Source organism: Alexandromys fortis, unplaced genomic scaffold (genome assembly GCF_014885135.2).
Source record: "Alexandromys fortis isolate MF-2015 unplaced genomic scaffold, M_Fortis_MF-2015_v1.1 scaffold_26, whole genome shotgun sequence".
Lineage (NCBI taxonomy): Eukaryota > Metazoa > Chordata > Mammalia > Rodentia > Cricetidae > Alexandromys > Alexandromys fortis.
In genome coordinates this window covers 3177940-3241202 of record NW_026067894.1, presented here as the reverse complement: position 1 = coordinate 3241202, position 63263 = coordinate 3177940, and the positions used below count along the sequence as shown (strand labels likewise).

At 49.3% G+C, this 63263-nt stretch overlaps 3 protein-coding genes and 1 non-coding gene across 4 annotated transcripts; 3 read left to right on the top strand and 1 right to left on the bottom strand.

The window, feature by feature from the left end:
- Positions 1-3272: 3272 nt before the first annotated feature.
- Positions 3273-7493, top strand: Pla2g2c (phospholipase A2 group IIC). The gene is given in 4 exon segments (XM_050152487.1): positions 3273-3330; positions 5811-5955; positions 7383-7423; positions 7426-7493. Coding segments are annotated over 4 exon segments (294 nt in total). The 5' UTR covers positions 3273-3290.
- Positions 7494-16725: 9232 nt separating this feature from the next.
- On the bottom strand, positions 16726-21833 carry Pla2g2f (phospholipase A2 group IIF). The gene is made up of 5 exons (XM_050150526.1): positions 21718-21833; positions 21046-21098; positions 19047-19191; positions 18147-18256; positions 16726-16937 (listed from the first exon to the last, which is right to left on the bottom strand). Exons 1-5 carry the CDS (start codon positions 21831-21833, stop codon positions 16726-16728), a joined length of 636 nt encoding a protein of 211 aa, XP_050006483.1.
- Positions 21834-32816: 10983 nt separating this feature from the next.
- On the top strand, positions 32817-32888 carry Trnaa-agc (transfer RNA alanine (anticodon AGC)). Its single transcript has one exon. It is a non-coding gene; the product is annotated as a tRNA-Ala (tRNA).
- Positions 32889-44173: 11285 nt separating this feature from the next.
- On the top strand, positions 44174-50763 carry Pla2g2d (phospholipase A2 group IID). The gene is made up of 4 exons (XM_050153437.1): positions 44174-44287; positions 48011-48155; positions 48928-49034; positions 49900-50763. Exons 1-4 carry the CDS (start codon positions 44248-44250, stop codon positions 50028-50030), a joined length of 423 nt encoding a protein of 140 aa, XP_050009394.1. The 5' UTR covers positions 44174-44247; the 3' UTR covers positions 50031-50763.
- The last annotated feature ends 12500 nt before the right edge of the window (positions 50764-63263 follow it).

Below are 63263 nucleotides of genomic sequence, written 5' to 3'. Positions count from 1 at the left end.
CCCCCCCCCCCCACTCCACAAGGTGAATCCAGACTGCTTGATCCTTCAAGGCCCTTCTTAAGTCATCTGTTCTATGAAGGCCCTTCATGACCATGCCCCCCATCCTCCAGTGCAGTATTCTAGTTCCTTCTGGGCTGTGATAACATGCCCAAGATGGTGCCCTGCACCGTTCCCCAGCCAGCTCCTTGGATGCCCGTGAATCTCCTCCATGCAGGCATTATCCGTGGGGTTTTTTTTTTTTTGCCTTTAAAGCACGATTGAGTTCAGGGCTTTCTGCTGATGAATAGTAGATCAGTTTGGGAGCTTACAACCAGCTGCCCCAATGCCCACTGTGTACCCCACCTACCACCCCACTCCTAGACTCCCAGGCGCTTCGTCTGGACCTGCCTGCTCCACTGGCCATAGGACTCGTAGGCTGTGGAGCCCAAGCATCAGTTCCAATCCTGGCTTCACCACTTTGCCGTGAGACACCCTGGGTGTGTATTTTAGTTTGTACGTCTATGGAACGGACACTTTAAGACTCTGATTGCAATGAGAGCGAATTAGATAATCCACTGAAGGTCTTGGCATTGGTGCCTGGCACATACAAGTATTTTATTTTCACCTCCCCCAGACACTCCTTCGGTGGGTGATAAGTTGCCCAGGGGCAGGAACTTGTTTGTCCCTCCATCTCACACTCAGCCCACGCAATGCCTGCTGGGCGTGGGTGCCGGCAAATGAGAAATGGATGATGACAATGGTGACACTATTCTACATCAGGTTCTTCTAATTGAAAGGCTCACAAGCTACCAGTTGACACCCTAAGGCTAGCTTTGGATGTAAATGGCCTCCCTTGGAGCTGGCTGAAGGTGGGCGGTCTATTTTCTTTTTTTCAGTTTGTTCCCAGAGAGTCTGTAGGCCCGTTTTGAGCTAGTGACTTCTAGATTTCAGAATCTTTCAGTGCTTTTCTCTGTTGACTTTCACCCTGTTAGACCTCTAGAGCACAAGTAACTTTTGAGAAGAAAGTATCTAATCTGGTAACAAGGCCAACAACAGGCTGCATTGCTCTGCATACATAGCTCCTTAGAAATTCGCTTCCTGGGAGACCTTCCACAGAGAAGTTTCTGGATAATAAAACGGAGTCACCGAAGTACTGCAGGGTTTCATTGCTTCCTGCACCTCGTTGGAACTTAGCCAAGCGTGTAGTGACATTTCCTGTCTTGTTAAGCCGAATATATCGAACTGTCACTCACCTTGGCCCCATGTTGACCAAGTGCTTTCGTACCAGGAGCGTCTAGAACCTTGCTGGCGCCACAGAAGACACAAGTCATTGACCCCACTTCACAGACAGGAAGCTCGGGGTCCTGGAGCCCAGATCCACTGACAGGAAATACTGGGACAGCTCCAGCTCTCTCTGGCACAGACTCGGAGTTCATTGCCCTCCTCTGTTGCTGCCTCTTGTGCAATGCCACAGCTAGCAGCTGTGCTTGGGTGCAATGCCGCTGATGGAAGTCAAGGCTCCTATGGGGCTCTTGCCCTATGCCTGGTCTCTGTTTGCCTGTAGTCAGCTGGGCAGCCTCCCTTAGACCTTCCTTGGGTCTTCTCATTAGCTAAGCACACACAGTTGGTACTTCAGTTGGATTTCATTACCAGGCACGCATCCCAGGCCCAACTTTGTATCTGAAGTCTCGTCACCTACTGCTTCAAAAGATGTGAGTCCTTTGCAGCTCCGGCCTGGGCATGGTTTGGTCAGATTTCCATGGAGACAGACCCTCATTAGAAAGACTTGTACAGCTGTTGAAATGATGATTGGCCAGGACCAGCCTGGTCAGGGCCCAGCTTCTCGGCATCCATGAGTCATACCAAAGAAGGCCAAGCAGCTAGGCCACCAGGTGGGCTCTCGCAGGGCTCTTGTGGTAGGACTGACATTTTGAAGTCTTCCTGGGAAAGTTCACCACTGAGTGAAAACCTGTCTGGGCTTTTTGGACCTATCAAGTTCTCAAAGCTCAGCCGAGCTATTGTTCCCTCTCCAAGAGCCTTCATCACAGTCAGATGGAGCCTGGTGTCTCCTGGGGCTTGGAGAGAGCATTTGGACCAAAAGAAAGCTGTGTGCTGGTCATGGTACCACTCCATGGAGGGACATGCACCCACATTCTCCTCCACTGCCCTGTGGAAGTGTCTCTTATAGGCTTTCCTTCTCATTACATACATCTCTGAGTGATTTTGGTTTTAGTTCTAAATATCTTTGTCATTTTCCTCATTCCAGCTGCTCCTCACCACAAGTCCATGCTAGCTGACATCTGTGGGACTGTAAGGAATTGGTTCATTCTCTCTGTGCTTCTGTTACCATCTGTCTAGCCAGCCAGCGAGCCAGCTATCCTTTGTTTGTTTTTGAAATGGGATTTCTCTGTGTAGCTTTGGTGCCTGTCCTGGAACTAGCTATTGTAGACCAGGCTGGCCTTGAACTCACAGAGATCCATCTGCGTCCCAAATGCTGGGATTAAAGGTGTGAGCCACCATTGCCCAGCTCACCTTTTTTTTTTTTTCTTGAGGCAGGATCACATGAATCCCAGGCTGACTTCAAACTTTCCATGTAGCCAGGGATGACCTTAAACTTCTGATCCTCCTGTCTCTACCTCCTGAGTGCTGGGATTATGGGCATAGGCTACCATGACTGGATCGAACCCAGGACTTTGTGGTGCTAGGCAAGCACGCTGACATCTGAGCTGCATCCCCGGTCCAGCCCATCTCTTAAGTAGAGATAGAAACTCTGAAGCTGACGTGAGGGTCATGTGACATAATACCTGTGTCACTGTCAAGGTTTGACTTTATTCACAGAGCTTTGGTTCTCATGTGCCAGCCGTAGAAACCAAGCTTTAGAAGGGGCGAGTTTGCAACTCTGGTACCAGGGGTCAAAGCAGAAATACTGCAGATGGCAGGGGAGGCTGATAAATTCGGCTTTCTGAACTACTCCATGATGGGTACCATATATGCCATTTAAACCTGGGAAAACTGGATGCTGACTTCTCCAAAGAGTGAAAGTATTGCCAGAGAGAGAAAGACACCATTAGTGTTCACCCCTTTCAAACGATTGAGCCATTCTTACGTGTTACATCTGGGTCAAAGTGCCAGGACGGATGTCCTATTCAAACATGATTGGTTCTGCCCTGTGCTAAAGGCATCCAAAGGCCTGGGCTATATCGGTGGTTTGTACCTAAATGGTCTCTTTCTTTACTTCCTCCCACAAAAGGAGCTGAACTGGCAGATGAAGGTGGAACCCCGGTACCCTAGACCTCCTGGTCTCTTCGGAAATGAAGGTCATTGCTATATTCCTTGTCTTCATCTTCTGCTGTAAGTAGAAGCCCTCTGAGCGAGTGCCGGGAGTCCATCCTTCTGACGATGTCATGGGGGTAGCATTGAGTGAAGGAAGGGTACAAGGTACTAAGGAGAGAACCAGCCTCCCCCCAAAGTTCTCCCACCTCTGGTTCTGCTGTCTGGTGGGCCTGGTCACAGTGTTGGGTCCTCACAGGACATCTCAGAATCCAGGGACATTGACCTCAGAGTGGAAAAACGATGTTTGGCTGTGGTGTGAGCACTCCCGGTCTTGGGAGGTTTTCTTCCTTCCCAGTCTGGTTGCCTTTAGTTGAAGCTATGTGTAGTGTTGTACAAAACGGTAGGCGTGATCCCAGCCAGCTGGAGTAATTCTTCCGGGGAAGGCATCCTGATGATGGCTAGTGGAATACTTGGTCAAACCAAGTCACTGCTGCCAAGCTTTAGATTGCATACCTCTCTCAAGGACTTCCTGGGAACCATCTGAGGTCTGTTAAAATAAAACAAAAAGTTAGCTGTTTGTCCCAAACCAGCTTCCTGCTGTTTCTAGCCCTGTCACAGTAACTCTGGGGTTCGGTGAGTCAGACATATCAAAGTTAGGTCTCTCCCTCTTTCCCCAAGTTGCTAGTGAGCTTTGCAGTTTTCAAAATCACACCAATGTGTAATCTCGGCACTTGGGAAGTGGAGGCAGGAGGATTGAGAAATCAGGTCAAGATGTCCAGCTCAGCACTGAGGCGGGAGGGAGCTGAGAAACATCCCCCATCCCCCGCGCTGTTTTCCTTCTTTGAGTTCATGCGTTTGCTGTATTTTTATCACAAACCAAATATATGTTTATAATTTTAAAAAATCAAATGCTGGGCTGGGGACATAGCTCAGCGGGAAGAGTACTTGCTTACCATATACAAAAACCTGGATTCAATCCCCAACACTGAATAAGGCCAGGAGGGACGGCCCAAGCCTATAATCAGCTGTGGAGGTGGGAGAGTTGGAAGTTTGAGGTCATCCTTGACTACACGTGAGTTTGAGGCCAGCTTGGGCCAGAGAAGATTATGTTTAGCCACAAAGCAAAGCCATAAAATACAGAGTAGCCAAGGTACAGCCTTCTCGGGGGCCAGCACTTTCCTACACCTAGATACAACTGCTCTGGAATCTGTGGAGGACAAGCCTACATACACACACACACACACACACACACACACAGAGAGAGAGAGAGAGAGAGAGAGAGAGAGAGAGAGAGAGAGAGAGAGAGAGAGAGAGAGAATGAATCTAGGAACAAAATACTACAGGTTTCTTCACCGTTCTGTGGCTGTAAAGAGACACCATAACTATGGCAGCTCTTATAAAGGGAAGCATTCAATCGGGGGCTGGTTTACAGTTTCAGAGGCTTAGTCCATTCTCATCAGGGCAGGGAGCATGGCAGCAGGCAGGCAAGTGTGGTGCTGGGGAAGCAGTCGAGAGCTACAGCCTGATCTGTAGGCAGAGAGTGACTAGGCCTGGCTTGGGCTTTTGAAACCTCAAAGTTCACCCCCAGTGGCACACTCCCTCCAACAAGGCCACACCTCCTAATCCTTCCCTAAGAGTTCTACTCCCCGGTGACCAAACCTTCAAATATGTGAGCCTTGGGGCTGTCCTTATTCAAGCCACCACTACCATGTGCTTATTAAAAAGGCACATGGAAGTATTCCAAATGAATATGGCCTCGTTCTTACCTGTCTGCCTCAGTCTCACTGCCTGGAGTTCACCTATTAAAAGTGATACATTGCTAAGACGAGTACTTTGATGACCATCCTCCTAGGGGTGGACATGTGGTACTTTGATGGCATCCTCCTGGGGGTGGACGTGTGGTACTTTCCAGTACTCTGATGTTACAGACCACACTGCCAGCAAGCATCCTTGTATAAGCATCTCTCTGTGTGTCTGTAAGCACTTTGTAGAAGTACAAAGCCTATTGATGCATGCCTGTGATTCCAGCACATTGAAGACAGGGAAAGATCTCTCTAGGTTCAAGGCCAGCCTTATCTCTTTAGGACCTTCCAGTCCAGCCAGGGTTATGTAGTAAGAGAAGACCCTGTCTATTAAAAATAATAAAAATTGATGAGTCTGTGTGTGTGTGCGCGCCATTTAACAGACTGGATGAAGGGTGTTTTTCTGATTTCTTACCCCTGAATGTTGCTTCTCCTGAGAGACTATTAATGCCTATTGCTTCCTAGAGGAGGGACTGCCTGGAACCTTGGCTTTGAGCTTTCCCAGTTAGTGCTGATCAGACCTGGATGATGGTAGAGGGACGGCTGGGGAACCTGGCCTCATCCAGGTTAGCAAGAAACTTGCTGGGTGATGGAGTAACACTGATCCTGTTTTCTTTCCTGTGAAGGAGGCTGGCACCTTGTATGAGGGCCCTGGACTGCCCACCTCACTGCAGGCACTCCAGCAAGGCCTGTGGGCCCTCCAGCAAGGCCTGTGGGCCCTCAGGCTCCTCTCCTTTCTTGTTTTCTCCTTGGCAGGGACGACCTCCACCCTCAGCAGCTTCTGGCAGTTCCAGAGGATGGTCAGACACATCACAGGGCGCAGTGCCTTCTTCTCCTATTATGGATATGGCTGCTACTGTGGGCTAGGGGGCAGAGGGATCCCCGTGAATGCTACAGACAGGTGATGCACAAGCCCTTGACGAGTCCCATACTGCATTTGTGCTGACGTCTAGGCTTACAGTGAGGAGAGAGGGCTTAGAAATCCTGACAAAACAATTCCAAAGCAGCGTGAGATTGAAAGGGGCTTGTAGGGTGAATCTTGGAGAAGCCGGAACTGAGCCGCCTTTCCCTGGTTTGCCTGTGAAGCTGCCAAGGGCCCTGTATGCCTAAGGTCCTGGATATGGCTTATGTGCTGAGCATCTTGAGACAGGGGCTTAGCTCCTAACTCGTGTTGCATCTAACTTACTACATAGAACAGGTTGAGCTTGAACTCTGGATCCTCCTGCCTCAGCCTCCCAAGTGTTCCGATTCTAGTGATGTACCACCATGTGCAGATCAAACCCAGAACCCTATCCCTGCGGGACAGTCATACCACCGAGACACTCCAGGCCCATCCTGGTGTTCTCAATCAAAGGCCCTAACGTTACACCCTCGGTCCAGCCCTAGATCTGGAAGCCCTTTCCCATTAGCCTGGCAAAGGTGTTCTCCATTCGCATGCTCCCGTTTCTTAGGATTATGGGCCCAGCAAGACTGCCCTGCCAGCTTCCAGACCTAATTCCATATTTTAGGAGAGAAGCCAAGTGGCCCAGTTCAGGAAAGTTATCCATCTGGAGGCAGTCACACGGTACCAAGTTGGTTTCCAGGACTGTTCGAAGGATTTGAGGGTGGGTGGTGTTAGCTTCTTTAAAATAAATGGATATTACTGTAATCTGGAGAGGGTACAGTGGGGAGACTAGATAGTTGTGTCTTTTCCCATTTGAAGAAATAATAAAGGAAATGTCCCTGGGCATGTCCTTAGAGCAGGGCCTAATATACGGGACTTGAGCCCCAGGCTTGGCTGTGGAGACATGGAAGGCCACTGACACTTGTGAGATCCACCGTCTGTGCCCAATACTGAACAGGTGGTCTACACGTTTGGGCCTCAGCCCTCAGCCCTCACCCCTTACCATGAATACAGGAGGCAGCATCCCCGCTGTAACCCACCTGACTGCTGAGGACAGAGAGAATCCCAGACTAAGAGTTTCTCAGCCGCCACCCGCAGGCGAAGCAGCAGAGCCTGGCCTGGAACACAGATCACCCATTTCTAAATCCACCCCCTGTCATTGTCCACCTGTACCTTGCCTCCTGGAGTCCAAAGTAGATTCAAAGCTGCACATCATGAGCCGAGGGCCACAAAGGGCCAAGAGCCCAGGTACACATGAGAACGTCCGGAAAAGGACAGGTGTATCAGTAACACCACCCGCCCCCCCAGCTCCCGAGTCTGCAGGTCCAGGGAAGGCGAGGGAAACTGGAGGTCTCTTTCAGCTCTCGCCCAGTGTTCTCCTGCTGACTCCTCAGGGACACCCCCACACCGACACAGTCCCCCACCTTCTTCTCCCCACCCACCAGGTGCTGCTGGGCTCACGACTGCTGCTACCACAAGCTGAAGGAGCTGGCTGCCAGCCCATCTTGAATGGCTACCAGTCCAGCATTGTCAATGGGACTGTGGCTTGTGAGTAGCCTTCTCTGGAGGGAGGCGATGGGACCTGAGCTGGTCCTTAGCAGCCACCTCCTCCTTAGCCCACTGCTCGTTTTAGGGGATGAGACATTCCCAAGCGCTTTGAGACCAAGAAACGGGGCCGAGTCCGAGAGTCAGAGCTTCTTGGAGAGAGTCCTTGCTTGGTTTTGCCTGGTCTCTTCTGCCTGCCCCTAAATCGCAGCTCCCCTAGGAACCTAGGGCCCATCCTACTCTGTGGACCACTAAAGAGCTGTTGGCTGTGGAGCCCATTGACTTTGCATTTTCCCGAGGTAGCTCTGGCTGTTGAGAGCGTTCCTTTATTCTTTTTTTCTTTTCCGTTTTTCAGGCGTGTGTGGTTTGTGTGTGTGTTATGTTTTTGTACAGAGATAGGTACACTTGTAGGTGGGCACACACGGGCGGAGGCTTGAAGTTGATGTTAGGGATTGTCCTCTGTCACTGTCTTGTCACTGAGGCAGTGTGTCTCATTCAAACCCGCAGCTGGCTGATGTAGCAAGCGTACTGTGGGGATCCCGTCTCTGCCTCCAAGGCCTAGGATCTTAGGCAGGTCACCAGACCACCCAGCAATTGGTTTCTGGGTATCTGAACTCTGGCCTCCCAAGTGCTTTACCTACTGAATTATCACTCCAGTCCCGACAGCCTCTAGTTCTTTTTTTCTCATGTTAGCAAGGTGTTTGGCTGTCTGTCCGCTGAGCAAATATTCACCAAGGTCAACTATCTGTTGTGCGCTATGACCAATGTGGATGGGGCAGAGAAGTAACCAGGGATGGGACACTGCACGGGCAGGGCCTGAGTGGGGAAGCACACAGAATGGTCTCTCGAAAGGAGTATGTCCTGGAGCTAAGGGTGTGGGCATGTGTAGGGCAAGTCCCCCCTGAAGACTTGAAGGTGGTGGGCACGAGCCTTTGTCCAGCCTTGTAATTCCAGCCCAGTAGGTGGTTTCTTGCTCCTCACATGCCATAGCTCAACTCCTGCCAGGCCCTAGGGCATAGCAAGCCACTTCCTCCGGGGTATATGCACAGCTATGTTTCTCGGCATCCTTCTGCCTCCCCCAAGGTCAGGGAACTGCCAGCTGTCCCAGACTCATCTCCCGGGACAGAGGACTTAGGACTCCACACTGGGAATCCTGGTACCCAGCACCCCACCCAGGACTGGAGGCTAGCATTCAGAAAGCCCCTGGGTCAGCATTGTTTTCTCCCTGCCCCCCACTGTGAGTCTGGAAGTGTGGTGGGCTGGGGGCTCAGACCCCCACAATAGAAGATTGCTTTCAGTTCAGTCTGCTGTGGGAAGGTCTAATTGAGGTGGAGTCAGTTCTGTGTGGCCAGCCTGACATAGTGGATCTCAGGCACAGCTATGACCACGCTTGTCTCCCTGTTTGGTGGCACTTGTCTTTCGTGCCCTAGCATTCAGCACATCTGTCAAGGGCAAAGTGTCCTTTCTGGCCCCTGGATCTGGGACCCTGCTTGGTCCTATAACCAAAGCGGAGGTCTTAAGTGCAGGCTTCGTCCTCTGAGGTCCAGAGCAGGTCTACTGTGAAGACTCCTGCATCTGCCTGGAGGAAGCCTGGGCTCGACCTCCTGGGTGACAAGAGCTTGCTGGGTCAGCATCAGCAACAGCAGATCTGGGCTCAGCAGAGACTTTGCAAGCACTGGGGATCCCAGCCATGTCCAGGCTGGTCTGTAGCACCTGGAACCATGAGCCTTGTACAGGAAGCTGTGTCATCATGGTACGTCGGCTGTCATGGTGCTTCGATGTGGCTGGTTACATAGCTCTGCCTAGCCGATGGTGCTGGTCTTTATTCACCAGTACTCCAGGTTCTCAGCACTTGGTGGTCGCTTGTCCTCATCCCCTCCCCAATGAGTGCGAGGGGAGATGACAGGGTTTGTGTACTGATAGAGAGCACACAGGTGAAGAGAAGAGAGTGCACAGACACTTGGCTTAGTAGGTCACCCAGCATTTGTGTGTTGAGCCCATACTGTGTTGTCACCACAGGCAGTGATGAGCAGCAGGGATTTAAAGAAACACACAGAGACTCAAATCTAAGCATTTTGAATTCCAGGGTTAGAGCGGGGTGTAGCCGCTTCTACCAATGCCAGAGGCTAAAACCTGGATTGAGAAAGCAGAGCACATGAAAACAGATGGGTCAGTAGAGGGCCAGGGCCCCTGAGGTCTTCCTGGTTCAACCCGCATAGTCGTCTTTCTTCCCCCAACCTGCCCAGGTACAGAAAGTAGACATCTGGGGAGGGGGGCAGGGAGCGGGAACCTTTGGCCTAGGAACATCAGAGATGGGCTCGGGCATGGGACTGGTGTGGCTAGGCTAAGCCAATGGCACGTCGCCTTCTGGAAGGTCCTGTCCTATCAGAGACTGGTTCTAACCTGGGATAATGTACAGGTGATGTGTGAGTCCCAGGCAGTGTTGTGCCCAGAATCAAAGCGGGGGCTGCAAAAGGATATCACTGGTGCTTGCAGGAAACATCGCTCTCTTGGGAGGGCAGCCATTCGTTTGCATTGGGGACTGTCTTTATGCCAGGCCTGTGATGAGGGTGGAGGAGTAGGAATTCTACTCCAAGGACGTGTCAGACTGGGGAGGGAGGGCACAAGGACCCAATGGCCTGGGAGGTGCTGAGATGGGTGTGTGCTTGGGGAGCAGTGGCCACTGTCTGGGAAGAAGGCTCCTTCGAGGAACTCAGGGGCAGGTGTGTGTGTGGGGGGGGTGACATCTTATCCGAGACCCTAAAGAAGAGAAAGAGCCGAGAGGACCAAGTGTGGTGTGTGTGGGGGGAGCAGGGGATCCACCCCTTTCCCCAAGGTAGACAGATTGAAGATAATGTTGGCATCAGATTCTTCTCAAATCCCACATCCAACCGTCAAGCTGCTGGCATGGCCCCTTCAGCCCACCTCCATCCTGTATCTATAAAATACTTCGATACAATACAAGAGGAAGAATCTAGACTCAGCCTCCTGCTTTGTGGGGTCATGTTTGCAACTTCTCACACAGCAATTTGTCACCAGGATGCCCAGGCCACCCCTCCCTCATCCTTCCTGCGGTTCCTCTTCAGTCCATGTCAGGAACACACCACCTATCCACACTGCTTGCCCTCCTCCCCTCCAGTGCCTTTTCCCTCGCCCAGTGCACCATGTTGACCCTTGTTTATAGTCTTTTCCCCCTCTCTGTTTGAGAGCAATGATCTTGCTCTCACTGATGTGCTGAGGGAAGAGGGCAGGCAGAGAGATGGCGTGGCAGGTACGAGCACCTGTGGCATGTTTTTTTATGAACTGTCTTACTGATCATGGGAGAGAGCCTGGGAATCAGTTATTCACCCCACGACTCTGGTAAAAATGAAGGTCTGTGTCTGCGCAGCACTGGAAGGTAAACCTCGTCTTCTGATTTGAAGTCTACACATTCTACAGTTGGGAAGCGGGAGTCTCCACTGAGAAACTGCCTCCCGTGGTGCTTACTTCTTTATCAACTGTACGGATTTGGAACTACCTAGGAGACACAGCTCTGAGAGCTCCTCTAAGGTTGTTTCTGGTGGTAGTTTAACTGAGGAGGCAAGACCAACCCCAAATATGGGAGTCACCATTCCACAGCTAGATACCCAGATTGAATTAAAAAAAAAAAAAACAGTTGGACACTGGCTTTCCTCCCTCTCCCACCTCCATCCTCCATCCTCCCTGACTGTAGACACAGTGTAACCAGCTGTCAGGGCCACACGGGGTCATGCAAAGATGGGGACAGACCACTGAAGTCTAATAAACCAGAGCAAACTTTATTCCAGGAAAAAAGTGAAAAATTAAAAAAAAATCACCATGGGGCACAAAAAGCTTATCAGCTAGCTGAGACCACAGCCAGAGATGTATTTGTAAGGCTGTGGCAAAGGCCAGTTTTTGAACTCCTTTTTTAATAGCAAGTATTAGACAATAACAAAAGAATTTTACAGTCTCAAGATAAAACTTTTTTTTTTTTTTTTGGTTTTTCGAGACAGGGTTTCTCTGTAGCTTTGGAGCCTGTCCCGGAACTAGCTCTTGTAGACCAGGCTGGCCTCGAACTCCCAGAGATCCTCCTGCCTCTGCCTCCCGAGTGCTGGGATTAAAGGCGTGCGCCACCACCGCCCGCCCGAGTTTTTCAGTTAAACTAGTGTTTGTATTTAGTCCATTGTTTTCCCCTGGCGTTCCTTGATAGTATTTACCAATGCTCTGCACCTCCCCTGATACTACCAGTTTCGCATAGCAGGGAAGGGGTATGGGATAATATAAAACCAAAAAGTCAAAAGTCACGTACATCCCATCATTGAAAAATTAGCTCACATCAGTTTCTGCTCATGAGCGGCCAGGGGGTTATCTAAAAGCTGACCCTCAGTTTGTAGAGCAACCCTAAGTTTGCAGAGGGCCGCTTCAGCCTCGCATACAGAGCTATGGGTTGTAAAGCAGAGTAGCCCACTGTTAACAGATAATCCTTAAGCTGCTGAAAAAAGCTGCTGACAGTCTGCTCTCATTCTTATTTCTGGAATCTACATTTTTATATTCTTTTTCTTGGGCTTTTCACCAGCTACCACTAGCTCTGGCTCCCAGGCCTTCTCAGTCGTGATGGACCGTTCCCTCAAAATGAGAGCCCCAATACACCCTCCTTTCCTTAAGTAGCTTTTGCCAGGAACTTTGTCATAGCAAAACCAACTAACACATATCTCTCCACTCTCCCCTTTATAGGAGTGAGATAGTGGACCTTTCTAGGTTATGGCTCAGTGGACTCAGGAGTCAGTTCTTGGATGACAATGCATAACTTATGTGGCCTCTATGGCCTCCTCATTTTATAAAGGAAATGATGGAGAATCCCTAGCCCAGGCAGCTGCCAGGCAGTTTAAGGCACACCGTGTATACAGTAGGTGCTCACTTAATCTCGGCTGCCACCCCGGGATTGCAGACCCCTGCTCCAGCGGGCTGTTCTTGCCTGGTGGCCCTTACAGAGAGATCTGGCTTGGTTTTGCTCCAGGATCCTGTCTCCTGATGCTAGAAAGCCTCCTTCTTTCTCTCCAGAACCTTGCTTGTCACAGTTGGTGGCATCAGCTGCTTGTTAGGAAGCCACAACTGGGGAGGCTGGCAGCTGGCGTTTCTTTGCCAGCCCCTGGAGAGGAAGGGCTGTGTTCACAGTCAAGGCTGAGCTGAATACATGGCCGCGCTCCAGCCCAGTCCAGCTCAGCCCAGGGGCAGGCATGGATGGCATTGGGGGAAGGGACCTGTGGTTGTCTCCCCTCTTCTTCCCTTTCAGCTCCCTCCAACTCCCCAACCCCCTTGTGCAGGTACGGGACTGGATGGCTAAGCCACAGCTGCTCGGTCAGGTTTCTGTTTGGGGGGGGGGGGGAGGTCATGGGCAATTCCACCAGCCAGCTCCTTCCTTTTCCTGCTCCTATATGCCAAGCTGACTTGGGGACCTTGTGGCCAACACCCTAGCCAGCTCTGACACTTTCTGTCCTCCGTGCCAGACTATACTAGGCATTCCACAGGGCATGCATGTTGTTGCCCTCAGTCGCCCCCACCCCCAGACATCTGTGCCATAGAGTGCAGAGAGGTGAGGCTCGGGGTGACGTGACTTGCCCAGGGCCATGCAGCCAGTCAGAGACTGTGTAGTACCTAGTCCACAGTCTTTGCCTGAAGGACAAGTGTTTGCTGTGAGTGGTAGCATTGGTGGCCGTGACAAGGTGGTTGAGATGTGTCCTTTTGCTCCAGGGGAACATTGGCTGCCTGAGATGAGACCTGTCATGGGGTAGGGACCCCACCCTGGTGGTTCCCTTAGCAGAGGAGCCCTGAGATGTCAGGAGTAGCACCGGGTGTGAGCCATAGTGTCCACCAGGTGTCACCAAAGTTCTAGAAAACAGTCATTAAAAACAAAGGGTCCCCAAATCTGCAACTAGGGGGCGAGGGGGAATGACAGGTTCTTCAGCGCTCAAAAGGACAAGGTCAGCAAGAGAGCAAGGACAGCGCCCTCTCAAGTCTCAGCACAGAGGACCTCACAGCTCAGAAAGATTGACCAGCAGTCACAGGCAGAGGCAGACTGTGGGAGCAAGGAGGTCTGCCGCTACAAGGTCATGGCCTTCCTGCTCTTCCTCTCACTCCAGCCCGACCCTAATGGCCTCTGCAGCTGCCACGGACTTGAATTATCTTCATCTGTGCTGGTATGCCACAGGGCATCATGCGGGAAGGTTACGGTCCTACGTGCTGTCCTCCCCTCCTAGGCCAGGGCCCTGGGAGAACAGGGGCCACTCCTGGGAACACAGCAGGCCGTCAACACAGTCTCTGTCTTCTTCCAGGATCTCAGATTGAGCTGCGTCTGTAATGCAGAAAGGCTTCTTCACTGAGGACCGAGGCAGGGGACAGAGCCCATGGGTGTGTGTCAGCCTCACCTCCCTTTGGAACTTCCTCCCCCCTTCCCTTGGGTTAGTTTGGGTCCACTTTACACACACTACAGTTGGAAAGAGGGGCCTCCACTGAGCACTTCCTTCCACTGGATTGTCATGTGGTCGTATCTATGGGGCGTTTTCTTGGTTAATGATTGATGTGGGAGGGTCCATTGCACCATGGGTGGTGCCATTCCCTAGGCAGCAGTAGGCTGTATAAGAAAGCAAGCTGAGCAAAGCGTGGGGAACTGTGAGTAGCTTCCTTCTATGCTTCCTGCCTCTGGTCCTGCTTGAGTTCCTGCCCTGATTTCCCTCAGTGACCAACTGTGGAAGGCGTGTCTAAGACAAATGAACCCTATCCTCCCCTAGTTGCTCGTGAATCATGGTGTTTACCGCAGCAATAGAAATCAAACCAAGACGAGCACCCGTGACTCTGGACACTGGGCTCACGAGGAAACAGACAGGAATCCATGAAGGAACTTGAGTGGGAGAAGAGGTGGATACACATGGGTTGCTCCGTGGCTTCCTGTCGCTCGCTCCTCCACTTCCTCTGAGGCATCTGACCTCGGAGCTAGAAACCAGGAGGACCCAGACTTCCCACCTCACTCTGACTTTCTCCTCCCTGCCCCAGCTTTAGCTCACTGAGACAGCTGCTGTTTTTCTGGCTGTCCTATCAAGTTGTGGCCTTTAGGCCAGGGTTCCATCCCAGAAGGGACAACCAGAGACACGACACTAGACGAGGATAGTGTCTGGTGCACATCAGTGGGGAGGCACAAGGAGGGGTGGCTGAATGTCATTCTCGAGATTCAGAGCACAGCTGTGACTTTGGAGACTTGGGGACAGCTGCTATCCCTCTCTGGACCTCAGCTCATCATCGCGAAAGGACAAGCATCCTGAGCCCACACTGGCTGCCGTCATTGCGTGGAGGGTCCCTTTGCCCTTGCTCATGGCCTAGGCATTACTTTCCTGTCTTCTCAGGCTGTGCCTTTAGCTGCACAGTTCCATATCTCCCCACAAGCAGGGGGTGAGGGAAAGAATGCCAGCTGCGGAATGTCAAGACATTTGTCTTCCCCAAACTAGAGACCTAGGAATGAATCCCTATGCCCACCTTGACCCTAAAAAGGACCCAGCAGTGGCAGCCAAGCTGGAAAGTGTTTATTAGTCTCGGGAGTGGTTGTGGCATTCTGCGGAGACCTGGGCAGTGGGGAGAGGGGTACTGGGGCACAGGGTCCTGGATCCCACAGCAGTAGAGTGTCATTGGTCCAGCCTTCTCTATAGGAGATGTGTGCCCATGGAAGAACCCGCAAGCCTGAGGTCAAAACTCGGGAGGAAGCTCTCTGGGCACCCATTGCAGGCCTACCCCTGGCTTGGGAGTGGGGCTAGTGAGGCAGGTAAGGGAAGGGAGACGTGTTGGCTGAACTCCTGAGAGTGTAGAGGAGGAAGATCACAAGGTCGGGGTAAGTTCAGTCAGTTCATTTAGGTGACCACCATGTCACACCACAGCCAGCATGAGGCAAGCTTCAGGAGGATTGCACTTGCCCGCAATGACCCCTAATAGTCCCAAAGTTGCCATTTCCGACATTGCCGTCTGCATAAACTTCTTTTCCTGCATCTGCTGCCACTCTGGTTGGCCCTCTCTCCCCAGTGACAATGTCCCACGTAGCCACACAAGCTGAGCTTCCCAGCGAATTTTCTCAGCATCCAGATGGGGCTGGCGTCCCTGGGTCCTCAGAGTTAAACATGGATGAAGGCAGAAGAACAGGTATGAGGCAGGACTAGACACTGCTGATCCTGAGATGGGAAGTAAGGCCGGGGACAGAGAGAGGCACACCTGAGGAAACACAGGCTGGGGGCAGTGGGGAAGGTGACCTGCCAGCAGGAGCCTTCGAGATTCCCCAGACCCATGGGGCCACGCTCTCAGTGTCACTAGCCCGGTCCCATCCTTTCTCTTGCTATTCCCATATGTGTGTCTGGCAACTGGCCTGGCCTTTGCTACATCCTGCTCCCACCCCCTCACCCCTCCCTTCTTCACCACCCCACCCTCTCTCTACCCAAGTTTTCCTCTCAGTCTCCTGAGATTTTTCCCTTCCGCCTTTCAACCTAAGCCCCAGTCTCAGTTCCTCAGAGACAGTCGGAATCAGCCTCTCCCTGCATACAGAGTAAGAGCTCCAGGTACCCCCTTGCTTGTCACTCTGAATTTAGGTGGGGTAAGGGCGCAATGGGGTACACACCACTTCTGTGCAGGAGTCAGAGGGGTAGGAAGAACTGTGGATGCGTGACCACCTCCTCCCAGTTCCTGTATGTGCAGTTACTCTGTATATGGGGTCCCTGTGCCCTTGGAGCCTGCCCAGAGGCATGCTGGGTAACAGAGGTCAGGCTTTGGGCCTAGACACATCTCATTGGCTGAGGACTGGATGGGGCCACCCACTCTGTCCTCCTCATAGAAGAGATGACTCCTTCAGTCACCTTGTGGAGACGACTGGAACCCAGGCCTCAGCCTAGCACTCTGCCTTCCTGAGTACGGTTCCAGGTCTGTGCTGGGCTCAGAGGTTCTGGGAGGTGAGCTGGGGCCATATCCTTTCTTTCCGTATCCAGGAGAGACCCCAACAAGTCGTATGTTTCCTGCTAAGACCTGACCCAGCTGCTGAATGTGAGACTGACCAAGTGATGGCCACAGACAAGCCCTGGCCTTCTAGAGTTTTCTGAGCTAACTACAGTCCTGAGAGGGAGCCCCAGGACAGCACTGGGCCCTATGTGGCCCCACACATCCGGTGTAGACCCCAGTCAGACCCTCCACCCTCTTTTCTCTCAGACCTCAGCCTGGCTAGGTTGAGACAGGGGTCGATGGGAAGCCATATCCACAGGTGACTTCCTCTGGGTACGGATCATAGATGCTGCAGTTGGGTGTGGGACCCTGACAATAGACATTGAGGTAGCCTCGGTGACTGTTCCTGTACGGCTGGTCCTTGAGGCACAGAGTCAAGTTCTTGTCACACTCACACGTCTGCTTGTCACACTCTGTCTCATTGAGTTCACCTGTCGTGGAAAGAAGGCGTAGGCTTGTGGGTGACAGCAAGACAAGAGAGAAAGGGGCTCTAGGAACCAGGAGGCCTTGGAGAAATGACTTCAGGTCCATAAGTCTTCTTCCACCTGGCTTTTAGGGTGCCCTGCTCTGGGCTGGTACCCCACAGCCTGTGAGTGACGCTAGCACAGGGTAAAACTGGGGAACCTCTGAGCAATTGGGACAACTGAGGCTAAGAAAAAGGGGGGGGAGCTGGAGAGATGGTTCTGCCTATGGGATGCTTCTATACACTGTGGCTGTGTATTACCTCCATTGGTTAATAATAAAAGCTGTTTGACCAGTAGCCAGGCAGGATAAGGTTAGGCGGAACAATCCAGCTGAGGACTCAGAGGAAGAGGGGTGGAGTTCAGGTGATGCAAGCCAGCTGCCCAAGAAACCAGATGCCGGTGGGCTGATAAAGCCACAGCCACGTGGTGATACATAGATGAATCGAAATGGGTTAATTTAATGTGAGAGCTACTTTTAATAAGCCTGAGTTGTCAGCCAAACATTTATAATTAATAGAAGCCTCTGAGTGATGATTTAAAAGTGACTGTGGGGCGGGGCGGGGCAGAAAAGCCTCCCATTGCATGACTCAGCCGTTAAGAGCACCGGCTGCTATTGCACCGGACCCGGGTTCAGTTCCCAGCACCCACATCAAGTGGCTCACACCAGCTATGACTCCAGTTCCAGGGGATCCGACACCCTCTTCTGAGCTCTACAGGCGCACACACTCACATGGTGCACTTACAGAGAAGCAGGTATACACACACATAAGTAAAAATCAACAAAATTGGGAAGAAAGAAAAGAGGGGCAGATTTACCCAACCCTACCAGTACCTCCTGCTTTCCCAGACTCCTCCCTTCCGTGGAAGAGCCAGGCAAGCCCCCACTCTCCTAGGGAGAGATTGGCAAGGGCCAAGTAGCAAAAGGTAGTTCTTACTCAAATTCATGCCCAATTAACGGCTAGTCTAATTCTTCATTTCGTGCTAAGACTAATTTGAAGCCAACGGTTAGCTTTTAGTGTCAATGCGTCTCATTTGGGATATCCTTATCCCAAAAATATTTCCTTGATTGCCTGAAATCCAAGCTTAGTGGGGTATCCTGGGTTTGTCTTTGGGTCTCCACACTCACCCCCCCCCCAAGGTCCCATTCCTAGCCAGGGTGTCAAGGGAGGGACTCACTGCAGACAATCACAGTGTCGTTCTCAATTCTGTGGTCATAGTGGTCCACGTAGGGGTGGCAGCCTTGGTCAAAGAGCTTCTGATAGCAACAGTCATGGGCGTGACAGCACCTGAGGTGGTAGAGATGGGCAGACAGATGCAGGCAGCCCCCCCCCAAACCAAGTGGAGACCTTGGATCATCTGTTTCAGCCCCTCATGGTCAGCCCTTCAAACTGCAGTCCAGAGAGGGGTAGTTACACGCCCAAGGTCACACAGTAGAGGAGAACTGGCATCCTATACTCTTGTCCTTGATCCTACCTCTTTGTCCTATCATCAGGGCTCTTGGCCCCCTCCCTACACTGGAGCCCAGAGTGGAGCTGCAATTGGAGTCAGGTGTCCCAGCTACCAGGTCTGAGGGAGGGTCGGCAGGAAGCCATGACTTTAAAACCATAGGAAGTAACTCAGGCTCTATGCAGAGCCCCACTGTGCTGGATGGCCAAGAAGGGGAGAGGGTCTGAGGTGCGTCAACAGGCATGGGGGCATGAAAGATGCGAAGTGAATGCAGAGTGTTCATCCCTTCCTCTTCTACAAGAGTGAAGCCAGCTGCCAGCTCTCTGAGGTGCCAGACTTGGTGCTGGCTGCTGCTGGGGAAGGAAGAGCGGAGGCCATGACTTCCAGGGCCTCTTAGTCTGAGGGAGAAAGCGTGGACTAATAGGGTGGGTGTCCATAGTGTCTGTGCCTTTGTGGAGGATCCACCACGAGACCAGTGCCTCCTTGTTGGTTTGTGGGGGCATAAAATGCTATTCTAATATGGACAACAGAAAGTATCTAAGAAGGTAAAAATGGGGTTCCTGGCCCTTCCTCCTCAGTCTGTCCATAAGCGTCCCCCATCTCTCCCAACAGGAGGCCTCCAGAACCTACCAGTCCACCTCATCCATGGGCTTGCCGCGCCCCCCTAGCCCGCAGTAACAGCCGTAGCCCACAAAGGACAAGATGGCGTTTTTGTGGGTGATAGCTTCCACCATGGACTTCAGGTTCAACAGGCTGCCATGGGCGACGGACACAACTACAAGAGAAGCGGGAAGTGACTCCTCAGAGCCCAGAGAATGGGATGGGGAAGGGCGAAGGGAGAAGAGGGTAGTAGGCTGGGGTTCCCACTCCCTGCACACCTCGGAGGACCGAATCTGGTTCATTCAACTGCAGACAAGACAGCCTCCTAAAGCTTTGAATTTGTTAACTCATTGGGTATTCATTGTGAAGTCATTAACACAGTTTTACAGATAAGCAAACTGAGGCTGGAGCCCTGAGTAACTTGCCGAGGGTTACATTGTCTCGTGATGCTTGGGGATCCTAGAGCTAGTCAGGGTGGGAACCTCAGCCACACCCTCTGCCTCAGGTGCTTGGCTTCCGGTGGAGCCTGCTAAACTCACGCTAAGGTGAAAATCCTAAAAGTCAGAATTGCATTTCAGTCGAGTTTGGTGGTTACATTCCAGCTACTGAAGACCTTGTCTGAGGCAGGAGGATTGAACATGCAAGAGCTGCCTGGACTGTAGACTGGTTTCAGGGACAGCCTGGGCAACTTAATGAGATCAGAGACCACTTCCCCAAGAGGTCATCCTCAGTGCCACAGCTGTCAGGAGTTACAGGAATTGGGTTCTTTCTGCTCCCTTCCTGACCTCTGCTACTGAAGGGAGCCAGGGAGTTGGTGCATCTCAGACAGTGCACACACGGAACAAGCAATAATGCAAAGGCACTTCTGTCACCAGCAAAACTCAGCTTCCTGACAGTGGCCAGGCCCTCCAGCCATTCATTCATCCTTCTTGCTTCTCTGACTGCTTCCCTCTCCTGTCCCGTGTAGGGTGTGGGGCTCTCTAAGCCATCTGCACTTAGTCAGTGCCATGAGCCTGGGGTCTGCAGTCCCTACCTGAGTGAAGCCGCTCATCTACCCACCAGCAGGAGGGAGGTTTTATCCCCATTTAGGGGTGAGAAAACAAAGGCTCAGAAGGGGAAAGGCTTGCCCAGGTAGCACAGGCTGGGAGTAGCAGAGTTCAGGCAGGAGCCTTGTCTGTTCCTTAGCTGGATGCTAAACCACGCATATAACAACCTCCACTGGTCTGCTCCATCTGCATCTGGAGTTAGGCATCCTGTCCCCACATCCTCCAACCTCCTTCCTCTGTGGGCAAGAAAATGTTCTGAGAGACAAGAAGCCCAGTTTTGGAAAGTTGAAGGCTAAATAGAACACCCCCCCCCAAAGGACCTTGAGGTACCTAGTTGCCACCATAAGGCCCTGGCTGCCTCTTCCCCTGCAGGCATTTTACCCTAGGGACAGGATATATGTAACACCAGGCTGCTGGGTCCCCAACCATCGGCTCTCACAGGATGAGGGTAAGAAATATACATGATTATGCTTGGGATAGACAAACACTCCCTTAAACTCCCCACTTCACACACACACACACACACACATCACAACACATCACAATGAACACAAGTATACACCTAGGTGCCAGCCATGAGCCATATTTTACTGACGTGTGGGCCACGCAGACACCGTGTATGCTCAGACACACCTACACTCATGCACAGACACGCATCTAGCTCCACACAAACTCATTAACTCCTGCCTGCACGGAAAGTCACTAATACATATGCTCAGGTCCACGATGATGGCAAACACTGTGAGTTTACGAGGCTTGCTCAGCTCCCTGCACCTGCTCGGCATAGCTCGTTAAAGATGTCTTCTGGCTTGTTTACAGGTGTCCTGAACTAAACATCCCCAGAGGAGAGAGGTTGGAGCCTAGACAGGGAAGTGGAGAGGAGGAAACAGCCGGCCAGGAGAACCACACAGGAGGTCCGCATTTCTAGGGAAAGGCTGGGGGAGGGAGGGGAGTCAGAAAGGTCTCCTGGGAGCTATGCTCACCACTGCCAGCCAGGACTGCGATGGCAAAGAATTTCTTCATACCCAGGCTGGACCTAAGAGAGAACAAAGCCCAAGCTGAATCCCTCCTCCCCAGCTACGTGCAGCCGGGTCTCATCCAAGACACCACCCATGCTTTCTCTTGCCCTAATTGCTGCCACCCAGCCCTGCGATCAGCACCTCCTTACCTGGCCTGCATCTCCTGTGAGGAACACACCCCAGGGTGGCAGAGCCACCAGAACCAATCTCCTCTACCGCCCGCACCCGACTCTCAGCTCCAAGACGGGAAGCCATGGCCCTACACCAGATTCAGCTCTCTTGAGTCTATACTCCAAGGAATGCCAGGACCCAGGTTGTGGAACCCCACCTGGCAGTTGGATCTTAAAACATAAAACCATGAGACCCAGGTCACTGGATTCTAGATTCAGCTTGGTAAATGCTGAGGGACCACAGGCAGATCTCTCAGTCTCTCTAGGCTTCAAGAACAGATTGGAGTTGATTAAATCCCAAAGATCCTTCTAGGACCAGAATGCAGTTGGCACGCTTTTGCTCAACATGCAGAAACTCCGCTCTCCTTCCTGAGGAACTGACTCCAGAGCGGAACCGGAACCCCTCCCCATCTCCCTGCCCCCCCTGCGTGGAATGTTGTTCCGTTCCAAGGCAACAAGCACCTACCTGGAGGTTCTGAAAGGAGAAGAGGCCCTGAGGCTTGGCCTCTTCCATCCAGTGGGGTGTTTAACCAGCGCCTTCTTCCTGAACCCTTTGGGGTTGGCCCTTGCCCCATCTGCCATGTCTTGGATTTGGGGAGGCCAGCGACATAGGGCTTTAAAGGTCTTTGATATGCCCGGAAGTCTCTGAAGAACAGGCCCCAGCTTCACGCTGCTGCCACGCACACCAGCAGGGTAGTGCTGGGGCAATGCCCTTGGGCAGGAGGCAGGTGACAGGTGTCCTAGAAAAGGCTGGCTCCACCTCTTCCCTCCTGCTGTCACAGCCCTCCCCACTCCAGGCTGGTAAAATCCCCACCCCACAACAGCCTGCCCACCTCTGGGCTTGGGAGTGGGGTACCCGCACCAAGAATCAGCCCCACCCCCTGTACCTGAAGCAAGGCTGAAGCTCACACCATCCCCAGCTGGAAGATGCTAAGGAAAATGTTATCCAACAACACTAGCTGGGGGAAAAAAAAAAAAAAAAAAAGGAAGAGGTGCTTTCTTCAAGGGACCTTCCTGTAGGGACCACTGTACCAGGGCCTTAGAGTGAGCAAGAGAGACTGGACTCAGTTCCAAATACAAAGCAAAGAGGGTTAAGGAGGCCCAGAGTGCAAAAGGTCCGGACCCAACTGCATCAGAAACCCGGTTGTGGTGGTACATGCCTGTAATCCTGGCTCTTGGGAGATGGAAGCAGGAGGAGTTCAAGTCCATCCTTGGCTACATGGCAGGTTTTAGGCTACCTTGGACGACATGTGAATCTGAGAGGGGGAGTGGAAGAAGAGAGAAGGGCTGGAGAGTTTCCTCTGTGGTTAAAAGCACTTGATGCTCTTGCGGAGGAGCTTGGTTCAGTTCCCAGCACTGTTACTTCAGCTCACAACTGCCCGTCACTTCGATTTCATGGGTTCTGGCGCCTTATTCCGCTTCTCCAGGCACCAGGCATGCGAGCGGTGAAGGCACATCCATGCGGGCGAGGCGTTCATACACATAAAATAAAAATAAATTGGGCCTAGAGAGATGGCTCCACAGTCCAAAAGCACTTACTGCCCTTGCAGAGGCCTCGGGTTCACCAGAACCCACACGGTGGCTCACGACTATCTGTAACCCCAGTTCCTTGGGATCTGGTGCTTCTTCTGATCTTTGCATGGAGTGCACATGCATGCACTCAGGCACATACACATAACATATTTTAAAAATAAAAAATTAATATTTTAAAAGGGAAAAAAAAAAGGCAGGCACAACAAGGCAAAAAGACAAGTGTGAGCGAATGCATGGTCATCACGAGGACCCGGCGGGGCAGAGGCTGCGCTAAGCTAAGCTGACTGGACAATGTCTCAAGCAGCAGGGATCACGTGTTACCTCAGGGGAGGGTAGAGGCTGATCGGTGGATGTCGAGAGGGACAACAGAGATCCCAGTTGAACGTGGTAGCAAGACAGTAGCTAAACGTAGACACTACAGAGACCCCAAAGCAGGTTAACCACCAATGCCTGCTTAAGAAGGAAGCTGTGAGGAGCCCAAGTCTGGCCCAGTGATGGAGGCTCTTAATGGTGAGGGGACTTTGTGTGGACACGTACCTATCCGCGCATCCCTAAGTGACTGAGACGGGGTGAGAGTGGGGAGCTCAACTCATGCACCCAGCTCACCTGCAGTGTCAAGAGTCTTCTTGGGCTCTTTTTAACCTGTCCTTGTGGGTAGAGACCACACTCAGTGCTGCAGCCGTCTAACACACCCCAGGGCTTCTAACAGCACCCTGGGCCCAACAATAGCCCCTCCTACCTCACTCCTAAATTGGCCCACCCCCCAAATGTCTTTGAAAATTATTATCTGTACCCAGATGGTACCAGGGTGGGTGGTGGAGGGCCTGGTGAGTCTGGGTGTTAGCATCAGTTGCTTGTTTTTAGGGAGTGGGGTGTGCGGTGCTGGTCCTTGTTATTACCGTCTTCTCTTTATGGGGTCGGGAAAGAAGGGAGGGCTCTGGGAGCCACCTGAGGAGACTGAGCAGGTACCCAGGTACCCAGGGCTGAGACCTGGGTCACTGGGCTCCCTTCCCTGCTCTGTGCCCCCCTCAGTTGTGGAGTCAGGGTACCAAGGCCTCGTTCCAGGAATAAGGATTTTAAGTACCTATGTCACCTGTGCTATGAGGCATGCACAGGGCTCAGTTTTAAAGACAGGGCCTGGGGTGAATAGGGGTGGGTTGTGGCAGTGGTGGGGGTGTCAGGGATGATGGGAAAGAGGCCTGTTGGATTCTGGTACTTCCAATATCCCCTCATCCAGTGTTTCCGATCCTGTTGACAAGGGTCTGAAAGGGCTGCCCTGTCTTCTTATCCCCGTTTCCTCCCATTCCCCCTGTTTCCTCCCACTTCCTACTCCCCCACAAGCTTCTCTTCCCCCGCAGGCTTTTCAGACTTCCTCTTCTGGCTGTCCCAAGCCCATGACCCCATCTCAGGTGTCATTCACTGTCCCTCACCACCCCACTTCCGCCCAATTTCCTGTCTGTGTCCCCAGGAAGTCCCTCACAGCCTACCATCAGTCATCCACACACCACACACGGGAAGGCTTTAATTTGTCCTTGTAGGTGCGTTCCCTTGCGGGTACCTGTATGTTTTGGTTTGTGGATCTCGACCCGACTGGGAAATCCTAGAGTTCCAGGCCCTCGTTTTCTCGGTGAGCCTCAGGGTTTGCCCCTGTGACAAGGGCTTCAGAAAAGCTGTTGGCAAGGCTGGTGTTGCTCTCCTGTCTGCAGGGTATCTGGGTTCTAATTCTACCTCCTCATTTGCATCTGTTTCTCAGGAAGATCACTGGCCTATGAAAACAACAACAAATACAGCCTGCAGGAGCTGGGGAGTGCCTACATTTAGGCTAAAGCCAAGACCTGGAACCTCACTCAGGAAGCCACTTTGTCCCCTAAAATTCGAGTAGAGATGCAAGTCAGGCAGGTCTTCAGACAGCCCGATCCTCCCCGGGGAGAGGCGGGCTCCTCCACTCCCACCTGCCTCTTCCAAGCTCCAAGAGCTCAATAGTGAATAATAAACTGGTCTGCCCAGAAATTCCACTTGTGGGAGAGCAACCCCAGATACAAACCTAAGCTATTCCCAAAGATGGATGCAAAGAGACACTGCGAGGGTGGCCTTTATTACTTGTGTCTTAGGTACAATCAAGTAGGTTAGTCTTGTTTAATCACCTCTTTGAGAGTACTCTTTGCAAAGACAGATACATTCTGAGGCACTGGGCTAAAGTGTTCAAGGGGCTTCACCACGTGAATTTGAGGGATACCATTCTGGCCAGAACAAGGATTTACAGGAATTCCTGCTGGCATTACAAGAGGAAATTCTGAATTTACCCTATGGAGCCACATCCATTCTGATACCAAAGCTGCTCAAAGGAAGAGTGCAGACCAATGACCTACTGAACACAGAGTCTATAAAAATATATAAACAAAGAAACAAACCATAGCCACGTTGGCTTTATCTGTGGAATGAAAGTTTGATTTTTACACTAGAATAGAACCCATGTGTATTTTACCAACCACGTTAATGGGTTTAAAAATAAAACGTGTAAATACCTCAGATGCAATCAAACCAACCAGGAGACACCATGGGACAAAAATCAGCATTCATTCTTGGCAAGAACAAATCTAAAAGTCAGAAAATTGAGATCTAAGTTCACCTTGAACTATAAATCACAACCAAAATCACGCTTGAGGCTGAAAAACTGAATGTCCCCTGCTGGGGGCAGGGGCAAGAGTGTCCACACACTGGATCTGTCCAGCACCGCACTGGGGTTGGCGGGGGGTGGGCAGTGGTGGGGGGCATTTAGTAAGGTAAAGAGAGAGAGGAACTGGGGAGGCACAAAAAGAAATAAAAACACAGCCAGGCAGGTGTGGCACACGCCTTTAATGCCAGCATCCAGAGGCAGAGGCAGGCAGATCTCTGTGTGTTTGAGGCCAGCCTGGTCTACAAGAGCTAGTTCCAGGACAGGCTCCAAAAGCTATGGAGAAACCTTGTCTCAAAAAATCAAAACAAAACAAAACAAAACAAAAAAAAAACATTAAAGCCACAACGGATGTATCTGTCCCTGGACCTGATGACACATGTGCCTGATCTCACACTCAGGAGGCAGAAGCAGGCAGATCTCCCCAGAGTTGGAGGCCAGTCTGGACTACATGGAGAGACACTGCCTCAAAGAAGAAACAAATAACCACCAATAACAACAGCAACAACAACACACTTCCATTAGCATCCACTTAATGGTCCACACGAGGACTCCTGCCTGACCGTGGCCACTGCCAGCCATGTGCTCATAGTCCTGCCCTGTCACGACGGTGCCTTCACTTGACTGAAACTGGCATCTGATGACAGGAAGGAGCAGGTTTATAAACTGGCTAAGAAGAACCCGACTCCCTCACCCACCAATGTGACCTTGAAGGACTCACAAGGCGTAGCACCGTCTGCCTTGTGGTAAAGTTAAAGATGCCTGGGTCCAGCCAGGCGTGACAAGTGGTGTCTGCCTGTAAACCCAACAGTCTGAAGGCAAAGACAGGAAGATCACAAGTTCAAGGGTAGCCAGAGCTATACGTAGTGAGACTCCTCTCAAACAGGCAACCCTGGCTTGGAAGAATTCCCACCAATAGGATGCAGGCCCTAAGCTATGGATGGTTCTGAATGATCAAGAGATGGACCCATCCATCCACCCAGTATCACTTGAGTCCTCCTCCATCCTCGGGAAGATGAGTCACCCACAGCTTTGCCCCAGTTGTACAAAGTCATCTCTGTGCTCAAGCAATGAAATCACTGCTTGACATTCTAAAAGAAGTGGTGGCTCACGCTGTGATCTCAGCGCCAAGGAGTGGGGAGCTGGAGGAAGACTGAGTGTTCAGGGCCAGCCGGACTGTTTCCAAACAGGCAGGGAATGTAAGACCCTGCCACAAAACAAACAAACAAAAACAACACCAAAACCCTGTAGAATCCACACAGACTGAATTCATATGTGGAGTTTAGCCAGGTCGCAGAACAGAACACGAAAATTCAAAAATAACAACAGTTGTTATGTCTGCATGTTGGAAATGGATGTTTGCAAACTGAAAACCTAAGACCACTTATAAAAATACAAAAAAAGTCAAATTTCTATGGATGAAATTGATAAAGAAATGGAAAGAGTGTAGACTGAAAACCTAAAATAATGTTCAGAGGGATCAAAGAAGACCAAATAAACCCCAAATAAGCCGAGGGCTAGTCCACAGAGGTGAGTCTGGAGGCTCATGGTCACTGACAGGCCAGTTCCTCCCTGGGATCTATGGAGTCAGTGTCAAAAGGGCTTTCAGACAAACCTTAGCAGACTTTTCTTAAAGGGTCTGGCAAGCTCCTCTTAAAATTCTTACGGAAATTATAAGGACTGAGGAGGTTATACCTATCAACTATAATCAGAAGTTCAAGGTCAACTGCTGCAGCACATTAGATTTGAGGCAAGCCTGGGCTTTGAGATCCTGTCTCAAAAACATAAATAAAAAGCAGAAGGGATGAAAATGCCACAAGGGTGCTAATACAATATGTAGAGAAAAAGTACTCTTTGCAATGAATCTAGAGGCAATAGCTGCAGAGCTACCACCAAAAGAATGAGGCTGAAACCCCTGGCTCAAGCCACCCACTAAAGTTAGATCAAAATGGGGGCTTAAACTGGGGGCTGGAGAGACGGCCATTAAGAGTGCATGAGGCTCGTCTGAAGGAATCCAAGTTGGATTCCCAGCACCTGAGTCTGTTAGGTTCATTGACTGGGGCTGAGGAGAGTGGATGCGTGGCAGAGCAGAGCAGGGAGTGACTGCCGTCGGTAGAGTTGTATCTGGGGTGTCGAAAATTAGACCGTGGTCATGGTTACAGGAACATGGATTCTAAAAATTGAAGCTGGACTTGGTAGCACACATCTAACATCCCAAACACTTAGGGAGTAGAAATAGGAGGATCTAGGGTTTGAAGCCCCAGGCTACATGAGGCCCTGGCTAAACAAAAAAAGAAAACTGAGTTAATGGCTGGAGATATAGCTCAGGTGGTAGAGTGTTTGCCAAGCATGCATGAAACCCTGAGTTCAGTTCACTCCACAAACTGAGGATAATGGTTAGCATCTGCAATCTTGGTACTCAGTGGCTGAGACAGGAGAAGCAGAAGTCAGTTACTACTGCTTGTAGTGGAACTCCAGGGCATCCAACGCCCTCTTCTGGCCTCTGAGGGCACTGCACTCCTCTGTACATACCCACACACAGATACCCACACATTCACATAATTAATTAAAAATAAAATAAATCTTTCTTTTTAAAGGTTGATTCAAAATGAATCAGAAACCTAAATGTAAAGCATAAAACCTTAGAAGACAACCAGGTATGGTAGTAGTGTGTGGTTGTGATCCCGGCACTGAGGAACCAAAGGCAGGAGGAGGCTAGCCAGTGAGTGGAGGCTAACCTGGGATGCATAGCTAGACCTTGCCTCAAGTAAGCAAACAAAACTAGCAAAACCCCCAGTGTAGGAGGAAATCTCTGTGGTATTGGGATAGGCGATGACTTCCTAAATCGTGTTACAATAACACAAGAGACATTTAAAAATGAATTTTATCAGAATTTAAAACTCTCTGCTGCAAACCACACCAAAAACGAAAGTGAAAAGATACCCCACAGAGTGGGAGAAAATCGTGTGTCTCATAAGGTATTTACCCTGAATCGATAAAGGACTCTGGCAAGTCAACAGTGAAGCAATAACAACCCTATTTCCAAATGACAAGGAGCTTGAACAGTTCTCCAAATAAGATAAACCGATGACCAATAAGTGCATGGGAAGGTACTTAACATCATTAGTCACCAGAGAAACACAAATCAAGGCCACCCTGAGGAGACAGCTCACACCCACTAACACACCTGTAGTGAAAGAGAGAGGTAGGAAGGATGTGGCCACCCCGGGAACACTTGCATGGCTTTGGAGGTGGTCTTTCCTCAGCATGTTAGTAATGGAGTTTTCCATATGAAGCAGAAGTTCCATTTCCAGGGTCTACACCCCAAAAGAAACAAAAGCAGATGTCCACAGGAAATGTGTACCTCGTTCACAGTCCCGGTGTGCATTAGAACCAAGAGTGAGGTGGAAATGCCCAGCACGGAGCAGTGGATGTATGAATGTGGACTAGAGATCCTAGGACGTATGATCCAATCATTGAGAGCGGTTCAGAGGCTGCAATTCTGCGGCTCAACCAGTGCATGTTTTCCACTCAAATGTGAAGACCCAAGGTAGATGCTGGCACTCACACTAAAGCCAGGCATGGTGGTGCATGTCTGTAACTCTACCACTGAGAGGTAGAGGCAGGAGGGTCCATGGGTCTTACTGGTCAGTAAGTGTAGCTAAGCTCTGGGTTCATTGAGAGACCTCTTTGGAGAAATTAAGTAGAGAGGGGGTGAGGAGGACACAATGGTGACCTCTAACCCCACTACAGACATATACACACATATCTACATACGTACACACAAATGTATATACATGCAAGAACACATACACAGTCACATCAAACAAACAAACAAAAGGAATCCAGTGTCGGTAAATGCCTCAGCCTGGGTGAAACAAATGTCAGGTAGGAGAAGCAGTCACTGAAGGCAATATGTTGTGTGATTCGTTCATATACAGATCTGAAACAGGCAACAGAGTCAAAAAATATATATGTGACCTGACTAGGGTCAAGGGAAGGAGTGTTTGGCAGAGCAGGGCAGGGAGTGACTATCATTGGTGGAGTTTCATCTGAGGTGTCTAAAATTAGACTGTGGTCATGGTTGCATGAATATGATTGTAAAAAAGTCAAAGCCGGCCATGGCAGCATGCAGCTACAATCCCAAACTCTTGGGAAGTAGAGATGGGAGGATCAAGGGGAGTCACTGCTCAGAAAACAAAAAGAAGATTGAATTAGGGGCTGGAGAAGTAGCTCGGCTGGTAGAGTGGCTAGCATCCATGAAACCCTGAGTTCAGTTCCCAGAAACCAAGTCTTGAGAAGTTCAGGGCCATCCTCTCCTACATCTTGAGTTTAGGGCCAGTCTGGGCCATGTGAGAACTTTTCTCAAAGAAAATAATAAATGATATACTTGAAAGAACATTATATATACACAGCAAGCTGCCTTTGAAGACGGGTCATTTTGTTTGGCCTCAAGGAAGGAAGTCCCAACACATCTCACCATGTGAATGAACCGTAAGGACATTAATCTTGTCATGAAATGCTTGAGACAAACACTATAGATTCCTGCTTCCGGGAGTGTTCAAATTCACAGAAGCCAAAGAGGAGAGTAGCGTTTTCCAGGGGCTGGGAGGGGAGTGGAACTCTCGCTGCTCGCTGGGAGCAGAGTTTCAGTTTTGCAAGATGGAAAGTTCCGTGGGAGGGTGGCGGGGACGGTTGAGCAACAGCGTGACGGTGCTGATGGCCCGCATGCTGCACAGCAGAACTAGCTATGGTGGGAGATTTGATGCTGCCTACAGTCTGTATACGTTAAAGGAATGCGTGTGTTTGGAAATGGTGTGTCAGCCTACATGGAAGATCTAGCTCAGGGATTTTCTAAAGGAGAACGGTCTGGGACAGGTGATGCGTGTCTGTAATCTCACTACTTGGGAGTTGGAGGCTCACGGATCAAGGGCAAAAGGCCAGCCTGGGTTACGTGATACCCTGTCTCAGAAACAACAAACAAACAAAAACAAAACCCAGGGTTTGGAGAGGTGGTCCAGTGGTTAAGAGCACTGGTTGTTCTTTGCAGAGGACCCAGGTTTGATTCTCAGCACAGACATGGCAGCTCACAGCCCTCTGTAACCCCAGTCCCAGGGCATCCAGTGCTCTCTTATTATCACATAGGCACTATATACATGGTACACACACATGCATGCAAAACACCATGTACATAAAATAAATGAAAAATAAAAAAAAGCAACAGTTCTTGTAGAGGCCCTGGGTTTGGGTCCTAAAATCCACACCACGTGGCTCACAACTACCTGTAGTTCCAGGGGATTTGCTCTCTCTCTCTCTCTCTCTCTCTCTCTCTCTCTCTCTCTCTCTCTCACACACACACACACACACACACACGCACACACGCACACACGCACACACGCACACACGATTCAAAATAGAATAAATATATTTTTGTTTTTTAAACAGAGCATCCCTGTATAGTCTCAGGTGTCCTAGAACTTGTTATGTAGACCAGGCTGGCCTCGAACTCACAGAGATCAAATCTTTAAAGCAAATGCACACGCCAGCAAAGATCACTGTGACTGCTGCTTGACAGAGCCCCTGATACAACGTGGAAGGCCCAACAGATCAGAGAAAATATCCGGCGCGTTGGGTTCCATGAGTCTTTAACTTCTTGTCCTTTCCAAGATCCTCTCAAGAAAATGGGAGAGCTTGGGGGTGTAGCTGGATAGTAGAGCACACATTTGACACCTGGGTTCAATCTCCAGCATGGAGAAAAAGAGGGGAAGATGAGGGAGGGGGACAGGAGGTGGGGGAGAGAGGAGACCATTAAAAATGAGCAAAATATTTGAACAGGAATTTCACTGAAGATGTATCAATAGTAAATGAGCACACGGGGAGGTACGGAGAATTGTTTGACTTCCTCCTCCTCTTCCTCCTCTCCCTTCTCCTCTTCCTCCTCTTCTTTTTCTCCCTCCTCTTCTTTGTCCTCTTCTTTTCCCTCTCTGTTCTGCTAGAGTGAATAAGACATCCACACATGCAAGGCACTTCTAAGTAACATCCCCCCTCAGTCTGAGTATTTTCTTGAAATGATAATAACCGCACCATTCTATTCCTAGATGCTTTCCCAAGAGAAATGAAAACATTTACCCAAACAACCAGAAGCCTAGAGACTGGTAACCAGATAAGGAATTCCATATATCTGCACCAGGGAGTATTACTCAGCACTGAAAAGTGACACACAGCAGCAAAGACAAGTCTCCGGCATTACGCAGAGTAAAACCAGACGAAACATGTAAATGCTGTGTGATTCCATTTCTGTCCAAGTTCCCAGAAGATGCAAAATCATCTGTTCTAATAAACAAATGAGTGGTTGCCTGGAAGCCAAGTGGGGAAGTGAGCCGTCTTCATTGTGATGGCCATTTCGTAGATGCATGCAAGCATCATTTGGCAAATTGCATGTCCTAAAAAAAAGGTTTTCTTCTCAATTATGTGTGTTTGTGTATGTGTGTGGGGTGTGTGAGTGCAGTGCTCACAGAGGCCGTACAAGAATCCCCTGGATCTGGAATTACAAGCTGTGGTTGCTGGGAGCCCAACTCAGATCCTCTACAAGAGCCACAAGTACTCTTAACCACTGAGCCATCTCTCCGGTCCTAAATTGGATGTTTTAACATAGCCAGGCCTTGCTGCCTTTGGGGGGAGATTGGGTCAGGACTCATTGCCAATACCAACACTCAAGTCTGCTTTACTTACATAAAATGACTTAGTGTTTGCATGCAATCTGCTTGATTTTGCCCATCTCCTTTAAATCACACTAAATCAGCTCTAGAAACCTGTGATGGTCATGTATGACTGTAATCCTTGCACTTGGGAGGCAGAGGCAAGAGGATCACAGCCAGTTCCAGGCTGGCCTTGGTTACATAGTGAGTCTCTACCTCAAAAACCCAAAAATAAATAAAACACTTAACAAGTGACCTTTAGATCACGTATAATGTAAATAGCTGTGTGTGCGTGCGTCTGTCTGTCTGTCTTATACACATGTGTGAACAGATGAGCTTGCCTGTGCATGTAGAAGCCAGAGGTAGATTTCTCTATCACACCCCATCTAATTTTTTGAGACAAGGTCTCTCACTGAACCTGATGATTACTGTGTTAGCAAGATTGGTTAGCAGCGAGGCTCCAGGACCTGCCTATATCCTCCTCACCTACAACTCAGGGGCTACAGGCACACACCGCCGCGCCTGGCTTTTATGTGAGCACTAGGGATCTAAACTTGGGACCTTAAGCTTATCCAGCCAGCACTTTGTCCCCTGAGCTATCTTTTCTGCCCCATAAATCGTTATTTTATACTAAGAACAGGAAAAGAAAATTCATTGACCGGAGGTGTAGCTCAGTGGTAGAGTGCTTGTTTAGCATGCATGAGGCTCTGGGTTCAATCCCCAGCACTGCCAAGAAAATAAGAGAGAGAGAGAAAGGAGAATATCTTTGTGTGTTCAGTGCACACACAAAATTTCCCTGAATATTTTTAATATTTTGTTTTATTTTTAATAATAGGTATGTGTGTGCTTGTTTGGGTATGTGCCCATGAGTACATATAGGCCAGGAGAGGGTGCTGGATCCCCTGTGCTGGAGTTAACAGTCGTGAGCTGCTTGACATGGGTGCTAGGAACTAAACTCAGGTCCTCCATGCTCCTAACCCCTGAGCCATCTCTCCAGGCGCTCCCCAAATATTCCTGATCTATGCTTGGCCCGAGCCACAAGAGTAAAACTCACAGATACAGATTGTTAATAATATGTGTAATTTATTTGATCTCGGTCTTATTCCAGTGATGCTATAATGGGGAAAGGAGAGAGAAAGGCGCGCACACACATACACACACACACACACACACACACATATTCTATACATACCACACACAGTACATAACATACAAAATACATATACACACCCCACATACCAAACACACACACACACACACACGCACTCACACACACACAAAGAAAGAGTCAAAGGGGGTTTCTGTTAGCATATCTGAGGTTTGAGAACACAACTGCGTTCTGGTGAGGACACCAGACACCTGCACCACACACTTCCAGAGGGGATGAAAACTGAGCAGCCTTTGAAGATGGTGTGGCGGTTTCCTATAAAGGTAAGCACATACTCACGGCACATTGCAGTCACTCTACTGCCTGGTGTTTCCACAGAGAGCAGAGCACGTGCCGTGGTCAGTCCAGAACCTTCCTCACAAGTGTCTCCCAAAGTGACAACCAAACTAGAAACAGTCTAAACACTTGTCGCCTGAAGAAAGGACAAAAGGACTTTGGCACGCCTGTATGACAAGCCCCCACAATGCTACTTAGAGGCACAATTCACGACCCACCCATACACGCAACATCATGGGTGAACCTCAGAAACGTTATAAGTTCCCAAGGGAAGGTGGGCAGAGATGAAGTCCCTAGATTGGAAGAGTTCGTCTGCCTGGAGCTCCAGAGACCCATCGAAGCAGGATCAGGTGACACAAGCCTCTAGTTGAGAGGCTGAGGCAAGATTATCACAGAGTCAAAATCTGCCTGAGCTATGGCCAATTCAAACCTGGCCTGGGCAATTTAGTGAAGCTGGAGGGCTGAGGGTTACAGCTGTAGTAGAGGGCTTGACTGGTGTGTACCAGGCCCTGGCTTTAAAGCCCTGTACCACACACACCCATACACATGTACACACTCACAGACACACACATATGTGCATATCCACTCACACTCACAGACATGCACATATACACATATACATTCGTGCACACATGTTGCAAGGAACCGCTTGTTTGTCCTGGCCACCCAGAACCAAAATAATCACACAGAAACTATATTAATTAAATCGCTGCTTGGTCCATTAGCTCTAGCTTCTTATTGGCTAACTCTTTCTTTTTTTTAAATTTTTTTTGAGGCAGGGTTTCTCCGTAGCTTTTGGTTTCTGTCCTGGAACTAGCTATTGTAGACCAGGCTGGCCTCGAACTCACAGAGATCCTCCTGCCTCTGCCTCCCAAGTGCTGGGATTAAAGGCGTGTGCCACCACCGCTCGGCTTATTGGCTAATTCTTACACATTAATTTAACCCATTTCTATTGATCTATATATCGCCACGTGGCAGTGGCTTACTGGCAAAGATTCGGCATGTCTGATTCTGATGGCTCCATGGTGTCTCTCCCCTACTCTGCCCTTCTTCCTCCCAGAATTCAATTCTGTCTTTCCTGCCTACCTAAGTTCTCCCCTATCAACTAGGCCAAGGCAGTTTCTTTATTCATTAACCAATGAAAACAACACATGGACAGACGAACTTCCTACACCACACACATACACACACACACATATGCAATAGATTCACAGCACCTCTCTCTCTCTCTCTCTCTCTCTCTCTCTCTCTCTCTCTCTCTCTCTCTCTCTCACACACACACACACACACACACACACACACACACACACGGTTTATCAGAGCTCAGCAATTTGGGCAAACCGGCTGGGCAGCCAGCCATCTCCTGCTTCCCCCTGGATCTTCTGTCTCTGCCTCCTCGTGCTGGGGTTATATGCTGTGAGAATTTTACAATACAACCCCATCAATAAAGATGGGAGATGGGATGGTGGTTGTCTTGGATTTAAGGAGGGAATGAAAATGACTTTTTGAGGACTGGAGGGAAATTTTGGCAGGGGTGTGTTGGAGGTGGGGGGTGGAGGTGGGATAGGTTTAGAGAATTGAGGGAGCAGGGAGGAGTGAATTGGGGGAAAGGTTAATGAAAATGGTAACAATTAGGAAGTTCTCCAGGTGTGTGTCTTTATCTCAATTAGCCAAATACTAGTGGATACATTTTACCTTATACAAACTGTACTTCAGTAAAGGACCAGGTGGGTGTAGCCCGGTAAATCATGTGTGTACCATGCATCAGGCTCTGCATTCAATGCCCAGCACTACATGACTTGGGTCCTGGTGGCTCGTTCCTATAATCCCAGCATTTAGGAGGTGGAGTCAGGAAGATCACAAATTCAAGGTCATCCTCAGTTACTTAACAAATTTGAGGTCAACCAAGGATAAATAAAAGCCTATCTCAATTTAAAAAAAGAAAGAAAGAAAGGAAGGAAGAAAGAAAGAAAATTATACCTCAATAAAAATTATCTTCAAAAACTTTTTTTTTTGAGATCCACCTGCCTCTGCCTCCCGAGTGCTGGTGTTAAAGGCATGTGCCACCACCGCCCAGCTCCAAAAATCATTTTATATATTTCTATCACTGAGTAGATGATCTAATCGTTAACTCTGGAGGAAAGCAGTCTCAAAGGTCGTCATTCCCATTTTATGGGGGCAGAAACTGAGGCAGTGAGCTAGCTGTGTGTGCACCTCAGCCCTATACAGGCAGCTCCCTGAGGGCCCTGGCTGCTGCTCTGCAGGATCCATGCTGTGCCTTGGAATGCGGACAGATTAAAAAAAAAAGACAATAATCTACCAGCACCAGACTCCTCCGGAAAGATCACTTAACTCACGCTGTTTCCTTGGGGTTCCTCAAGCTACCATTACAGTGTGCCATGAGGAGAGAGAGAGAGAGAGAGAGAGAGAGAGAGAGAGAGAGAGAGAACACATGCATACATATGTGTATATGCAGAGGCCAGAGGTTGCTCCCTTTAGTCTTTGAGACAGGGTTTCTCACTGAACCCTGGAGCTCACCAATTCCCCTAGCTGGTCTGGCCAGCGAGCCTCTGGGATCCTCTCTGGCCCCAGTGCTAGGATCTGTGTGTGCCACCATGACCGGCTTTTTATGTGGGTGCTGGGGGTTCAAACACAGGCTCTCTCCAGGGTTTGTTCAGCAAACATTTTACTGACCAGATCATCTCCCCAGCCTAGGAATTTATTTTTTCACAGCTGTGGAAGCTGGACATCTGAGCTAAAAGGAAGGTGGGGATTGATCCTTCTGAGGTCTCTTTCCAGGTCTTGTCTCTTTCCTGGGCCCTCACGTGGTCATTCTTCTCTGTCCTTTTGAGTGTTTTTGTGTTGGAGAAGGGTCTAGCTACTGGCTTGGGACTTGCAAGGTAGACCAGGCTAGCCCAGAATCCTGCCTCAGCCTCTCAGGTGCTGAGATCACAGCCTGACACCTTCTAGAAGGTCATAGCCAGCAGGCCAACCACCCTGTGAGAAGTGAGCGATGCTGGCACTGAGAGAGCCCCAAGAAAGCAATAAAAACACAGATGGGCTTCCTGGAGGAAGGGGAAGTTTGTGCGTCCTGGAGGGCTGTCATTTCCCATAGACTTAATAGCATGCCCCTCTGTCCTAACCTTGTCTCTGGGTCATGGGCCACTGTGGGATTTGATTAATGATTTTAAACTAATTGCCTCTGCCTTCTTGTCCTACTTGCCTAAGTTAGCATCATCTCTGGATCCTTGAGTAAATAAACAAAGCAAGCCTTATCATTACTTCTCTAAGAAGGCACCGGCTGTCTGTGTGGAGCACAGGCCCGAGTTTGACAGTGTCTGTCTGGTCGCTCTGGGGACCCTGTAAGGCCTTAGCAAACAGGACGTTCCTTGCTCTCCCCTCCCTGCCCGCTGCACATAGTAGGGGCTGAGGAAGTATCTGTTGAGGAGGTTTGTTTTCTTGGCTCTTGTGAAATTTCTCGAAAGTATTCCCTCGGCTTCCCACAGGCTGACACTGACAGCTGCATTAGCAGCTCTGGTTCTCAGGCACTTGCTGTGTGCCAGGCACAGCGGCCACTGTTCTCAGCCCATGGCATGGAACCGTCAGGAAGGCTTCCTCCGAGTAACTGCTTGTATTTCCCGTTGCCCCACTTCAAAACTGAGCAAGAAGAAGGGAATCGCTCTCCATGGCTGTCACTCCAGGGCCTGCTGCTGAAGGTTAGGCCCTGAGGAAGGCAGCAGGGGCTGGGATGGGGCTGCAGACAAGCAAGAACCCCCAGCAATGCTCACCTTCCAACTCCTGGCTATGGGAAGTGCTAAGGGCCCTTGGAAGAACTTTTTTTTTTTTTTCGGTTGTTGTGGTTTGTTATTTATTTGTGTATGGGGTGGGCATGCACGAGCCACCACATGCCTGTGGAGATCTAAGGACAGCCTTCAGGAATCCATTCTCACCTCTACCTTGTAGGTCTCTCTCCTTCTTCCTCCTGTTGCCCAGCGTACCCAAGCCCACTGGTTTGTCAGTTCCAGCCGATTCTCCTGTCCTCACCTCCCAGCATGCTGTAAGAGCTCTGGGATTACAGATAAGTACCATGGAGTCTGGCTTTATTATGTTGTTTCTTGAAATCAAACTCAGGTTACCAGATTTGCATGGCTACAGACTTTACCCACTAAGTCAACCCCACCCCCACCCCGCCACCGCCCAGAGCATCTTGGGTCACCCGGGATGAACTGAGAAGTTGAAGTGGAAATCCCCTTGCATGAGACCAACTCTCGTCTAGGAATGAGGATCTCTGGCCCTGGGTGTCACAGCCCTTTCCAGGGGTCAGTTCCAAGCCTCATTCCTGGAAGATGGAGTCTCCACGTGTCACTCAGTAATTTAGCAACTATTATGTGTCAATCATTCCACCTGGAGCCTTCCCTACAGGGCCCCCCTGAACCTCACTGTTCACACGGGAAAATTTGAGGCTCTGAGAAATGTATCAGCATTGTTAAGATGGTTGTGCTATGAACCTTCTGATGGTGGGGCAGCGACTGTTCATAAGCCAGGACATCTGGCCGTCTAAAAGGTTCCTTGAAGTCCTTCCTGCTAAGTTTGACCCCATTGCTTCTCTCTGTTTCTCTGTCAATCTCCCCCACCTCTTTCTCTCTCAAATATGTGTGTGTGCACACATATACGTGGAGGCTCACTCATTAGGCTAGGCTAGCTGTCCAGTGAGCCTCAGAGACCTATGTGTGAGTGTGTGTGTGTGTGTCTCGCTCTGTGTGTGTTTGTCTGTGTGTGTTTGTCTCTCACTCTGTGTGTGTGTTTGTCTCTCACTCTGTGTGTGTGTTTGTCTCTGTGTGTGTGTGCAAACACACACATATGTGGAGGCTCACCCATTAGGCTAGGCTAGCTGTCCAGTGAGCCTCAGGGACCTATGTGTGTGTATGAGTGTGTGTGTGTGTGTGTGCAAACACACACATGTGGAGGCTCACCCCATTAGGCTAGGCTAGACTGGCTGGCGAGCCTCAGGGATCTGTGTGTGTGTGTGTCTTGCTCTGTGTGTGTGTTTGTCTCTGTGTGTGTGTGCAAACGCACACACATGTGGAGGCTCACCCATTAGGCTAGGCTGGCTGTCCAGCGAGCCCCAGGGATCTGCCTGTGTCTACCTTCTGGTCGCCGGCATTACAAATGCAGCTACTACACTTGGTTTTCATGCAGGTGCTGAGAATCCAAACTCAGGCCTGGTGCTTGTTCAAGAATCCTGCTGACTAAGCCATGTCTCCAGAAACCACTTCCCCCGCCCTCACTTGTTTTTCAGTCCTTGTTATTTTTCAGATGTACAGGAAACACATGTGCGGGGTGGTGGGGAAGCACAAACCGCCATTGTTTTATGAGTTTTGACAGTGTGAACACCCACATCCCTAAGCTCTACAGACATAACGCCCGCAGCACCTCCAAGCACCTCTGGTAACCCCTTGAGAAGTCAGCACACACACCTGTGGGCCCCTGTCATCCTGATTCATGCAAGTGCAGATTACCTGGACAGTTCTGGAATACCTTAGAGCTAGAGTCTCTCCGCCACACCCCACCCCACCCCTGCCCCCGAGCTACGCTCTTTCCTGTCCTTACATTTGGGAGGCTCATCGGGTCCCCATGTTGTGATTCACTGACCTGGTGTGTTAGCTAGTGGCTGGGCTGATGCAGGCTTAAGCATGCGGCAGCGACAGCCATGAGAATCGCTCCTGCGGCTTGAACTGCTTCCTTGGGCTCTGCGTGGTGTGGATGGATGATACCGTCACACTCCCACCCGAGACAGACTCAGCCTCCCTCATCTGAGCTCTGCCCCACCCCGGGGAGCCCAGCTGCAGTGGCCTCTACAGTGTTTGTGCCTGCTGTGTGTGGCTTTTGTTGGGGACAGATTGAGTCCGTGGGACTGTGTGGCAAATGGGACTCTACAGGGAGGTCCTGGAGGGAAAGGCTCTGGCCCTGGCTGGAGGACATGATTTCACCCCTTGGGAGGATCTTAGGAGAAGATCCCTTTGCTCTGCGGCAGTGGATGGATGGATGTAGCTGTATCCTACCTACCTCAGCTGGCTCTTTCTTCATGTTCCCACACCATGTGCTTGCGGGGAGGGTCAGGTGCCTCCTCCATGCCATGACACATGCCTGTTTGCACCACACTCCTGCGGGACACATTAAACACCCATCATGAGGGGGCCCTACAAACTTGTGTGCTAGCCCCAACTCTGCCGTGTACTCTCTGGGTGACCGTGCACAGTTCTGAACCTGAGTCTCAGTTTGCCCATGAAATGGGAATAATGGTCTCTTTTTTCCTGATGTGGTTGTGAGAGTTAAATTCGGAAACAGTACAATGCTTGGTGAGAAGGAAGACCTGGACAATGGTAACTTTTTTCTATTCGTTTTTTCTTTTTTTCATTTTGTGTGTTACAAGTTCATGGATGTGTGCACATGCCTGTGCATGTGTGTGGAAGCCAGAGTTTGACATCAGGTACCTTCCCCAATCGGTCTCTACCTCTTCTTTTGAGATGGCATCTCTCACGGAACCTGGAGCTCTCATTTTGTCCTGGGTTGGCCGGCCAACAAGCCCAGGGAGCCTTCTGTCTCCATCTCCCCAGCACTGTCATTACAGGCGTGCACCACCGTGCCTGGCTTTTTAACATGGGTGTCTGGGGATTAAACTCAAATTCCCAAGCTTGCAAGACAAGCCCTTTCATGATGGAGCCAATCTCACAGCCCCCACTAGTAGCTGTTGCTGTAGAATCTTGTCTCTGACATCCAAAGTCCTTCCTCTTTCCTTCCACCAACCAGCTGGACAGTGTGCTGGGCTGTACTCTAGTGTTCTTAGCAACAGTCTTCCCTAGCTGTGACCAGGGAAGCTAGCCAGGGCCTTCCCGACACCCAAGGGCACTTTGCCCGGAGTGGAAGCCATGGGAGGGGTTGCTAAAACCATGCAGATGTCTCCCCGAGACCCTCACGTCTTCTGATTCTACCGGCTCACCTTCTAAAACTCTAGAGAAACCATCAAACCGCAGACAAAGCCTCTGAAGTGACCCAGATGGCAACGCTGAGGTTTCCGACTAAACCCTGTCTGCTTCTAAAGATAAAAGAAAGCTTAACATGGTGAAAAACATAGAAGGTCTGAAAAACAGACCCGGATAAGTTTATATATAGGGAAAACTATATTGAACTAAGACAGACATCAGATAAGATTAACAGTAGCTTAGACATCGCAGAAGAGGAGGTAAACTCTTTATTCTGGGTACCTTAAGCGGTGAGGATGAAGATGAAGCAGATGCTGCTGCTGAGGGGGTTAACCTTGGCTAACACTTATTTACCTCTAGCTGTGGACCAAAGTCTGTTCATGTCCCAGACTAGTTTATTGGTTGTGACTGAAATGAAAGAGCCGAGGCTAGACCCTTTATAAAGAAAAGAGGTGAGTGCAGCTCACGCCCCAGAAGACTACACGTCCAAGACAAGGTGGCTCTGCGGATTCTTCCGGGGTAAAGGCCTTCTTGGCTGAGTCACATCTCAGTTGCTGGCACTGTGAGGGAGTGTGGAGGCGTACCTGTGAGAGGAAGAGATACCTCAGCAAGATAGGCAGCCAGAGACAGGGAGGGTTAATAATGGCCTCCCACCAGGCTTCACCTCTTTGTGTTTTGCTTTTGAAATAGGTCTTGCTATCTAGCCCATGCTAGCCTAGACCTTGTTCTATAGACTTGACTGGCCTCAAACATACGTTAAGCCTCTGCCTCCCTAGTACTGAGGTTACAAATGTGCACCATGATGCAGTCAGTGTCCCACCTCGTAAAGCCCCCTCATTTCTCAATATCTCCATAAGAGGGCATGAGCTAATGGGGGTGCTTTCTAGACCATGTGGACTCTGTGTCTTGCAACATTCCTATTCCATGGGTGGCACCCTCGAACTTTCTCACACCGGACAATTCAAAGGGGCAGAGCAAATTGACGTGCTGCAGGTTGAGCTGCTGGGACAATGGCAGGCTCTTTAACCTGGGTAGCCTGCCTTTGAATCAATCCCGTCCCCTCTTCCACTCCATGTAGCTCTACCACCCCACTCACGATTCTGTTGAGGCATCCTTCACTGGGTGGCTAAGTGTGGTATGCTTTGACCAACTTACCTCAAAAATCTCCCAGCAATCACAACAGTGAGGAACCCTCAGCCTGGTTTGCAAATAAGGATACCGAACTTCATGGAGGCAAAATCTTTCCCCAGGACCCCAGACCTGGCAAAAGAAAGAACTAGAACTTGAGTGAGGGTTCTCTGTCAGGTGTGCCCTGGCTCTGCTAAACGTAAATCAGGGGCCACAGTGAGGCAGGGGTTTTCATCTCTGTTTGTGGCCTTCTGGGAGCAATAGAGAGATGCTGGACCCAGCTACTGTGCCTCCTGCCCAAGACAGGTCAGAGTGGGGAGGTGGCCACAGGCCCTATCAAGAACCCCGATCTAGAAGGTTGCTTTCGGTTAAAGAGGCTTGTGGGCAGGAACATGGGCCTAGTATTGAGCAGGTGGAGACCAGCCAAGAGCCAGCTGGTCACAGAAAACACTGGAGGCCATGGGCATGTCTGCAGCCTCCACAGGAGTGACAGTTTCACAGGAACGCTCACCCCAACACCCATCAAGTTAAATATCACATTTCTTAAAACTTATTGAATGCCAATTTCCCCTCCATTAAGTGACTTATACAAATGAGAATAGGCCAGAAGCCTCTAGTTTCTCTGCTGTTGAGTTGCTTCCTCCTTTTCAGAAGTGATTGCTGGGTGAGGGGCATTTTTGCTTTATTTTGTTCTGATTTTGAGAGAATTTTTGGTAGCCCAGCAGCCTTGAGCTCTCTCTCTATGCGGCCCAGACTGGCTTTGAATTGCAGTCATCCTCTTGCCTCAGCCTCCCACATGCTGGGATGAACTGCATAAGGCACCATGCCTGACTAACGACTTCACATGTACATGGCTTTCTCACAAATGAATATTAGTTGGTTGATTGAGTTCAGAAACAAAAGGGCAGTCGGTAGAGTGGTCTGGAATCCTCACAATCGTGAGGGCGAGGCCGAAGAACCACAACTGTGAAACTGGACTGGAACACAGAGACAGACTCTAAAACAAAGGAAAGAAGAAAGGAGAGAGAGAGGGAGCGAGGGAAGGAACCTGCTGTCACAATTTTTGAATGAACTGATTGACCAGAAGCAAGAAGGTCAGTCTGGGCATTCTGTCTCCAACAGTCACCTACAAGCATGGAAGACCCCATCTCTGCTGTTGATGGACAAAGTCCCCGGGTGTGTCCTTCAGGCAACAGCTCCGCCCTCGTTGGCTGGGTCCCTGTCATTTGTCACATTGGGATTCTCTGGAGTAAATTGGGACAGATTGTCTGCAGGCTAAGTTGTCAGCACAGGTCAATGACCTTCTAATCGTGGGTGTTCTTTGAGTCAGCGAACCCATGTGATGCAATCGTTGGGCATCAGCTGGGATGTCGGGACATCTCCTTCGCCGAACTTGAATGATAAAATACAGTCAACAACCTGTGTGTCCGTCTGTACGAGACTCATTATGCAGTCAGTACAGTGATAAAGTGTGAAGGTGCTCCCCAAAACCACCTTCTAAAGGATGCTCAACAATGGAGAAACACGTTCAGCTCACACCGGGAAGTGGACGAAAGGACTCAGGCTGGGGCTGGGGCTCAACTGGCCGAGTGCTGGCCTTGGATCATGAGGCCCCCGGTGCCAAGCCTGGATGATGGCACACAGCTGTAATTCTAGAACTTGGGAGGTGGAGGAGGATGGGAAATTCAAGGTCATCTTTGACTAAATGAAGAGTTTGAGGCCAGCCTGGGTTACACGAGACCTTGTCTGGGATGGGGTGGGGACTAACTGTACAAAGTGCCGCATATAATGTTTTCCTAGTTTGGTATAGTGAAAATATGGAGGCAGAAAAATGAAAAAGGTATATACATAAACATGTAATAGACAGATAATAGGTAAGTAGATAGAATGATAGATAATAGATTAGAAAGATGATTAATGTTATATTGATTGGCAATAGACAGACAAACATAATAGATTACATAGATGGCAGATGATAGACTATTGATATTCATATTATGATTTTCATGCTATTAGGTTTATTATTTGATATTAGGTGGATGTTATTTATGATATTAGATGAATAATAGATTATTGATAGATAGGTGATAAATAGATAGATACATACATACATACAAAACAGTACCACAAGGACATAAACCAAAACGCTAATCATGTTTCCTGTTTCTGCAAATGATCCTGCATTTCAGGTTGTGTGTTTTTCAAGTCTTGGGCCATAGGGCTGGGGTTGTGGCTCAGTGATAAAGTGTTTGCCTAGCTTATCCAAGGCCTTGGGGTCCATCCCCTAGACCTAGAAGGCGCTTGCCAAATTTCCCATTCTAGATAATGTTTCCTTTTTATCAAAAACCTCGTGGAGACCCCAATAAGTCAAAAAAAGTAACACAACCCCAGAGTCATAGAAAAGAGGAAGTGAGAGGCACATGGGTTGATTCCGCAGGAGCTGGGAAGGCTTGGGTAGGATGGGTCAGGGGACCTAATATAAGGGGACTGCCTTCGTGGCAGGGGACTTCTGTCGCTCTCACGCTGTGCTGGAACCATGAGACTCTCCCTGTTGTGTGGCCTGCTGCTGCTGGCTGGTGAGTGGGGACAGGTGTGAGGCTGGGGAGGGAGCAAGACTGCAGGTAGATCCTGAGTGTCCCACCCTAGCCTGGGCTGCTCTGATCCTGGGGACACTAGAACTCCAGTTCCTAACACCTCCACTACCAGCAAAGACTCATTAAAGGACGCTTCTGGCTTCAGCCAGAGATCTGGGGCAGACTGAACTGTGTGGCATTCTGGGAAGAGGATTCCTCTCCTGGCAGGGAGGGGATCCGGGGACAGTTTCTACTCACTCTTTAGAAGATCAGATATAAAAACATGGTTGCTTGCATATTGGCTTTCATTTTCTTAATCCATCTCAAGATACATGATTTTATAAAGGTCATTCATTTTTTCTTTTCTTTTCTTTCTTTCTTTCTTTCTTTCTTTCTTTCTTTCTTTTTTTTTTTTTTTTTTTTTTTTTTTTTTGAGGCAGGGTTTCTCTGTAGCTTTTGGAGCCTGTCCTGGAACTAACTCTTGTAGACCAAGAGATCAGCCTGCCTCTGCCTCCCGAGTGCTGGGATTAAAAACGTTCACCACCACTGCCCGGCAAGCTCATTCATTTTTTTAAAAGTGATTTTATAGCCAGGCAGTATGGCACACACCTTTAATCACAGCACTCGGGAGGCAGAGGCAGGCAGATCTCTGACTTTGAAGCCAGCCTGGTCTACAGAGAGAGTTCCAGGATAGCCAAGGCTACACAAAGAAACACTGTCATGCTGTCTTGGGACTCCCACACCCTTGAGAGGGACACTTGCCCAGGGTTATAGGGAAGCCCATTAACAAGCACGCAATGGAACTACAGAAATTCATCCTTCAACATAGAGACAATGCAAGGCAGAGGCACACGTCTTTGGATCCGCGTTCACCCACCACCTCCTGGCAGTACACGCTAGGCCAAACCACCTGACCTCTTCATCTCTCCTCAGCTCCACAGCATCCTCTCTCTGCTGCTGAGGAGACATCCTAGTGAGAAAACAGTGACCAAGCCTTACATAAGAGCTTATCATCCTCTGCCCCCAAGGGATTCTTCTGACCACATATTCCTCATCCCTGGGAGTGGAGGTATGGAGGGGAACCAAGGACAAGCTATTGAGATAGAAATCTCTGACGAGCTTTGGTAGACATCACTTGGGCTTACTTCCTCGGGCTTGGTTTGACTCACTGCCAAATGAGGAGAAGCCGGACCACACAAAGCACATAGAATTTCAACTGAATGCATTGCCAAGGGAGAGCTGCCTCCTTCAGGAGGGAACTGAGTTGAACTCGTTAGGGCTAGCTTTGAAGCAAAGAATTAGAGGGCACCTGGTATGGTTGGTGGCTTACAACCAGAATCCCAGCACTCAGGAGGCTGAGATAGGAGGATAGTCATGGGTTCAAGACCAGCTTGAGGTACAGAGGGAAAAATGGTTGGGGTGGGGGTGTGGGGAATGTGGAGAGACAGACAGGCCAAGAAAGGCAAGATTCTGAATTCAGATTTTCAGTTGGTGCCCACGGTGGATTCTGTCTTTGCAGTCATTTGCTTTGAGAATCTCCATCATGGAATCTGAGCCACCATCCCAGGTGGCTATCCTGGATGATTCCCAGGGGTCATTTATCAGAACAGTCAAGGATTAGCTAGGCCTGTAGTTAACATCCCTTACCCAGGAGCACTGTGTCAAACAGGAGTGTGCAGACAGAGAGGACACCACCACCCACACAATAGCCAGTCACTTCTAATTACAGCCCAGGGCCACCTGCTTATGACCTTCTCTTTGTCCACCGCATGAATATCTCCCAATGCCTCCTTTCTCACATTAGAGTCCTCCAGCATGGGCCTCGGCTCTCCTTCATTTTTACTGTGTTCCTGAAGAAACTCACTGCGATGCCAGGCCAGGAACGGCCAGCTTGGTCCCATCTCCCCTAAGCCTGTGGCTGCCCCTGACCTACATTTCCTGCGTTCTTGACACACACTCTTTTGTCCTCATCTCGTCTGTTTCTCCCAACTTTCCCCAGAATTCATCGATTCCATATATTTTATTTCTCCTAATTTAACATAATGTGCTCCTCTCTCCCAATAAAGCAGATTTCCCCTAAGATCAATTCTAGCCAGCAGCTACGAGGCCTGAAATGAGCAGCATTGATTTTTAAATCACACTGCCTCCTCAGAGACCTACCGGGCGCTGTAAAACTCAGATTTCTCTAGAGAGGAAGACACTGGTCATGGGAGGAGGGTGAGTCAGGCCCTCTCTCCTCATTCTGAATAGGAAATCAATGCCCAGAGACAGAGAAGCCAGACAGCATCGGGTTTGATTCTGGTTCGATTTTCTTCCATCTGTGTCCTTGAGTAAATCAGGGAGCCTTGATCTGATCATTCGGAAAATGAGGCTTACAAATGAAATTCCTGGGCTAGAGGGACAGCCCAGTTGGTAAAGATCTTGCCTTGAAAACATGAGAACCCGAGTTTGGCCCTCAGAACCTGAGTGGGAATGCCAGGTGGGGTGGTTTGTGCTTGTAATCTCAGGAGGATCCTGGTCTCACTGGTTTGCTGGTCCAGCCTAATTGGTGAACCTGAGGCTAATGATAGACCTCGTCTCAAGGGCAAGTGGGCAGCGTTCCCTCTGTTCTCTCTACTCACATCTGCATGTACCCAGACATGCACAAACACACACAGGTACACACACACAGGCAGGCACACACACACACGTGCACACACACACACACATTCTTGGCAAGGGAGGCAGAGGCAGGCAGATTTCTGAGAAGTCAAGGTCTACAGAATGAGTTCCAGGTGAGCCAGAGCTACACAGTGAGACTGTCCCAACAACAACAACAAAATGGAATTCCCAGCTGGGCATGGCGGCACAGATCATAATCCAAGTACTTGGGGGGGTAGAGGCAAGAGGGTCAGGATTTCAAGGTCAGTCTCACCCATTTCCACACCAGTCCGTGCTATCGGAGACACTGCCTCAACTCTCCTTGCCAAAACAAGAGGTTCCCAGCACCCACCCCCAGGTACCAACTCCGATTTTCACAGCAGCTCCACGGTGATGTGTGACGATCACGTTGGAAGAAATTGAGAGATGAGGAAATGAGAGCCCTCCAGACCATCACTGCCACTTTCTGTACACCTAAAGCTGTTCCAAAGTAGACATTCGTTTACTGAAAAAAAGGATGGAGGGGGCTAGAAAGACGACTCAGGGGTTAAGAGCACCTGCTGCTGTCGCAGGGGACCCAGCCTCATTCACCTCACCCACATCAGGCTGCTCACAAGCACCTGATTCTATGCGGTCTTTGAACGTCTGAAGGCACCTGCACTCATGTCTCCACACATGCATGCACACGCATGCACACACACACACACACACACACAGAGAGAGAGAGAGAGAAAGAGAGTTAAAAATAATCTTAATAAACCTTTAAAGGGGGGGATGGAATCAGGAAATTGATACCCAAGAGACCTGTTACTAAGGACTCAGTTCCAGTCGCTGTATTTTTTATTTTCCCTTCTCAGTTCTGGGCAGAGAACTCGGGGCTGACACATGTTAAACTTGGGCTCGATCACCAAGCTACCCTACCCTAGCCAACAGTTTTTAAAATACCAGTGGCAGCTGGCACTATTTGATAGCACCATCATTTCAAGTCCCTTGCCTGACCCAGCACAGTTGAGCCCCCACACCCCCATGGGATCTTGGTACCCCCATGACCTTCACCCCTTCCTTCCTTATTTGGTTGTGTGGCAGGTATAACTCCAACCCAGGGAGGGATCCTGAACCTGAACAAGATGATCAAACGTATGACTGGGAAGACAGCCTTATTCAGCTACCGGTTTTATGGCTGTCATTGTGGATTTGGTGGCAAAGGAGAACCCAAAGATGCCACAGACAGGTATACTCCCCTCCCTGGCCTACTTCGGACTCTCTCCTTTCTTACATGTTTATAAAACGTATTTTGTAGTGCATGTACTATGTCCTGGGAACTCTGCTCAGGCTAATATAACCCCAGTCCTCTTGGAACTGGCCTTCTAGAAGGTTCCCCAGAATGCCTTGAAGTCCTGGCATCTTCCTAACCTGGGACTAATATCCCACACTACTTGTTACCATTATATGTGGTATTCTTTTTTTTGTTTTGTTTTGTTTTTTGTTTTTTTTTCGAGACAGGGTTTCTCTGTGGTTTTGGAGCCTGTCCTGGAACTAGCTTTTGTAGACCAGGCTGGTCTCGAACTCACAGAGATCCGCCTGCCTCTGCCTCCCGAGTGCTAGGATCAAAGGTGTGCGCCACCACCGCCCGGCTATATGTGGTATTCTGAAGCCCAACCTCGTTGCCTTTTCTTATTTGATTTTCACAATCATTTGGAGGGTCAGCCAGACAAGTCACGTGACCTTTGTCAAGGGTCTCAAGCCCCAAATTTATGTTTCTTCATCTGTGATGGGGGTGATACCAGCACCTCCATCATGGGCAAGTCATGGGGATTAAGAGAGAGTACGTGGTTGGAACAAGTGTCTGGTGTATGGGAACCCTTGACCAACAGAGCTCTCATGACCTCAAGGGAACCCGAATGTTTTTTATCATCCCCGGTGGGCATGTGGGGGGAACAGGTGGTGACCAGAGTTGACCAATAACCCCTACAGCCGTGTGCCCTGCCTGCTTCTCCCCACAGGTGTTGTCAGAAACACGACTGCTGCTATGAACACCTGAAGACGGATGGATGCAGAACCATGACGGACAATTACAGATACAACGTTTCCCAGGGCGTTATCCACTGCTGTGAGTGTCTGAGGGCCAAGGGCTGGAGCTGGGAAGTCCTCGCCCTCCCTGCCTCCGTAGACTTAGTGACATTACGTAAAACACTCACCAGCTGATGCTGTTCCTCTCTCGTGAGACAGTAGGGAACAGGCAGAACAGGGTGGAGGGATGAAGAGGACCCAGGGGACACCCTACCATTTTGTTACCCAGATGCCAGGCCCATCACTGACCAACTATGTGCTCAACGCTGTTTAACCTCTCTCAGATTCAGTGTCCTCCTTGGTAATCTGCTGAACCAAGATAGGAAGAGCTTCAGAGGGTGCTAGCCATCCCCATTCTCGTGGGGGAACACATAGGTATCCCCAATACGGCCTTTCTTTTTACAACCCTTGGACCCTCATAACAGCTCACCTTAAGGTTAATGGAGCTACAGAAGCTAACGCAGATGCTCACCTGGTGGGGACACTCACTCACTATCCCAGCTTCCCTTCGGCATGCTGATCTGAGCCGGGACGGCTCCTTCACACTGCCTGGTCCTGCTGCTGGCCTGTGCCCCCCATGCTTCGGCTTGGCACTGCTTGTTCATTCTGTGACCCTCTACCACCTGCCTTCCCTCCTGTCCATTTGGCTCAGCTTCCTCCCTCCAGGACCATCTTCTCAGTAGCTGCTCAGTGACTGTAGAATGAACAGATGTGATCGCAGGAAAGGGAGCAAGAACAGAGAGGTGGAGGACATATACACCATCCGAAGAGGCTACTTGGGGGTGTGGGGGGGTCACCAGCGATGAGCAGGGACCCTGTGTTGCTTTTTGGACCCCCTCTACACCCCACAGGCAGTCTCAGGAAGGGACAGATACTGAGCCATCCCCTGTTTCTTTCACCCACAGCTGACAAAGGGAGCCCGTGTGAGAAGCAGTTGTGTGCTTGTGACAAGGAACTGGCCATGTGCCTGAAGGAAAATCTGAGCACCTACAACAAGCGCCTGCGGATCTACTGGCGGCCCAGCTGCAGGGGCTAGACTCCCACATGCTAGGCGAGCTCACTATCTGTCCCCTGGATTGCACCCTGTTCCAGTGCATGTTGAGCACTGAAGTCCCCTGCAGAATTGCTGCCTCCCATCCCAGTGTCTAATCTCCTGGACCAGCTCCTTGCAAAAGGGCCTGGGCTTGAGGACTTCACCTTGGTGTCTCTCTGCTAAAAGGGACCTTTTTGTCTATCTTTGGCTGTTCTTCCTTCAAACTCTGGTCTTTCTGGGCCTAGGAGAAGATCTCACATATGTGTTCAGATCCCAGCCCTCTGGCCTGTGTCCTTCTCCCCAGCTAGGCTGTGAGGTCCTCCAGCCCCATTTGGTTTCAGTTGGCACCCTGGTGCCCAGGTAGCCTCCTAGAACCCAGCAGGGACACCACCACCAAGGACTTGAGGGCTGGGGGAAGCTGTAATCTTGTTGCTCTGGGTGTTGGGGCCTGGCCTGCTGTTTCTTGTCTATCTGTGCTTTCTCTGGGGTCTCCTGCTACAATGTAGACTCAGGGGCTCCTCCTCTGGAAGCCCTTCTGGGCTGGCACTACTCCCCATTTCTAAAGGTTCCTTTGTGCTGGACTCTCTGGGTGACATTAACACCCCACATGTCTCCTGAGGCCAGAGTGGTGAGATGTCCCTAAGGCTCCTCTCTTCCCAGGCCTGGTGTCTTTCCCTGGTTCCCTGGAAACCTTTCTTTCTCCAAAGAGCCCTCTCAATAAACCATTAGCACAAGAGCCCCTGACTCATGTACCACCTCTAGGGAGACACATCGCAGACAGGTAACAGGAGAGCCCACTGTCTTTGTGTTCTTCCTGCCTCCCAGAACCATGGACCTAATTACAAAACCCGGAGCTGATGCTGTAGCCAAGGAAAGCGTGCTTTCATCAGTGGCAGAATCAGGGGAAGGCATCCTTGGAAGCTCAGCCTCCCGCCTGACCAAGGACGCGTGTCCTTCTAAAGGGGAGAGGGCCGCTGGGGCGACTCCAGTGGGTAGGGAGTCTTTTTTCTGCTCAAATCGATTCAGCCTACCTTCGTCCCTGCTATAGGGGTTGCAGAGGCTCCCGTGGTTGGCTGATCCGGTGTAGTGTCAGAAACAGAACTTGGCAAAAGGGATCATCTTGCAAGGTCTGAGCTGGGATTTGCCTGGCAACAGCTCTTTCAGAGAACATCTGTCATTCTTGTGTGATTAGCTGTGCTTCTAGCCACGGGCTGAGGCACCTAGAACCACCCACGCCCTCCAGCCTGTGACACGCTGCAGGGAACGACAGAGCAGTCATTCTCCAAACCCTAGCAAGGCAGAGTACAGAAGTTCCAGCTGTGGGCTCTGGGTTCAAGTTCCCACGGTTAAAATGCCCACTCTGGTGGGGGCCGTGACAGTAGGAAGTTGTGTGTGCGTAGGCCAGGGCCTACAATGCACGAACAACTGCCGCTTTATTTTTAAAGTCTAATAAAAAGGAATCCTAGGCTTGGCGTGATGGTATGGAAGGCTGAGAGAAGAGGTGGTTAGTTCAAAGCCAGCTTCTTCTCAGGCTACTGAGGGATTCCCCAGTTCCTCGTGTGTTACGTAGAGAGGAAAACAGGAAGGGAAGGGGATCAGTGTGAGCTCAGTACTGTTAGTGTCCACGCAACTCTGAGCGCAGTGCCCGAAGCCCATGGGAAGCCCTGGGTTCTGTCCCCAGCACTGCACGGGAGAGATGGTGTGTGGTTGGTGGCTGTTACCCAGCCCTCAGAGGCAGAGGCAGAAAGGTCAGAAGTTCAAGGTCATCCTTAGCTAAGTCAAAACAGACTGGGCTAAGCAAGAACCTATCTCAGAAAAAGAGAGAGGGGCTGGAAATTGGGGGTGCAGTATGTGTGGAGTGAGGGGAGCCTGACTTGACTCTTGGGTGGCTTGACAATGTCTTCAGAACCTAGTTTCATTCCTGCCCCTTGCTGGGCCACCCTCACCCACTGTTCCAGTCCCCAATCCCCCTGCCCCCCCCCACCCGCAGGCTCCACACGGCTCCAATTGCAACTGTGGTCTCCCAGACCTCAAGACAGTACAGTGATATTGTCTCTTCCACCTTGCAGCAGCCAGCTTTCCCTAAGCTAGCCACCCTGAGCTTGAGCCGGCTTAAGAGAATAGGGGTACCCTGGTTGGTCCAGACTGCCACGAATTTAATTGCCCCCGAGAAGATACGTTGATCCAGCTTGTGACCAGCACTTCCCGGTCTGCAGACATCAGCTTTGAGGCTGTGCCCTAGGTGGCGAATTCCATGGTGTTACAAAGTAGAAGCTGCCTCTATTTTGAGCAAATGAGGAAGTGGCAGAATCTCACTGTGCACACAGACACTGCCACCTGTTCAGCAAGACCCACGAGGCACAGAATGGTAAGCATCTCATCCGTGTGTGTGACTTTATAGCGGTAAATCAGAAAGGAGAGGGCGCACAAGCTTATCAACCCCAGTGGGGCTGAGGACATAGCTCAGACAGTAGAGTGTTTGTCTAGCATGTATGAAGCCCTGGGTTCAGCCATCACAACAAATTAAATGGGGTGGGGCGTTGCACACCTGTAATCCTAGTACTCTAGAGATAGATGCAGGAGGATTAGAAATTCAAGATCACCAGGAGGTGGTATCATACGCCTTAAATCCGAGCACCTGGGGCTGGAGAGATGCCTCAGAGGTTAAGAGCACAGGCTGCTTGCTCTTCCTGAGGTCCTGAGTTCAATTCCCAGCAACCACATGGTGGCTTACAACCATCTGTAATGAGATCTGGTGCCCTCTTCTGGTGGTGTGGGCATACGTGGAGGCAGAATGTTGTATACTTAATAAATAAATAAATCTTTAAATCCGAGCACCTAAGGCAGAGGCAGGCACGTCTCTGAGCTCGAGGCCAGCCTGGTCTGCAGAGTGAGTTCCAGGACAGCCAGGGCTACACAGAGAATCACTGGGGGAGCAGACGGGGAATTCGAGGTTATCCTTGACCACTTATTGAGTTGAAGCTAACTTGGGCAAGAGACTCAAAGGAAAACAAACAAACAAAACAAAAGACAAAACAGAAAAATCCGACCCATGTGCTTACGGAAGACATCAGGCTTGGAAAGACTGTAAACGGCAGCTCCCTTTCCTGGGCTCCATAGAAGGAGGTCTTTGCTCGCCTCTGCCTCAGTTTGCCCTGAGTTCTGTGGTTCATCTGGCCTCCAGCTTCTGACTACCTTAGCTGACCACCGAGGTGCCCCTGCCTCCGTACCAGCTCTCACCGCTCCCTCCAGTAGGATCCTCGAGCTTCCTAGCCTCTTTCACTCCTTTTCCAGCGGTTCTGTCCCCTGTCTGAAGTGCAGAGTGTGACCCAAGAGCTAACATCAGTACTTAAGATCGGAATCAAAGGACCCGTGATGGCCATTACCAGGGGACGTCAGGATTACTTGGTACATTCCAGGCCCACGGACCCAATGGAGGCTGATGTTAATTTGTGGACTGTGGCTTATGAATAACAACAGTGTGGAAAGACACACGTGTCTGTGTGTTTGCGACACTGTGACTCACAACCGAGAAGGGCTGTCAGTGTCCCAGAGGAGGGGTGGCTGATAGAATCAGGTGTGTGTGGGGGGGTGGTGCTGCTAGAGTGACAAGCCCAGGCTGAGGACTGAGATGCTAGCTGTGTTTCCCTTGCCGCTGCATGGTCACCGCATAGGTAAAGACACAGGAGTCAGGATCAGGACAGACAGATGGAGCCTCAGGCAGCCATGTCTGAGGACTTCTAAGCAAGAGATTTCTTCTTCTGAACAAATTTTCTATTACTGAAACTGGGTAAGAAGCAGAAAAGAGGGAGAGACCCCCCCAGGGTATGTTTGCCCTCCACTCAGCTCTCCTATGGGTGAATCAAGGACAGGGCAGGAGGCCTTCAGTCCTGGCCTGCCAAGGAACGCCCTATGGGTCAGAGGTGGGCAGCTCTGAAGACCTGTCAAAAACCCGGGAGCCCACTCCTTCCCCACTGCCTCAGACTTAGGTGTTATTTCCCCGCACTACAGAAACTTCAGGAATGAGTCAGCATTGATAAGTGCCAGGGCTGGAATTCGAACCCAGCGCTCCCCCGCTGCAAGGTCCCACCCTTCCTCCTACTCACTTAACTAGGGCAGTCTCTGATTCAGCCCTCCAGGGTACTAGCCAGGCCCAGGGACCGTGCTGTGAGTGTGGGGACCAGGGAAAATGGTTATCGTCACCGGATGGTGGTAATGGTGTTCAAGACAAGCCCCGTGGCTACAGGCCTGTAACCCAGGTTACTAGGAAGACTGGGAGAAGAAGATCCCAAATTCAAGGTCAGTTTGGGATGGAGAGTGAGTTCAAAACCAGGTTGAGACACTTAGGGAGACCCTGTCTCAATATTCAAAGTTCAGGGGTTGGAAAGACAGCTCAGCAGCTTTTGAGTCCCAAGTCCCAGCCTCTGGCCTCCATCTTTGGAGGCCAAAATCTTAACCACTCCCCCAGTCTATTTAAATTGCTTTCCCTGAAGTTCCTGCGCATTTGTGGCTCCCCTGGTTCCCCCTGGGGGCCACCTGAGAGTGCAGGAATCCCATTAAACCTGGATATTTTTTAATTTGGCTTGTTGTGATTTGGCTTGATTGGGATTTTTGCATCGGCAGAGAGCTCACATTAGGAAAATTCCTAACACAGCTAAGGGCCTTTGCTGTACAGTCGTGAGGATCAGAGTCAGGGTCCCAGAAACCACATACCATGCAAATGACCGGTGCATGCCTAGAATCCTAGCTCTAAGAGGAACAGGGACAGGAGGGTCACTGGAGCTTTCCAGACTAACAGAGAAAACTGGAACCCCCAGGTTCAGGGGGAGACCCTGCCTCAAAGGAATAGAAGATTGGTGGAGGACACCTGATGCCCCTTTCCGGCCTCTGCTTCCACTCCCAGACATACATGTTTATGTATGCATGTGTGCACACCACACACACACACACACACACACACACACACACACACACACACGTGGGAAGTTTCCTCTAGGCTAATGTTGCCCAACATTAGTAAGGCCCTGGGCTTCATCCTCAAAGGGGGCCTTTCAGTAGAACCCCACTTAATCTCACACTCCACCCCTTCCCAGCCCTTAACCTATGCAGCCCTCTGGTCTTGTAGACTCAGGGTTCTACTTCCAAGGAGCAGATCAAGGTGAGGTGACTGGCGATGGCTGTGACCTGTCCCTGCCTGTTTTTCCAGCTGGATCTTGCCCCAAATACCTGTGTTCCTTCCATGCATCTTCCCCTCCTTGTGACGTGCTTACGTGTGGCTGGCCTCCTGCTATCCCACACCCTGCCAAGGTGTCCCCTTGAGGAAGACTGGAGTGTAGGGGCATTTTCACTTGGAATTTCTGCAATCTTCCCTCATGTCTAGGAGTTAGCAAACACCCCAGGGCCAGGGCCCACCTTGCTCTCCCTAGACTCCTAGGGTTGTTCATTTGTTAGTTTATTTGTGACAGGGTCTCAGGGAGCCTTCGCTGGCTTTGATGTAGCTGTGTAGAGGAAGATAAGCTTGAACTCCAAATCCTCCTGCCTTCATTTTCTGAGTTCTGGGATTACTAGTGTGTTCTATCACACCTGTTTATGCCTAGGGGGATGGGGACCAATCTCAGGGCTTCCTGTGTGCTGGGCAAGGACTCTACCAACTAACCTGAATCCCCACCACTTCCTCTGAGATTTTTTTTTTTAAATGAAAACAAAGAGGGTATTTTGAGAAAGCTAACAGCTGGCCAGGGGAAGCAGGCTAGGCTTGGTTCTTTTCCAGTTTCAGCTTCCTCTGTGAGGGCTAAAGTTACGGTTTAAGTTTAAATTACTGTATTTAAGAGAGCTATAAAACAAACCAAAAAAAGCTTCTAAGGTGTCCAAGGACAGATAACTTCCTGGTATGTTGGGGGCTGTTGTTCAGGTAAGAAAACAAGCCCAGTGCTTTTGCCTCTGTAAAACAGGTGTGATTGCCCCAACTGCATTGGATGTGCTAGATCACACATAGGTGGGAGGTATATAGGCAAAGAGTACGTCAGGATGTAAGCTTGTTTCTGATTGGACGAAGACAGGAAGTACGTAGTCTTGTTAGTTTTGCCTTTATAAGCCTCTGAGTAATACCTGGCCTGTGCCCATCGTCCTGGCCAGTATTTAATAAAGCATGCTTCAAACTTGGCTCAAAAATTGAGGTTGTGATCTTATTCTTGAGCACCGGGATTAAGACTACCTAAGGGCTTTGCAGTGAAGTGCTTCCAGTTTAACAAGCTCAGCCCCAATCCCTATCCTTGACCTCCCAGAGCTCAGCTGTACCTCGAAGAAAATAATAAGCTACTTCCCAGTCCTGGGATGTTCCCCTCTCAACTCTCACTCTGCCTACAAGGCTGGAGATGCTAAGAAAGCAGACTTGAGTCTCCCTTCATGCTTCATGAGGGACTGTGGTGGCCTATTTTTGGCTAACTCTTATATCTTAAATTAACTCATTTTTATTAACCTGCATATCACCAAGGGCTGTGGCTTACTGGCAAGGTTCTGGTGTGTCTGGTTCCTGCAGACAGCTACATGGCTTCTCACTGACTCTGCCTACTCTCTCTCTATATATATTTCTTCCAGCCTCGCTATATTCTGTTAAGCCTTTGGCCAAAAGCAGCTTATTTATTAACCAATGGCAATAAAACATATTCACAACATACATCACCTCCCACATTACTTCCCCTTTTCTATCAAAATAAAAAGGAAGGTTTTAACTTTAACACAGAAAGATTACATATAATGAAACAGGTTTCAAGAAAGAATTACACAACATTTATATCTAATTCATCTTTTATCATAACTAATGGAAACTATAATTATAACTCTATTCTTTAACTCCATCAAAGACCCCAGAAGGATATAATGTTAGCTAAGTTAACAGGAAGTGCATTATAAACAGCTTCCAAAGTTCTAGAATTGATAGAGACATTTTGCTGCCTGGACAGTCACCCAAAGTCCTTCTGTAACATTGGGGCATTCAATCTTCAGCCTACAGGCCCATAGTATCCAGCAGACTTTTCTATGAAGCAGGAAATCCAAAGATCTGCTTTGTCTTGGAATGGCAAGGCCAATCAGTTGCTTTCTTCTGTGTCCTGCAGAATGTCTGGCAGACTCTTTCATGAAACAGGAACCTCGAAGGACTGTCTCACCTTCTTTAGGCAGCTTCAGCAGTCATTTTTCTGTGGGTCCTGCAAGTCCAGTCAAACAGTTCAGGCAATAGCAGTTTCTTGGCCAAATGGCTAACAAACACCATAAAGAGACTCTTCAATGTCCATCATCCTCTTGAAGTAATTGGTGCTGCCAGGAGCAGATGTGTCTTGTTGTCATGAAAAGTCTAAGTTCTTAAAACATTTTAAATGTCATTTAAATATCAGAAGAATATCTATCCATCTGAAATACATTGTTGGGGGTCAGCCTTGACAAAAATACCTTTTTCCAGAGTGGAGACATGGTAATTTAGAAATATAATAAAGAATACAAAGACACAAATGAAAATAATAAAACATAGAAACATATAGGATAGTATCAGGAGGGAATTTTTCAGTGAGTACTGAAAATTCACCTGTGTTTAATTTCCAACTGGTTAATGTATCCCTGACCCCAAAAGGTAGGAGTAAAACAGAAGACTGCATTAACACTAGGCCAAACACTCTGTAGGCAAACTACTCCCTGGGTAATTACTCCCAAGTAATTTCCATTAAGGGAACTGGAACTTAGTTGGATCCTTAGACTTTTGTTTTAGGTAGGAACCAACTAACTACTTCCCTATTTCAGGAGAACAAGATCTGGCAACTAGCCACACCTGTTGACAATAGCCTTGAGAGAGCAGAACTGATTTACAACTAGGTGGGACCTTTGTTAGAAGCACAATAACCTGAATGAACTAGAAACAAGTCCTAAACTCTCTGACCTTTGGCCTCTTTGGGCCTCCACAATACATCTCTGTATATCTAGAAAACCTAACATGACTACAAGCTTGACTATTATAGATGACTCTCTATTAACCTATATTTCTTAATTATACATTACATTTTTAAATGAGCTGCACAAACACAATACCTTAATCAAGAGCAGAAATATATAACAAAATTGATCTTAAATTTGTATTAATAAACCAAGATGTATACCAATGTGAAGTATTGATCTCTATATCATATCTCCCTTTAAATGTAAAGACACATTTGTCAACAATATTTGGGAACTTGGGCATAGTACTCTCCAAACTGCTTTTTGCTTTTTGTTGGGAGAAGTAATTTTTGGGGTTGTTTATGGTGACCTTTCAGGGGGGTTTGGTCCATAAAACTACATTAGTCTGGAAGGAATCCACAGGTTCTCATCTTCTGTGGGAACAAAAACAGAACCTCTTTTCCAAAGCAACAAATCCTTAGACTCAAATTTTGAAGTCAAGATACCTTTAAAACATATAGGTTGGTTTAGCTTAGCAGCCCATACAAAGAAATGTCACTCTGTACTTATCTCTGTACTTATTCACAGTCAAAAAATTCAAAGAAAACATAATAATAAACATAATCCAGACTCTTGGTGTATATTCCACCTTCATGTAGCTTATTTTTTTTATCCCTTTAATCTATGATTGTCTGTACTCTGTGTCTTTAAAGGCTTTGTTTTAAGTTTTAAAACCATTTACTTCTTTTTATAATAGTCTATATTCTTTTTCTTCTCTTTCTCAAGCCTATATACATTTATCCAACACTGTGATCCATTTAGAGGTCTTTTCCATCTGGGTTTGTGTTTATTGCATGCATAACTGTAATTATATTTTGACCAGGACCACTTCTTAAAATGCAAAGCAGCATGGCTAGGACTAAGGATGCTTTGCCTTTGAGCTCATCCCAGTCCAACATGGTGGAGGTCCTCACTGCTACTGAGATTGCCTGGTGGGAGCCACGCTCACCACCTCAACTCTGGTAACCAGTTGGCCCATGCTGCCATCAAGTAACTTGCAGCACACTGCCAACAAACCCCATTGAAGTGCTTAGCCTCTTGAAAGAGCCAGAGTTTTTGCTGCCAGCATGAACCAGGAAGTGCCATTTCAAAACCTCATGGGTTTTTTTTTTGTTTTGTTTTGTTTTGTTTTCATTTGTTGTTTTGCTACCATTGAATCAGGAAGATATCTCTTAAAGGAGCCGCAGTGCTCCTACTCATCACCAGCAAACAGAACCCATCCAAAAAATAATGCTCTCTCAGGTTTTATGGATGTAGTCACCCACATTGGCAGCAATTTGTTGGGGGAGGTCACTTGTTTGTTCCCAGCTGTGCAGAACTAAAAATAATCACACAGAAATTTGTATTAATTGCAATACTGTTTGGCCAATAGCTTAAGCATATTTCTGGGTAATTCTTATCTTAAAGTAACCCATTTCTATTAATCTGTGTATTGCCACACGGCTGTGGTTCCAGTGGGCTCCAGTGGAGGTTATTGTCTCTTGCAGGCAGCTACATGACTTCTCTCTGACTCTGCCTACTCTCCCTATATATCTTTTCCAGTCTGGCTATATTCTGCAAGTCATTGGCAGAAAGCAGCTTTTTTATTCACTAACAAATAAAAGCAATACATATACAGAAGGACTTCACACACTGTCCTTTGCTGTTGCTATGATCAAACACACTTACAAAAATAACTTCTGGGTAGAGGAAGGATTCATTTTAGGACAGTTTCAGGGTACAGTCTGTCGAGATGGGGACGTCAAGCCAGCAGGGGCTTGAAGCAGCCAGGAAATCAGAGGAATGAATGTGTGCTTGCTAAGCCAAGCTGGCTTCCTCAGTTTTATACAGCTCAGGATCCCCAGTCTAGGGAATGGTTGTACCCTCAATCAAGATGGGTTTTTCCACAACAATCTACGCAATCAAGATCATTGCAGGCATATTCAGAGGCCCATCTCCCAGGTGATTCTAGATTCTGTCAGGTTGACAACCAATATCACAGTAATGAAGAGAAACAGAACACATTACCCAAACAATACGCTGCTTCAATGTTAGGACTGTGTACTGGCAACTGAGAATCGAGAGATTTAGAAAGAGAGCTCTTGGCCTCCACTTATCAGACCAGCAAGGTACCAGTTTCCCTTTGGGGAAGGGGGACCCTTTCTTGTTGTGCTGTTGAAATCAGGCATGAACATCAAGAAGATTTTGCACAAATAGACCTTACCTGAGAAGCCCTTATCTTTCATTACCTGTACTTCCTGGTAATTTTATCCTCAATTCATCATTCCTTGGAGACAAGACTTCTCTTTCTTAAAATGATATAGATGTTAAACTTCATTTTACACTTCCTTGAATGGACACACACACACATACTTATTGTATATAGTATATATATTTATATTATATATACATACATAGTATATATGTGTGTATAATATTATATATGTATTATATATGTGGTATGTATGTGTGTATGTATGTGTGTATAGATAGATAGATATTGTGTATGTATGTGCGTAGATAGATAGATAGATATTGTATATGTATGTGTATAGATAGATAGATAGACAGACAGATAGATAGATAGATATTCCCTGCCAATCTGTCCTTTCCTAGTCCAATTTGCTGGTCCCACAGTGACTGAATATCAGAGAGTAAAGAACATTTTCTCTCCAACAGTGGCCTGTAATTTCCTATCAACATTTAAGTGACAAAGGAAAAAAAAAGACCAAAACCTCATACTAATAGAAAAATGACTAGATAGCCCCAAACACATTACACACTCCTGGGGAGATGTGCTGCATGGAAGGCTGGCAGAGAACACCCATGTCATGGCCATCTATGGGGGCTCTGGGTCCTGTGAGCAGGCTTGTCAGTACTGGGGTCTCCTGATTTCCAGGCTGTAGATGCGCGGATAACAAGTTGTTAGCACTTTCTGAGCCTCAGTTATTACCCAGGGAGAATTACAGTCCCGTCCCCACTAGTCTTGAAGTGTGGTGATAAAATGGAGTGTGTTTCACAGCACAGAGGCCAGTGTGGAACCCAGCAGCTGCAATCCTCATTGCTATCATCAGTGTTGGAAGCCACGGGTGATGTGTTTTATTGGCATGTTTTATAGCTGTGTCCTTCCATCCTTCCCTGGGGCTCATTGCCACCCAGAGCAGCTTTTTTGTGATCTAGCAAGTCACAGAGGAGTGATCTTTCTGCTGCCACTGTGACTTGGAGAACCAAGGGTAGCTCACGTATGCCACCAACATGTGCTCTCCTGGGATAGCAGCTGCACTGTCCTGGTCTTGAGTTGCCCTGCAAGTCGACTACTGGGAGCCAGCTTGGATTGCTAGGACTGTCCCAAACTCCAGGGTCAGAGAGCCTGTTTCTGATTTCATCACAAATCCAAATGCAACCTTCCCCAACACACTTCTTTCATCTCTCAGGTTCCCTCTCAGTCAAGTGGGCTTCTGGGTGATTCGGTTCGGGTCTGAATACTTGGAAAAGGACAACCCTGTGGTCCACACTGGACTGAATCTTTAGAGTTCTCCATGTTCCACAAGGTGGCAGGCCTGTCTAGACAGAGCCATGGTCTGGAAGGTAATGACAGGTTCACAGTTTACAGCCCCACAGTTTTATTGGATCCCGGAGTAAACTCGGCACCCAGCAGCTGGTTCGCTTTGACTCATGGGAAACCAGTCGCGCAACATTCTAAATTTCCCAGATCAGCAGTTCAGGGCTGATGACTCAACAAATTTTTGGCACCGAGAAAAACAGTCTTCAGAGTCTCAGAGCTGGGTGCTCAGACTCGACAAGTGGCTTGGTGGATTCCCAAAAACTCTGCAGAGACGAATACATGACTTTGAAATGCAACCTTTCTTTTCTCTGAGTCATTTCATGTTCTCCTAAGCTCCTTGCTGGGCTAGGAAAAAATCAGTAGGTCAGTAGCAGGATGTGGGTGCCAGTGGGGGGGGGGGGATTGACCCAATGACCCAGAACCATTTAGGAAAGGTAAGGAAGGGCTAGTGAGATGACTTAGTCTCTAAGCCGCTTGCTCCATGTGTGTGAGTGAGGTGACTGAGGACTGAAGTCTGATACCCTAGAATTTGTGTGAAAAATCCTTCACAGCAGCGGCCGGCTGTCACCCCAGCTGAGGTGGGCATGCGTGGAACCTGCTGCAGGCTGGCTAATTGGCACCACTGAACTGATGAGCTCCGGATGCAGTGAGAATCTTCCAGCATCAGCATCACCTTCTGGCCTCACGTGCATATGCACACATAGGAATATGCACACACTCTCACATATGGGAGGGAGTAAGGCAGTTGTTACAGGCATGCACTCTGTTTTAAAAGCAGAGAGGCTGGAGAGATGGCTCGGCAGTTGGGAGAGCTGGCTGTTCTCCTAGAGGACCTGAGTTCAATTCCCAGCACCCACATGGCTGCTCACAACTGTCTGTAACTCCAAGATCTGACACCCTCACACAGACATACATGCATACCAATGCACATAAAATAAAAATAAATTATTTTTTAAAAAAGCAGAGAAGTTGAAGACCACATTGTAAGAAATTATTCTTCCATAACAGATGAAGGAAGCTATAAATAAGCCCTTAAAAGGTAATAAAAAAAACAATAAAGTGTACCTGTGTGGGTGTCACTTGTCATGGTGTCTCCTATATTCATAATCAGGACATGCCTCCCACACACTGACCTCTCGGCCACCGTCCCAGCTTCAGCGATTTGGAAGATTCATGCCAGAGACTCAAGTTGCCCCAGACTCTAGCTGCCTTCAGTATATCCCTCGGGTATATGTGAGCATCGGGCAAGCTCTGCCCACCTTTTGGTCTGGGAATAACAAAACAGTATGCCATGCTTGTGACACGTTCAGTTTCCCGGGACTTGTCCCTCCCTGGTGTCTCCACACCTGACCACGGATTTCCATGCTGTGGATCACCGGCTCTCATTACTTGGGCATTTGGATATTCTGAAATGGACTTTCTGCCTCTGCATCCTAAGGGCAAAGACTCTTAGACTACCTCTAGAGCACAGTCTTAGATCCCCCAGGCTCCACCTAGGCTGAGCTTTCTCCTTACCAGGAGGTCAATGGGGCTGAGCTGTGCCCCCAAGCAAGTAGGTTTTCCTGATTCAGAAACATCCATGTTGGGGGCTGATGTGGCTCTGCTTCGGGGCCCTGGGGCCCAGGGGTCCTTGGCAAGCCTCCACCAGCCCTGTCTCTTGGTTTAAGCTGAGACTTCATCCCTTAACCTCTTGTTCTCTCATGAAGCTA

Bases quoted from the DNA above. Each gene is read 5' to 3' on its own strand.
- Pla2g2f (XM_050150526.1), bottom strand. From the start codon at position 21,833: ATGGCAGATGGGGCAAGGGCCAACCCCAAAGGGTTCAGGAAGAAGGCG. The intron at 21,099-21,717 runs GTAGGTGCTTGT...GTTCTCTCTTAG, and splicing joins TCTCCTTTCAGAACCTCCAG to GTCCAGCCTGGGTATGAAGA. The intron at 18,257-19,046 runs GTAGGTTCTGGA...CTACCACCTCAG, and splicing joins CCCATGGATGAGGTGGACTG to GTGCTGTCACGCCCATGACT.
- Pla2g2d (XM_050153437.1), top strand. From the start codon at position 44,248: ATGAGACTCTCCCTGTTGTGTGGCCTGCTGCTGCTGGCTG. The intron at 48,156-48,927 runs GTATACTCCCCT...TTCTCCCCACAG, and splicing joins CCCAAAGATGCCACAGACAG to GTGTTGTCAGAAACACGACT. The intron at 49,035-49,899 runs GTGAGTGTCTGA...TTTCACCCACAG, and splicing joins CCAGGGCGTTATCCACTGCT to CTGACAAAGGGAGCCCGTGT.